This window comes from Phyllobates terribilis, unplaced genomic scaffold, assembly GCF_046119375.1.
Source record: "Phyllobates terribilis strain yellow unplaced genomic scaffold, ASM4611937v1 Scaffold_4__5_contigs__length_816908805, whole genome shotgun sequence".
Taxonomy (NCBI): Eukaryota; Metazoa; Chordata; class Amphibia; order Anura; family Dendrobatidae; genus Phyllobates; species Phyllobates terribilis.
In genome coordinates this window covers 748,048,200-748,120,288 of record NW_027362764.1, presented here as the reverse complement: position 1 = coordinate 748,120,288, position 72,089 = coordinate 748,048,200, and the positions used below count along the sequence as shown (strand labels likewise).

At 43.6% G+C, this 72,089-nt stretch overlaps 1 protein-coding gene across 3 annotated transcripts; it reads right to left on the bottom strand.

The window, feature by feature from the left end:
- Positions 1-16,720: 16,720 nt before the first annotated feature.
- Positions 16,721-54,322, bottom strand: ZHX2 (zinc fingers and homeoboxes 2). Of its 3 annotated transcripts, XM_073679840.1 has the most exons (5): positions 54,004-54,322; positions 34,174-34,250; positions 28,425-28,490; positions 18,237-20,776; positions 16,721-17,068 (listed from the first exon to the last, which is right to left on the bottom strand). In XM_073679840.1, exon 4 carries the CDS (start codon positions 20,587-20,589, stop codon positions 18,241-18,243), a length of 2,349 nt encoding a protein of 782 aa, XP_073535941.1. In that variant the 5' UTR covers positions 20,590-20,776; positions 28,425-28,490; positions 34,174-34,250; positions 54,004-54,322; the 3' UTR covers positions 16,721-17,068; positions 18,237-18,240. The 3 variants fall into 3 exon arrangements, with proteins under 3 accessions (XP_073535941.1, XP_073535940.1, XP_073535942.1); XM_073679839.1 differs by lacking the exon at positions 28,425-28,490; XM_073679841.1 differs by lacking the exons at positions 34,174-34,250; positions 54,004-54,322 and adding an exon at positions 30,590-30,668.
- Between the last annotated feature and the right edge of the window lie 17,767 nt (positions 54,323-72,089).

Below are 72,089 nucleotides of genomic sequence, written 5' to 3'. Positions count from 1 at the left end.
ACAGAAGAGCAGAGGTTTCAGTTTGCGCAGTAAGGCACATACTAAACGCTGAAGTTCTCCATCCCCAAACGTCAAGACGTCACCTCTTTTGACACAAAAGCACAATAAATGTCTGCTACAATAGGCTCAAAACCATATAAAGAAGACACGGAAGGATGGGGATTTTGTTCTGGAGAATGATGAAACAAAACTGGAAAATCTCAGCCTTATGGCTCAGAGGTAGGTCTGGAGGAGGAAGAATGGAGCATATGCTGAAAAGGTCATCCTGCATACAGTGAAGCATGGTGGTGGCTCAGTGACACCTGCAGTGTTCTTGTTTTATTGCAGGAGAAAGTTTGTACTAATAAACCAAATTTGCCATGAGAAACATTTCACTGAAAAGGGTTCAAAAATTCAATACCTGGTTACAAAATCAATATACTGTAGCCAGCACCCAATGGTATAGGGTGAAGGAAGATTTTATGTCCTATTGCTATCCTATGCTTTAACTTTTAGTGTAGGGCCTTGCTACACAATAAGGATTCTTGATGCGGGTTGCACTCTTTGCAGGATGCATTCAGACCCTGTAAGCTTGGATGTGTTCTTGTGGGGTGCACTTATATAATGCAGAATATTAATACCAATAGGCTGTAAACCAACATGGTGCTGTAACACTGGTGGGTGTGGTCCCACTGTGCCAGGGGCAAGGCTTACCCTGGTGGGGCATAACTAAGTGACTACCTGGTATTCGCTAGAGCCTAGAGCAGGGGTCCTCAAACTACGGCCCGTGGGCCACATGTGGCCCGCCGAGGATGTTTATCCGGCCCGCCGGGTGTTTTTGCCGCCGCTGCCTGTCCGGCTTAGCAGACAACAGTTCAATGCCGGCGGGCCCTGTAATCGTGGTCGGAACGACGAGGCGGCAATTAAAGGCGATGCACTGCCACTCCGGAAGACAGCACAGACGACGTGATGACGTCACGCGCCTGTGCCAGAAGTAGACCGAATTGAGCGGGCGCCTATTCAGAGCAGTGGGGTACATAGGTGAGTACTGGTATTTTTTTTTTTTTTTTTTTTTTTTAACACTGGGTCCGGTCTATCATGCATACTGGGGCATTTACCTGCCTCTTGGGGACCTTTGCTGCCTATTGGGGACATTTACCTGCCTATTGGGGACATTTACTTGCCTATTAGGAACCTATGCTGCCTATTGGGGATATTTACCTGCCTATTGGGGACTCTCGCACCACACCAGTCTGAGCCTGAGGTAAAAGTGGAGTTCCAACAATATGGGCACTGGTGAGGCTGAAATGATATGGGCTGGCAAGGCTTCATTGATGGGCACTGATCAGACTGCATTGATGGGCAGTGCCGTCTGTATGTCTCTATGTGGGTAATTTTATTGCTGGTATATTGTATTGTAGCGCTGTATATATATTGGTATTTTACTAATAGCAATTTGGAATCCCTAGGAAACAATGATATCAAGAAAAAGAAAAATTGACGTGGAGTGTAGGATATTCAAAGAACAGCGGACTTATGGATTACTTTTTCATGCAGTACAAGGAAAGAGCTGTGTGTTTGATATGCCAGAATATAGTGTCTGTGTTTAAAGAATACAAGTTGCGTCGACACTATCAAACTCAACATAAAGATAAATATGATTGTTAGGTTGGAGAAAGGATAAAATATTAAAACTGCAAAAATACATTGACAACTCAGCAAAATACTTTTGTGAAGCAGAAGCCGCTAAATATCTCATCACTGCGAGCAAGTTTTCAAGTTGCCAAGCTAATAGCGGGCACTGGCAGACATTCGTGGAGGGAGAATTTGTTAAAGAATGCCTTCTTTCTGTTGCCAAAAAGATGTGTCCAGAGAAGGACGATTTATTTAGTACAGTGACTCTTTCAGGACCTACAATTACACCAAGGATTCAAGAAATGGGAGACAATTTGCATCAGCATTTGCAAAACTCTGCAAAAAAACAAACAACTTTCCTATTTTTCCTTGGCACTCGACGAAAGTAATGATATTCGTGATTCTGCACAACTTCAAATTTTTACTCGTGGGACGAATGACTGTTTCGAAGTCACAGAAGAGCAAAGCATGAAAGGAACAACTACACGAGAGGAGATCTAGGAAAAGGTTTGCCAAACTGTGAATGGTTTGGAGCTGGACTGGGCTAAACTAGCCAGTGTGACTACTGATGGTGGGGTCTAAGAAAGGAGTAATTGCTCGCATTAACCAAGAGATGGACAAACAACCATTCTCATCCAATAGCCATACACTGCCTCATCCACCAACAGGTGCTGTGTAGTAAATCACTGAAGTGGGACTCTGTTATGAAAATTGTGGTATCTTGTGTTAATTTCATTAGAGCTAATGCATTAACCACAGACAATTTCAGGAATTTCTGTCTGAGCTAAATGTTGCCTATGAAGATGTTCTATACCACACAGAAGTGCGTTGGCTGAGTAGAGGGAGAGTTTTGAGACTTTTCTATGACTTACTTCCACAGATTACAGCTTTTCTGCTTTCAAAAAACAAAGCAGTACCGGAGCTCAATGATGCGGAATGGAAATGGCACCTTGCCTTTCTGACAGATGTAACAGAGTTACTTAACAGTTTCAATGTGCAACTTCAAGGAAAGGGGAAGCTCATCTGTGATAAGCAATCACATGTGAAAGCATTTGAAGTAAAATTAGGCCTCCTCATCAAACAAGTGAAGGAGGGAAATTTCTGCCATCTCCCCACAACTCAAAATCTGTTAGCGGAAAAACCATTGGTTGCATTCCCAAACAAAACATGTGTGGATTCACTGGAAAAGTTACAAAAGGAGTTCCAATGTAGATTTAAAGAGCTTCATCTCCATGAACAGGACATGCAGCTTTTCCGTAACCCATTTTCTATTGACATTGAAAATGTGGATACAATTTACCAAATGGAACCGGCTGAAGTGCAGAATTGTGACTCTCTGAAAGATGCATTCAAGTCAAGCAGCCTTCCTAATTTCTATGCATCTCTCCCCTCTGAGACATATCCTAATCTCAGGAACCATGCACGCAAAATGGCAACCATCTTTGGAAGCACTTATGTCTGTGAACAGACTTTTTCCAGAATCTCCAACCAGATCCAGACTAACTGATGCACACTTGCATCACTTGTTATGACTAGCAGTGATAAATATGGAACCGGACATTGACCATCTCATTAGCCAAAAGCAGGCCCATAGTTCCCATTGAAATACCGGTAAGTTTGTTGATTTAACTTTACTTCTTCTTCATTTTAAATATTTTATTTGTTCCCGTTTTGTTTGTTTTTTTACTTCAAAATAAGATATGTGCAGTGTGCATAGGAATTTATTCATATATATTTTTTTTTAATTATATTCCAGCCCTCCAATGGTCTGAGGGACCGTGAACTGGCCCCCTATTTAAAAAGTTTGAGGACTCCTGGTCTAGAGCCGTGGCTTGGCCATATGTAATTACCAGGTACCACTTCCAGGCAGTCCCCAAGTATGCAGCAGCTAACCGGAGAGTCAGCGACACGGGTACGAGGTACAAGTGGACAAAGGCAAAGACGTGGTCAAACAATCCAAGGTCAGGGCAGGCAGCACAGGTTCAATATATGAAGCAGAGGTCAGGAGCAGAGAAATCAGAATAAACGAGTAGGCTAGCCAGGTCAGAAAACAGGAGAGACAATACGAGAGAGCACCTTACAGGAAACTAGACAGGACCTTAGCTAGAACCTAGATCAGTCAGGAGTGGTGGGAGGAGTCGCCTTTAAACCCCCTTCTGCTTGGGGTCAGGCCAGGGAAGCTAACCTTTGCAGGACACAGTGGGGTTAAGTTTCTGCAGAATTTGGCCATGCCTCCCTATAGCCAGGTGGGCACTGAACAGCAGCAGGAGGATGGAGCAGTGTTGGAAATGCTGGAAGAAGCAGCTCAGTGAGACAGCCCGAGACTGGGGAGAGCAGAGTGGTGACCGCAGTGAGTATGGCGGCGTTTACAACTTGCGCGAGTCGTCAGCGTGACAGGTGCACTACATATATGTGTGAATGCTGCCCTATACAAGCCTTATCCAAGTGAATTTATAGCAGCCACCCCCATAGCGGTGTGGATGCAGATTTCATTACTCCAATAAGGTGTTAGACGATCCATATTAGCGCTACAATGTTTGAACAATTAACCTTTAATCCTGCAGCGTCTGATATGCTAGTGAAGCAGGAATAGTCTCTACCCTAGGACTACACCTGCCTTGGACCTTCTTAATCACGACTCCATGCGAGTGATCGGTAAGTCTGCAAAATAGTCCTTCCATAATGAGGACTAAGAAACAAATGCCAGAATTATTTTTTGTCCACACCTCCTCCAAGGGATAAAACAAAAAGGGACCAAAACATCATATGCACCCTTAAATTATATCAATAAAAACAACAGTTTCGAACACAAAAAAAAAACAAAAAAAAACCACAGCATCCCCCAAACAGTTTCATCAACTGAAAAAGGAAAAAAAAAAGTTAGGGCTCTCAAGAAAGAGCACTAGAAATCTTTTTTTTTATTTTTTTTACAAAGTTGTAGAAAAATAGAAAAATTAACGCCGTAAAAATAAAACCCCCAAACAATGTCTTATGATAGAAGGGAAGAGAAAAAGAAAAGAACTGAAAATTGCCCAAGAGGGAAGTGACTAATATTATGGCTGAATGATATATACATTTACACACTTGCCTGAAAAAAAAATAATAAAAAAGTATTGTAAAATAATATTGACAACAGCACCACCAAGTGATCATTTTAAGAACTCCTGCTCTTCTCTGAGAAGATTTAATTTCAAGACCAAAAAGGTACAACATTTATGCACCCTCATGACACTTCTAGATGGATGAAACCAGACTAAGGGTATGTTCAGAGGGAATTGGAATTTTCTGTCTGAAAAACTTATTTAAAAAAGTTTTTTGATGAATTGTTCCTTTAAAAATAATGCATTTTTTGTGTTAGAGGTGTTTTTTTCTGCTTTAAGTCATTCAGCTGTCAAATTTGAACCTTTTTTTCTCCAAGCATAAACTTCTCAAGGATTTATATGTCTTCTTTTTACACTTGGAAAATAAAACAGCACTAAAGAGTATTTCATTCAGGTTTTTTTGTGGATTTTGTAGCAGAATCTGCTTTATAATCCATGTCTAAAAACGGTCTTCAAAGTTTTTTTGAAACAATAAAAACTAATGGGTTTTATAAGAGGAATGTGCTTCAGGATTTAGGAAACTTTTCACCTTTCCATGCACCCTGATGTAACTGTCACTGACATCTAATTATCACAATATTCAGTGGGGTCGCTCACCCGCCCCCATCGGCCCATGGAAAATGATCTTGGAGTACTAAGACATAGATTGTCCGAGCAAAAAATTGCTGCATGCCCGAGTTTGATCCAGAATTTGGATCGCACTCAGCCATGCAAGTCAATGAGTTTGTGGTTAACATTAGACTGCACTCAGATGACATTTGAGTGCAGTCCGATTTCCACTGACTAACAGAATGGAGGAGAATTTTTTTTTCTCCATCTTCTCCTCCTCCGAGAGAATTGGATCACACGGTGATCATACTCTAATCAGAGTGTAATCAGCACAATTGATCCGATTTTCTCGGATGCCAAAAAATACGCTTGTATGCACCTAGCCTAAGGGTATATCCACATGTTTAGTATTTCCAGCAGAAATTTCTGCATCTTTTGGCAGGAAAGCCGCTGCGTGAAATAGGCGCAATTTTGACTCTTTGTTTTTTTAATATGTGTTTTTGCTGCAGATTTTTCCCCACACATTAGTATGGGTGAAATCTGCAGCAAAAACACTGAAACAATTGACATGCTGCAGCGTTAAAATGTGCTGCATATCCCCTGGAGTTTTTCAGGATGAAGAAGCTTCATGAAACACTGGTGATTCTTTACCTTGAGTGTCTTTTTTAGCTTTTTTTTTTGGCATTTCCTGAACACTTTTTCAACAGTTTTGATTGCAACTTTTTTTAAACTTTTTCCAGCTTTTTTGTGGTGTCTTTTGTACTGGCGTTTTCCGGACTTTTTTTTTTTTTTCTCATTATTCCATTCAACAATGAAGGCACCATTAACATTTTTTTTAAGCAAAAAACGCTGCCAAAATGTTCAAAAAGACGCCCTATCATCTTCTGAGCATTCCCATTTACTTGTACTGTACCATATAGAAGCATCTTCAGAGTGGGAACTCCTGAAGAATAATCCACTCACTTGGCGACTTTAAGGGTTGGCCGCCTTTAGTGACAATATTTTTTTTTTTCTTACTTAAATGCATGTATTTTAGGCATAAGAAAAAAAAAATTGTAATTAGGAGTCATTAAAAATTAGCATTATTTGGTTTTTGCAGGCTGTTTTTCTGCACATTCAACTTTGATGTGGTCTGTGTTCAAAAACCAACTGAGGAGCTCAGAAAAACAGACAAAAACGTTAAAGTCTCATGTCACACTCTTAGACGTCAGATTTTTCCACGTGCCAGAAAATCAGACCGATTATTCTGATCAGACTTTGTTGAGTGTGGTCCGATTGACATCAGTTTTTCTTGTACGTGGAGATATTAAAGAAAAGTTTCTCCACCTCCTTTCTGACAGTCATAAAAATCAGACCGTACTCGGTTGCCATCTGAGTGCAGTTCGATTTTTTTCACGCTCCCATTGTCTTTCATTGCGGATTTTGAGCCGACCTCTGATCAAAATCGGACACTTCTTCATGTTTTTTTTTTGGAAAAGCGCGGATATGTGAATGGCCCTATAGATTATCACAGGTACAAGTGCTATCTGTGAAAAACATGGATAGCACTCATACGTGAAAATCAGAGGTCTGAATGAGCTCCTAGAATGAGCTCACCGACTGATTCTTAGTTAACAGAGTTGTCTACTACCTCAGCAACCCCCAATTTAAATTAATTAGTCCCCCTTGTAAAATAAAAATGACGACATTCTTGACCCACCAGTGTAGAATATCAATGTCATGAAAACGCCAGCGATATTGCTAAAAATGGCGCCAATGCGGAAGAGGAGTCAGTTTTTTTTTTTTTTCTCTTTTAATTCTACGAGGACGACTAATTATTTGAAAATGGTGCAATCCAGGTACTGGACAATCCCTTTAAATTATCATATGATTCTGTAATCTGATTTGGCTAAACTGCAGGTGGGAAAACAGCAAAAAGGCAATGGTACTCACCAGCCAAGGGTTCAAGAAAAATGCACACCAGGACGCAGCCAGCCCCCTTCTGTAAGAAGGAGTTGACACAGGTGCAGAATGCTGTGAGCAATCACCCTCATCCACTCTCACTGGAGGAGCGACTGCCCAGCAATATAACCGCACAAGATGAAACCTGCAAATAGGGTGCAATTCACACACTCGCGGCAACCGTGCCTGGTCAGCATCCTATTAAACGCCCTTCCTATTCAATTAGGCGGGATGCCCAGCACCCTATCCGTGCATCACAGAGGTGACCTTGTGAATGGGGGCTTTGCACCTCTGCGATGCACGGGGTCTCCCTTTGACGCTAATTGAGCTGCCTCTCCCAAAGGGGTTTAGCGAGCCCAATGTAGCGGCAACATGGTTGTGGTGAAGTTCAAAGACAAAAGGGACGTCTTTTTCTTGACCACAATCCATGGTCCCGGCACCACGGCCACCACCGTTAGAGGTACCCCAGCACCGGTCCACAAACCGGACTGTGCCCTGGGGTACAACGAGCACATGGGGGGAGTTGATCTTTCTGATCAAGTCCTCCAGCCCTACAGTGCGATGCGGAAGGCGAAAGTCTGGTTTAAAAAACTGGCCGTGCACATCGTTCAAATGGCACTGTAGAACGCATACGTGCTATCATGATGTGCAGGCCAGACCACCAACACCTTCCTCAACTTCCAGGAGGCGGTGATAAAGGCCCTGATTTTTAGAGGTGAAGAAGAAGCGGGCCCCAGCACCCCTGGAACTCGAGTCTCTCGTGTGGTACCAGGGCAACATTTTCCCGGTGAGGTCAGAGTTAGAAAAAGGTGCCGGGTCTGCCATAAAAGGGGGATAAGAAAGGTCACCCGTTTCCAATGTGAAACGTGTCCTGACAAAACGGGACTGTGTTTGAATGAATGCTTCAAAATTCATCACATGTCCCCGGACTAAACACATCCTGACCTTCCCTACAGAACTCAACCACACTAGCATGACATACACAACATCACACACACACACAAACTACCTCACGTACACTACAACACACACACCAACCTATGTCAGGTTGGTGTGTGTGTGTGTGTGTGTGTGTGTGTGTGTGTGTGTGTGTGTGTGTGTGTGTGTGTGTGTGTGTGTGTGTGTGTGGTATACACTACACTATACCACACCGCACACCAACCTGACATACACTACACAATTTGTTAACCACCTGGGGGTGCTCACTATACATCTAGATAAGTTCCCTGGGGGGTCTAGCTTCCAAAATGGGGTCACTTGTGGGGGAGCTCCAATGTTTAGTCACACAGGGGCTCTCCAAACGCGACATGGTTCCAATTTGTTAGCGGACACCATGTCACGTTTGGAGAGCCCCTGTGTGCCTAAACATTGGAGCTCCCCCACAAGTGACCCCATTTTGGAAACTAGACCCCCCAGGGAACTTATCTAGATTGGTGGTGAGCATTTTGAACCCCCAGGTGCTTCACAAATTGATTCGGAAAAATGAAAAAAAAAAAAAAAAAAAAAAAAAAAAAAAACAGAAAAATTTTCTTTTTTCATTTTTACGAATCAATTTGTGAAGCACCTGGGGGTTCACAATGCTCATCACCCATCTAGATAAGTTCTCTGGGGGGGGTCTAGTTTCCAAAATGGGGTCACTTGTGGGGGAGCTCCAATGTTTAGTCACACAGGGGCTCTCCACATGGTGTCCGCTAACAAATTGAATGGAAAATCGGCTCAAACTGTTAGCGGACACCATGTTGCATTTGGAGAGCCCCTGTGTGCCTAAACAATGGAGCTCCCCCACAAGTGACCCCATTTTGGAAACTAGACCCCTCAGGGAACTTATTTAGATGCATAGTCAGCACCTTAATGCCCAAGGTGCTTCACAAATTGATCTGTGAAAACAAAAAAGTACTTTTTTTTTGCACAAAAAAATTTCTTTTAGCCTAAATTTTTTAATTTTCACATGGGTAACAGGATAAAATGCATCCTAAAATTTGTTGGGCAATTTCTCCTGAGTACACAGATACCTCATATGTGGTCATAAACCACTGTTTGGGTGCACGGCAGGACTCCGAAGGGAAGGAGCGCCATTTCACTTTTTGAATGGAAAATTAGCTCCAAAAGTCAAATTGCGCTCCTTCCCTTCTGAGCCCTGCCGTGCGCCCAAACAGTGGTTTATGACCACATATAAGGTATCGGTGTACTCAGGAGAAATTGCCCAACAAATTTTAGGCTGCATTTTATCCTGTTACCCATGTGAAAATTAAATATAGGCTAAAAGAAAATTTGTTAGAAAAATGAAAATGTTCATTTTTTTCTTCCATGTGGCTTTAGTTCCTGTGATGCACCTGAAGGGTTAATAATCTTCTTGAATGTAGTTTTGAGTAGCTTGAGGGGTGCAGTTTTTGGAATGGTGCCACTTTTGGGTGTTTTCTGTCATGTACACCCCTCAAAAGGGACTTCATTTTTTTTAGTGACCATGTCACATTTGGTTTTGTAAATTTTGCTGGAAAAAAGATAAATTGCAGATGAACTTTGAACCCTTCAAACTTCCTACCCCCCCAATTTTTTTTTTTCCAAAATTGTGCTGATGTAAAGTAGACATGTGGGAAATGTTATTTATTAACTATTTTGAGTCACATCACTCTGGTTTAGCAGAATAAAAATTCAAAATTTGAAAATTGCGAAATTTTCAAAATTTTTCCCATATTTTTGATTTTTTCACAAATAAACGCAAATATTATAGACCTAAATTTAATACTAACATGAAGCCCAATATGTCACGAAAAAATCTCAGAATCGCTAGGATCCGTTGAAGTGTTCGAGTTTTTACTTCGTAAAGGGACACTGGTCAGAATTGACAAAAATGCCAAGGTCTTTAGGGTCAAAATAGGCTGGGTCCTGAAGGGGTTAAGCTACACTCCACCCCTTTAAAATACACCTGATGGAAAAAGTAGGCATTAGCCCTACCGGTAATAGCGTTTCCAGGAGTCCCTCATGACAGCACCATCAGGAGGTCGTCCTTCATAGGGACCAGAAACACACAAGAGATTAAAAGGCCCCTCCCTCCAACGTCACTCCAGTGATTTTCCAAGTACCATACCAGGATGGATGCAACTCTATTTTATTTGCCTTTCAACAATCTATGTTCATTTCACATAGCCGTTTAGGAATATTTAGGGAGGGAATATAATGGGTGCTGTCATGAGGGACTCCTGGAAACCCTATTACCGGCAGGTCTAATGCCTACTTTCCAGGACGTCCCTCCTGACAGCACCATCAAGAGAATACCAGAGTATACATTTAGGGAGGGGACCACTGCCTGGAGGACCTTCCTTCCGAAGGCCATCTTTTGGCCTGATAAAATGTCCAATTTAAAATGTTTACAGAAGGTGTTCAGATTTGTCCAAGTTGCCGCTCTGCAAATCTGGTCCACAGATGCCCCTGCTCTTTCTGCCCATGATGCGGACACAGCTCTGGTAGAATGGGCTCTAATATTTTCTGGAAGGGACTTCCCCTCGGCTAAATAGGCTAGACTAATTACGGATCTGACCCATCTTTCTAATGGGGATTTTGTTGCTTTTTCCCCCCTATTTTTTCCCCCCAAACTGTATAAATAGGTTGGAATCTATACACCAGTCCTTTGTGACCTCTAGGTATTGTAGAACTACTCTCCTGACTTCAAGTGAGTGGAAAGTTAGTTCCTGATCATTCTTATAGTCCTGACAAAAAGAGGGTAGAACTACCTCCTGATTCATATGGAAAGGGGTAACTACTTTTGGCAAAAAAGCTGTGTCTAACCTGAGGATAATACAATCGTCTAGGCATTTCAAGTATGGGTCTCTGATTGAGAATGTTTGAATTTCCCCTATCCTCCTCGCTGTGGTTATTGCGACTAGGAACACTGTCTTAAGTGAGAGGAATTTTGTGCTTGATTCTATGAGAGTCTCGAAGGGTTTGTTGAATATGGTCCTAAAGAGCCTATGCAAGTCCCATGGTGGGATACGGGTTTTAATTGTTGGTCTTAACCTTGTTGTAGCCTTAACAAATCTTTCTACCCATGGATGGTGAGCTAGTGGGTAATCCATGAAAGCACTCAATGCAGCGATTTGTACTTTTAATGTGCTGGGCCTTAGACCTTTTTCAAACCCTGTCTGCAAGAATTCTAATATTTTGGGGGGGGAAGTCTGGAACGGAACTCTCAGATGCTGTTTGGTACTGTAAACAGAATCTCTTCCAGATTTTTGTATAGATGGCCGATGTTACCGGTTTCCTACTATTTTGTGTGGTTGAGAGATTACTGCGTCTGAGGCATCTAGATCTCAGGATCTGCCTTTCAGGGTCCATGCCGAAAGCTGGAGAAATTTCACATCGGGATGGAATATCGGGCACTGAAACAGCAAGTCCTGCCTCTCCGGAAGGATTATCGAATCCTCCGGGGACATTTTCTTCAGTAAGGGGAACCAACTTCTCTTGGGCAAGAACGGTAGGATTATTATCACCTGGGCTCGGTCTTCCTGAATCTTCTTTAGCACCCATGGTATCAAGGGTATAGGAGGGAATGCATATGCTAGATTCATGTTCCATTTCTGAGATAACGCATCTATCCCTTCTGGATTGAGGGAGAAGAATTTTCCTGCCTTTGCGTTTTTCCCGAGTAGCGAAAAGATCCCATTGGGGAATGCCCCATCGATGTGTTACCTGACGAAACACCTCCCAGTTCAATTCCCATTCTGACTGTAGAACAGTTTCTCGACTGAGGAAGTCTGCTACTGTATTTTGAGAGCCTTTTAGATGTACTGCAGATATTGAAAGGACCAAACTTTCTGCCCACTGGAAGATTTTGCCCGCCAAGGATTGTAGAAGGTGGTGACGAGGACCTCCCTAATGTTTGAGGAAGGCTACTGATGTCAGAGTATTAACAGACAACATGACATGTTGACCTTTTAGATGTTTTTGACCCTTCAATGCCTCCCAGACTGCCTGAAGCGCTCTTAGATTTGATCTGGGACGATCCTGCCTTCGCCAGGTACCTTGTAGATATTGATTGTTTACGTGAGCCCCCCAGCCTCTGCTGCTCGCATCGGTAGTGAGAGTCACAAATGGGGTCAACCTCCACATGACTCCTTCCTGTAGATTGGCTTTGGAGGTCCACCAAGTCAATGATCTTTTGGTTACCTTTGATAAGGAAACCTTTTTGTCCAGATTGACCAATTTTCCGATTCCAGGTTGATAGAATTTGTTGCTGCAATGGTCTTGCATGGAATTGGCTCCACCTGACTCCCGGTATGGAAGCTGTCATGAGACCCAGGATTTTCATACATTCCCGAATGGTAACTTTCGTGTTCCTCATGAATTTCTTGATCATGACACTGAGCTCTGTCTGTTTCTTTTCCAGCAGAAAAGACATTTGTTGTTCTGAGTCTAGAAGGATTCCCAAAAAAATGTTTCTGGTACAAGATGTGATTTTTCCCAGTTTATAATCCATCCTAAATTTTTCAGAGTCAGGATGGTTGATGTTAGGTTGGTCTTTAGCTGCTGTGAAGAGTCTGCAAATACCAGGTAGTCGTCTAGATACTGAATAATTAATATTCCTTGTTCCCTGAGGAACGCCATAACTTCGGCCATGAGTTTGGTAAAGATACGTGGAGCTGAAGAAAGACCAAACGGAAGACAAGTAAACTGGTAATGTAGAATGGGGTCTCCTTTTAGAGCAAACTGTAGAAATTTTTGAATGCGACGGTGAATTGGGACATAATAGGCCTCTTTGAGATCTACTGTACACATCACCATATTGTGTCCGATTAAGGGAATTGTTGACCAGACTGATTCCATTTTGAATTTTTTGTAAACAACTGATTTGTTTAGAGATTTCAGATTTATTATGGTGCGATAATCGCCCCCAGGTTTCTTTATTGAAAAAAAGACCCGAGTAAACGCCCAGGAACTGTTCTGCTTTTGGTACTGGTATTACTGCTCCCGATTTTATTAGCTTCCTTACGTCTGTTAGTAGCCTTTTGGAGACCTGGGCGGAATGGGTTGTTGTCAGGGGAAACCTTCCCTGCGGAATCTGTCCGAATTCTATCTTGTAGCCCTCTGCGATAGACTGGAGAATCCATGGGCTGTTGGTAATCTTCATCCAAGCTACGTGGAAAAGTTGGAGTCTTCCTCCCACTTTCCTGGCGTCATCTTCTACGTGTTAGCACTTGTAGAGGGAAGGGGATTCCTCGAGAAACCTCCCTTCTGGTAGCTCCATCTACCCGACTTCCCTTTTCCAGAATATTCTGGCTTTTGCTGGTAACGAGGTTTCCGAAAGGAGAACACCTTCTTTAGGTTTCTCCTCCGGAAAACCCCTTTTTTTTTTTTTTTTCATCGGAGGCCTTCTCCAGTATTTCATCCAATACTGGACCAAACACCCGGAGGCCTGAAAAGGGAATGGCACATAATTTACTTTCAGAATGACTGTCACCTGACCAGGTTTTTAGCCATATTGCTCTTCTGGATGCAGTAGAAAGGGCCCCATTCCGAGCAGCAAATCTTATTGATTCTGCCAAGGCATCGGCGACGAACCCTGTTGCCATCTTAAGTAGTGGAATAGAGTCGAGGATCTCCTCTCTGGATGTCTTCCTCCTCAGGTGGTCTTCCAGTTGTTCCAGCCATATACTCATGGATCTTGCAAGTGAAGTGGATGCGATATTGGCTTTACTTTATTGCTGCAGATGTTTCCCAGGTCTTTTTAAGGAGACTGTCTGCTTTCCTATCCATCGCATCCTTTAGAGATGATGAATCCTCAAACGGGATGGATGCTTTTTTCACTACCCTGGCAAATGGGGATATCAATTTTTGGGGTTTCCTCCCATAATTTTAAATCTTCTGGTTCGAATGGTAGGCGAGTTCTGAAGCTTCTGTGAATTATTAGCTTCTTCTCTGTGTCCTCCCACTCTTCCAGGATCATTGCCTTAATGCGATTATTCACGGGAAAAACCTTATTCCTACGGGTTCTCAACCCCTCAAACATCTCATCCTGCACGGATGATGATGATTGGTAAGCGTCTTCTATCTGCATAGTGTTTCTTACTGCAGTTAACAGTGTATTGGTATCTTCCTAGGAGAAGAGATTTTTTTCTTCTCTTCTGGAGGGTTAATGATAGTCTTCCCTGTCCTGATCGGGGGCAGAAAAATCCGACAACTCTTCTTCCCCAGAACTGGACTCCAGCTCCCGACGTGGCCTCTTGAGAAGGGGCGCACCCTGAGGAACAACTAAGTCTGTGACAGTACTCTGCACTTCCTCTCTTACTATGGCTCTTAAGTCTGACATGAAGGAGGAATGTTCTTCTTTGACAATTTTGGCAATACAGGTAGAGCATAACTGTTTCCCATATGTGTCCGGTAGGTTCTGGTTACAGATGGCGCATCGCCTTTTCTTAGGAGCTGCTGTCATCGAGTCTTTTTTAGGTGCCTCATTGCCCTAAAAAGACAAGGAGCACAAGATTTTTACTACCGTATATCAATGGGAATGAGGCGAGAAGAGGGGAAGTACCCAGTAAACTTACTTGGGCTGGAGGTTCAGTCAGAGTGTCAGAACGACCAGTGGTTTGATCTGCCATTGCTGGTGTGCTGGTTGACTGTTGACTTAGTCCCATCCCCTCTTAAATAGATCTCGCCTGTCTTCCATCTGAATCGTCAGAAAAAAACGTGGAAAGCACGCCAGTTACTAGAGGTTCGCGTATCGCTCTCTCTGTAACCGGAAGTGCAGTCTCCGCCATCTTGCGCACGCTGGAGTATGCAGGGCTGCAGCAGCTGGAACCAAGAGCCCCCTTTGCTGGGAAGATGGTTCCACTCCCACCGGAAAAAAAGGCTGAGGGACCCCAGGATTCAGCGAGGTGTCAGCCTCCGGACCCTGGCAGGAGGGAGGGGAGGAGTGTGAGGACCCCGGCCCGATCCTCCTGCGACCAGCTTCAGGAACTCCTGCTCCCGGTACGCAACCTCTTCTGTGTCCGTCCCTGATAGGGACAGGAAAAACACTGGAGTGAGGGTGGAGGGAGGGGCCTTTTAACCTCTTGTGTGTTTCCTGTCCCTATCAAGGATATGAAGGACGACCTCCTGATGGTGCTGTCAGGAGGGACGTCCTGTAAATAAAAGTTCATGTCACTTCTTTAAGTGGATTCTAGTGGCATCAAATCCAGTCTAGGCACTGTCCGATTACAAACCTGAAAAAAAAAAAAAAAAAAAAAAAAAAAATCTAAAACTTTTCAGGAAAAACAAATAGCTGCCAAAATCTTTCCCACAGCGGTTAAATTTGTCAACATAGCCATAGGCCTAGTCCATTTTCAACAGATAGATATAATTCATGGGGCAGTTCACACATTCAGATTTTTCGTAGACTGTATCTAGAAAAGAAAACTACAAAAATAAAAAATAATAATTTTTTTTTAACCAATTCACAGATTAAAAATCACCCATGCAGATCTATGGATCAATAAAAATCACCATGTCCCCTGCAGACATGTACTGGTAATCCATGTGCTCTCTGTTTTTCACTTTGTAATGGGTAAGACTTTTTTTTCCTTTGATTTTACCATGAGGGATTTTTGTCAAGCGCCGATAAAAAAAAAAAAAAAACATCTAAATGAGGCCTTAGAAATAACAGGTTAATAAAATCCAATTTTTTAGTCCAGTTCTGAAGTTTAGCAATTTTTGCAGCGAATCAAATTAATAGAAGAGAAAAAGTAGCTCTCATTCAAGCAATAAAAATGCTTTTATTTAAATTTTTTTCACTTTTTCTTATAAAAAAAAAAATGGGTTTTCACCAAACTTCCTAATATATTTGTGCAGTGCAGTGACATGGGATTATCTCCATTATTAGGTCTCCAAAACACAACTATTCTTTTCTCATGATATACAATATATAAAGCAGAAATAAACAAAACTAAAAATTTTCCCCAAAAAGTGCACTCACTGGGTAGGCTCGACTATGCCTAAAAACTGACAAATAGTTGTTGTTTGCGACTTTCAAATAACTTTATACATATATTTAAAAAAAAAAATACAAAAAAAAATAATTAATGTCTAAATATTTTTGAAAAAAACAAACAAAAGCACAACCAAACAACCCTATTTCTTGCGCACACATATATATCATTAGCAATTCTTTTTTTTTTTTTTCAGTATAGGAAAACACTTGCGGAAACCTAAAACACACCAGGAAGCCCTTAATGTTTAATATCCACCATAATAATGTCCATTTTTGAGACTGGATCTAAAAAAAAAAAACAACAAATGCCCAAATTTTGGCAACGCAGTCCATTCTGGTGGAACGCATTAGTCATTTATTTCGTTCTCTTTCATGTTGAATTTGATCTGGATTTTGTTTCCATTCCCTCACACTTCGACCCCGTGAGAATCCCCACTCTCTCTCCTGTGAAGACTAGTGTTCCCAATATTAAAATGGCTCTACCACTAGGAAATCAGAAATAGAATTTTCTATTTACATAAAAAAATAAAAAATAATACAACTTAGTGGTTACTAATACTAAACAATGCAAAGTTTAATAAAAAAAAAAATATATATATATATATATGAATTGCATCATTTTTGCCAAAATTAAGGAGAAAAAAAAAAAAAAAAAGGTAACCAACATCTTTCATACACTCAACTTGGTTCCAGTACAGAATAAACGGGTGGGAAATGTACAAAGTCTTTGAAATTTCGTTCTTTGGCAAGGAAAGAACTTTTTAGTTTTACTAGTTGCGAGAAGGCTATGAACATAGTCCAGGCTGAGCAGAAACCAGCATGTTTTCATATCAAGAGTAGGAAAATATATCTCTAGATTATCTTCAAAGTGAAACGAGTCCACACACTCCCAAAGTCTTTACACCTAAAAAGAAAAAAAAAAGATTGTAGTAGACTGTAAATATTAATTCATTAACTTAAATAATGACCAACTGCGGGCTGACCAACTGCGGCTTCATCGTAAGACTCATAGTTGGCACCACCACCAGTTTGGAGAACAGGGTTCCTAGATGTCCCCCCACACTCATTGGGGCAATGTCAGATAAACTCATTCGACAAGTTCGGGTGGCAGTCTAATGTTTATGGGGGCCACTGGTTGAGGAGATGATACGGCATGTCAGATTTCGGACCACCGATCCTTCTGTTCTCCAGAAAGGTCTAGTAGAGGCTCTCTGAGAACAGGAGTGCCCGGCAGGCACTGTGAACTATATCCTTTACAGATTTTGCCATGAACCTCCAATAAATTCACACGTATTGAAGACTGATTTAGTTGCGGATCTCATGGTAAAATGTTAAATCCATAGACTACCTCCATAAGGAGTATGCTGCAAAATTAAAAGTCCGCAGCGTACTCTGATTTTGTACCGCTACATAAGGAAAGGGGTTTTGAAAACTCCATCCACTTTGTACTGCACCACAAATTTTCCTGCGGAATCTACTGGGTTGGGGTTTTTCTTTTTTGACCAAGTTCTGAAGATCCAGGAGCTTGCAGATGCCTGACCACAGTACTATAGTCCATGGGAGCAGGGTTGCCAATGTGACTATTTTTTTCTGGACAGCTTCTCAAAAAAAAATCATGGACAATATATTTTAAGGGCATATTGGTAAAGCATAATAAATCACTATGATTATCAGTAATATTTGTCTGCAGTCCATAATTCTTATATGAAAACATCAGGTGTATACACTGTAAAATGACAATTAGTCAAAATAATCCGTAGAAGTTTCTTCAGCTTCAAAAAGATGGTGGAAGCTTCTGGACGGTTGGCAACCTTGCACGGGGGGGGGCGTTTAGGATTCACACCAATTGGCTCAAGATTTGGTTCATCAGGCCAAAAAGTTGAAAGACTGAAACCTTTTAATAAGTAATGATGCTGACTAAGACCATCTCTGTACTACTTAACCACAAATAAAGCATAGTTTTGGTAACCTCCAATTGCCAGCTGCTCTGAACATTTTCTAAGCAAAGCAAAAAAATTAAAATAATCAGGTTAATACGGTTAAAAGAAAAACCTAACGAGTCCCAATATTACCTGGTTAGACACAGCAATCATCTTTAGGTGTACTTCCATAGTCATAATCACCCATGTCATCTTGGGTGTCTTGTCCAGTCTGACTCCAGCTATCTCCACCGTCTGATAAGATTTCCTCATCTCCATGCGATTTCGCTTCGCTCTCCAAATCAAGTTTATCATCTTGTTCGTAACTCATCTTATCTAAAGCAGCTTGTTCCCGCATTTCCGAAAAATACGTTCTCAGTTCGTCAACATTTACTTTAGCCTTGATCATCAGAAGATCGACATCCTCCTCATGCAACTGTCCATATTCCTCAAAATACTTGGCGAGAATGTCTCTGCCAGTATGAGTGGCCGACACAATCTTGATAAATTTTTTACGCTCTACCAGAGAGCGCTCATACATTTTCCGGTACTGCTCCATCCACCTTAAAGTCCCATTCCGGAGGACACATCTGTTGTCCTTAAACCATTTTACAATTTCAGTCCTAACGAGTCCAGTTTGTGCCGCCAGTTGATCATATTCATGTGGAGTCGGCCATTGGGTTCTTGCAAAGGTGCTTTTTAACAGATGGATCTGCTCTGGTTTAGATTTGTACGGTGCCGAAGACCAAGAGCTCGAGAAGTTACCAGATGGTGTAGCTACTCCGTTTACAAGTCCATCATTGCTGTCCGAACCCATAGAGTCCAAAACTGCTTGTTCCATGCAATCTCTAACTTTCCTCCTGTCCGTAAACCAATAATCTATCTGCCGCCTTGACAGTTTTGTCTCAGAGCGTAGTAGATCCAAATCAGAATGCGTTGGATAGCAGTTCTTCTGAAAGCTGTTTTCGAGGCACTGGAGCTGTTCTTCCGTGAGCTCAGCAATCTTTGTGGGGGTTATGTCTCTGTAATGATAGGGCCGTCGATTCCTGGAGGACATTCGGTCCCTCATTAGAGTTTCACTAGTGATGTTACAAATGCCTCTCTGGCTCCTATACCTATAATCACTGAACCACTTCTTAATTTCACTCCTAGAAAGCCCAGTAACATCTATTAACTTATATATCTCCACATCATCTGGAAACTGACTATTTACAAAACTGGCCTTCAAAAGGGCAATCTGCTCGTTGGTCTTTTTACGTTCATGCCGAGATGAGGACACCATTCTTAATCGGGGAGTAGATGGAGATGAAGCTTTTACTGTATGCTGCCTCTTGGGCTCTGGAGTTTGTGAGATTAGTAAGGAACGTTTCCTGCTCGGACTTGGAGCTACAGATGTGTTTCGAGAAAATGAAGACACAGTTACAGTGGGGGTATTTGTCACTTGCGTTAAGACTAGACCAGTCTGCCCAAGAATTTGACAAGGCACAGCTGTCTGGATAAATGGCTGGGCAACCTTAGCAGTAGTTGTTATTGGAGCTGGCACAACAGTAAAGGTTTGTGGAACAGACTGGATAGTCCCATTGAACATTTTCTTTCTGGCTTCCTCCACCTCTTCTGGAGACCAGCTTATACCATGCTTCAACCTCTGGGTAGCAAACCAAATTCTTATTTGCTCCTCTGGATGTTTTGAGGCTGCAGTTAGCCAAGACAATTCCGCTTGTGTTGGGTAAGGAAATTTATTAAAAGAGCTGATTAACGTTGCATTAGTGTCAAGAGCAGAATTGTACTTGTTGCTATTTAGAGGTACAGGGATTTTTGGAAGAAGGTGGACGTTGGGTGGAAGTTGAACAGATGGCATCACGTGAGTTGAACCATCTCCCAAAATTCCATTAGTTTCAGAGAGTCCGTACTGGCCATCATACAGAAACTCTTCGGCCTTTCGCAATTTTTTACTTTTTCCCAGTTTACCGACTGGCAGCTTATTTAGGGATACGCCAGACATATTGTAATCATTTTCCATGTTTTCATGAGAGCTGGATACGTCACCACCACCTTCGATGGACTGCTCTAGAATGGTTTGGTTATTACGTTTCATCAACTTTAACTTGAAGTTGCTCTCACCTGGGTGATGTTTGGAATTGTGGTCAGATAAAGAATCATATTTTTTGGTGGTAAAGTTACATTCGGCACAGACATACAGAGGATTAAGGATGACGTTTGGGTGTTGCATGTCCACATGTTCTGTAAACTCATTGAGATTCTGCGTTACGTAAGGACAGTATTTGCATTCGTATCCACCTTGCAACTTTTTGGATTGAGTCTCAGTAGCTGGCTTCTCTTCTGCCACATCGTGGTCCTCAGCTTCTTTCTCTGCTAGCCAGTCATTTTTAGTCTCTGAAACGGGAGCAGGGATTTTATGCAAAACATCAACATCTTGGTCTTCCTGATCTACGAGCTCAGTTGCCCGTACCATGCAGGGGGTGGTGGACTTTCTTTTACTGGCCATGTTGAAGCTGGGTTATAAATTATTGGATGCAAATGAGTTCAAAGTAGATTAAACCCAAAATATTGGGTGCGGAGGTGTCTAGGCGTGGTTTCGTTCAAACAGTGGAGTCTTCTACTCCACACACTAGCCAGCGTGAATCTTCGGAATATCCTTCAATCTGCATAGAGTTTGGATCTCTTCGACAAACCTGAAAAACAAAAGATGATTGCAATAATGAGCGCAAGGTCTACAATTGGGACCAAGATTTTAGTGTCCACCTTCTACCACTAGTAGGATCAACTATACGTCTGTCTACAGCTTTTACACAGTGGAGTAACTATATGGGGCACAATGGTTCTTCAGCTTTGAGTACCCCAAAGGTCTCTCTGGCTCATATGAGAAGACCAATTCTATTTAGCCCTTTCCTCACTTAGGATGTATCAGGGCATTGAGTGGGATCAGAAGAGTCAATTCCATGCTGGGCAGGTGCCTGCTGTGTTTTACAGTCAACACCTACCAGAACTAGCCCTGATCGCTGCTGTTTAACCATTTAAATGCTGTCATCTGACAGCATCATATAAATGGCATCTTTGCATGTTGCCGTCCATCGTTCCGGCACCCGGGGCTCCCCCATCTTGGTGCTCCCAAGTATACACTGCAATACTGTAATCTTGTAGTTTATAGGATAAGTGATCAAATAAAAGCAGGTTTAAGTCCCCTAGTAAAAATTAGAACTGTTTTTTTCGTTCGCTGCATACCAAAAAAATACAATAAAAAGTGATAAAAAAAAAAAAAAAATCAAACCCAAAAATTTGCAATTTTTTTTTTAATCAAATTATAATGTAAAATGAACGATGTCAGTCAAAATAACTCATCCCGCAAAAAAAAAACAAAACCAAGCCCACACATGGCTATTTCGACAGAAAAATAGAACGATTAAGCACTTGCGAGAAGAATAAAAACTAAAAGTGCAAAAAAAAGAAAAAGCCAAATCATTGAGCGAGATTTTGCACAAAAACCCAAGAGCTTTAAATTACAGCCCTGCTTTTATTGACCTATATAGCAGCCATATAGATGCACATATGGATTAGCCTACCCCTTGTGGAGTGGTAGAAGGGGGCGCTAAGATATTTGCAATACTGCAGCTTTGGTTATTAATGTACTTAAAGGGATATTTACTGTAAAACGCAACAGTGTTCTTGTGGTATTCTCCATAGATAAACCTTACAGAAAGCTCAATGCACTTGGTACATGCCATAGAGCAGAATTTGGTATGCAGCTCCCTCCCGGAATACTGCAGTTAACCATGTATGCGTCACTTGAGAGACACTCTCTGAAAGTCAATGAAACCACAAGGCTTTAATATAGATCATGATTCAGAGGAGCCCTGGGCGTCGTGCCGCAGAGCTTCCAGACACATCTTCAGCTGCGGCTCCACAGACTGCGATGTCAAATTACAGCTGCAAATTCTTAAAGGGGCACCGAACGTAAAAAACAAGGGAAGCTAAAAAGAATGTATCCCACGTGTATCTGGATAGGCGACAGATAATGTAGAGACAATGGAACCAGGGATTTTTTTGGACTTCGTACAATCCTATTTAATGAACGCAATCCCCACCACTCCCCTCCCAGCCTGAATGGCTGATAACAGGAAGCAATAGACCAGAGAGTCTGCAGATTAGATCTTTAGATTTAGGTCTAGATTCTCTTTATTTTCCCCGGTTGACAACTCTTGGAGCAAAGTCATGGAACCCATGAAAATTTAGTTGTCAAAATGTGTAGGTGTTCACGCTCTCGGGTAGATGGGGTCCAAGGTTTTATATCAAAAAACAGCATGTAAATTATTGTACATCATAAACTTTACAGCTCCAAAATGAAAAACAGCCTTCCATCAGTATCAATGGATAACAAGCAGTCCTTTTCTTCAGCCAGAATGAAACAAATGTAGCAGCAACACCAAACTCTGTATTCAGAGCAGCATCTCACACTTTTATTAAACGTGTTCACCAAACAAACACCTACGTTTGGCTCCAGCACACCTCTCTCCGCAGAGCAGACTAATCAGCAGCTCTGCCATTCTCCAGTCTCAACATACTTAACACTGCTCAGCTAAACCCAGCTGCTGTTAACAGGACTATAAACCCTGGACTGGATCATAGGATTGACATTTCCCAGCCAGGTTCTTTGGATTACTCAAAAAACCTGAACTCAAAATCCAGTATAAGCTTACATTACTGACCCATATCTACCATCCAAGCCACATTGGTAAAAATATCTAAAATTCTACAGTCACTTTGAGTCCTTTGGAAGTGCATTGAGCTGTAGGGTGCATTGTTGCAAAAGGGGAAAAAAACAACAACAAAAAAAAACACCTCTTTAAATCTTTTTGCTTAGCGAGTGTGAACGAGCTGAGGGTGACCGGAGCGTAAGTGCAAACGGAAGTAAGTGTGTGACTTGTTGTTCAGTGACTTTGGATTCAGGGAGTTTGGTAGGGAGGAATTTGGACTGAATTGCTGTCTGTATTTTAGTAATTCTTTACATTTCTTTTTACCTAACATGTCTGTCTAGTGCAATCCCCATTAGGAAATGAGCTCCATTACTGGCAATGCTATCCAGTGTACATCTTGCCACATGTATGCAATCCTTGAGCCGGTCGGGGTTGCATACTGCTGTGCGAGATGTGTGCATGTTGTGCGTTTGGAAGCCCAGGTATTGGATCTAAATGAGCAGCTGGCAACACTGAGATCCATTGACAACATGGAAAGGAGTCTGCTGCTCACTGGGGTAGATGTGGGGGAGGGTGGTAGTAGGGAGCTGCAGGACAGTGAGGCATCTAGCTGGGTGACAGTTAGGAGGGGGGGGGGGTAGAGGGAAGAGTGCCAGGGAGGCTAGTACTGATCTGACACACCCCAATAAGTTTGCAAAGTTGGCAGATGAGGGGGGTGTCGGTACAGGGGTAGCACTGCTGCAGCAAGGCATGTCCCCTGAAAGCTGGGGGAGTGTCAGCTCCAGTAAGGAGAGAAATAGGAGAGCAGGCCAGGCAGGTGCTGGTAGTGGGGGACTCAATTATTAGGGGAACAGATAGGGCAATCTATCACAAAGACAGGGACGGTCGAACAGTGTGCTGCCTACCTGGAGCTCGAGTCCGTCACATCGCTGATCGGGTTGACAGATTACTGGGAGGGACTGGTGAAGACCCAGCAGTCATGGTGCACATTGGCACAAATGACAAAGTTAGAGGTAGGTGGAAGGTCCTTAAAGATAATTTCAGGGAATTAAGCTGCAAGCTTAAAGCAAGGACCTCCAAGGTGGTATTCTCGGAAATACTACCTGTACCACGTGCCACGCCAGAGAGGCAACAGGAGATTAGGGAGATAAATTAGTGGCTCAAGAACTGGTGTAGGAAGGAGGGATTTTGGGTTCCTGGAGAACTGGGCCGACTTCTCAGTTGGCTACAGACTCTACGCTAAGGACCGGCAAAACCTCAATGGGGAGGGTGCAGCTGTGCTGGGGGAGAAAATGGCTAGAAGGTTGGAGGAGTGTTTAAACTAGGGATTGGAAGGGGAGGGTATTCATTTTATAGGTGGAGAAGATAGTGCAGATAGTTACCTGGGCACAAAAATAAATTGGGGGTGGGGTTAGAACAGTCAATATGGTAAGAAGGAATAGAGGTACAGAGAGATACATAAAATGCATGTACACTAATGCCAGAAGCCTCATCAACAAAATGGAGGAATTAGAATTAATTTTGTTGTAAAATAATTATGACATGGTAGGGATATCTGAGACATGGATGGACGAGAGCCATGACTGGGCAGTTAATTTACAGGGCTATAGTCTGTTCAGAAATGACCGTACAAACAAGCGAGGGTGGGGTGGGGTGTGTGTTTATATGTAAAATCATCCTTAAAACCCATCTTGCGGGAGGATATATGTGAATCTAATGAAAATGTGGAGTCCCTGTGGGTGGAGATAAAGGGAGGGGGAAAAAAATAATAAATTACTGATAGGGGTTTGTTATAAGTCTCCAAAAATAATGGAAGCAGCGGAGAATATCCTCGTAAAGCAAATAGATGAAGCAGTGACTCAAGGAGAAGTCATTATTATGGGGGACTTCAACTACCCTGAAATACATTGGGGGACAGAAACCTGTAGCTCAAGCAAGGGTAATAGGTTTTTGACAACTAAGAGAGACAATTACCTTTCACAACTGGTTCAGGACCCAACAAGAAGGGGGGCACTGCTAGACCTAATATTAACCAACAGGCCAGACTGCATGTCAAATATACGAGTTGATGGTCACTTGGGTAATAGTGATCACAAAATAATACGCTTTCATGTAACCTTTACTAAGATGTGTAGTAGAGAGGTTACAAGGACACTAAACTTCATAAAGGCAAATTTCCAACGGTTGAGAGATGATCTTAGTGCAATAAACTGGGACGATATCCTGAGACATAAAACTACACAAAGCAAATGGGAGACATTTATTGACATCCTGAATAGGACCTGTACACAATATATACCCTATGGGAATAAACATGCTAGAAATAGGAGGAAACCACTATGGCTAAATAGAGCTGTAAGGGGCGCAATAAGTTACAAAGAAAGCATTTAGAAAAATAAGTAGGTAGTGATGAGGCATTAAATAAATACAGAAAATTAAAATAAATTCTGTAAAAACCAAATAAAGGCAGCAAAGATTGAGGCAGAGAGAATCATTGCCAGAGAAAGTAAAAATAATCCCCAAATATTCTTTAACTACATAAATAGTAAAAAACTAAAAAATGATAGTGTTGGCCCCCTTAAAAATAGTCTGGGTGAAATGGTGGATGAGGATGAGGAAAAAGCCAATATGCTAAATGATTTTTTTTCAACCGTATTTACACAAGAAAATCGCATGACAGAAAACATGATTAGTGATAACAAAAATTCTCCATTAAATGTCACTTGCTTAACCCAGCAGGAAGTACGGCGGCGTCTAAAAATCACTAAAGTTGACAAATCCCTGGGCCCGGATGGGATACACCCGCGAGTACTGCAGGAATTAAGTAATGTCATAGATAGACCATTATTTTTAATCTTTAAAGATTCCATAATAACAGGGTCTGTACCACAGGACTGGCGTATAGCAAATGTGGTGCCAATATTCAAAAAGGGGACAAAAACTGAACTTGGAAATTATAGGCCAGTAAGCTTAACCTCTACTGTGGGTAAAATCCTGGAGGGTTTCCTAAGAGATGCTATACTAGAGTATCTGAAGAAGAATAACCTCATGACCCAATATCAACATGGGTTTACGAGGGACCGTTCCTGTCAAACTAATCTGATCAGTTTTTATGAGGAGGCAAGTTCTGGACTGGACCAAGGAAATGCAGTGGATGTTGTGTATATGGACTTTTCAAAAGCTTTTGATACGGTTCTACACAAAAGGTTGATACATAAAATGAGAACTATGGGGATAGGGGAAAATATATGCAAGTGGGTTAAGAATTGGCTCAGTGATAGGAAACAAAGGGTGGTTATTAATGGAACACACTCAGACTGGGTCTCAGTTAACAGTGGTGTACCACAGGGGTCAGTATTGGGCCCCCTTCTTTTTAACCTATTTATTATTGACCTTGTAGGGGGCATACAGAGAAATATTTCAATATCTGCAGATGACACTAAACTCTGCAGGGTAATCAATACAGAGGGGGACAATTTTATATTACAGGAGGATCTATGTAAACTAGAAGCTTGGGCTGATAAATGGCAAATGAGCTTTAATGGTGGTAAATTTAAGGTAATGCACTTGGGCAGAAGAAATAAAATGTATAATTATATGCTTAATTGTAAAACACTGGGCAAAACTGTCACTGAAAAAGACCTGGGTGTATTTGTATTTGGGTGTATTGGTGGACGACAAGCTCACGTTTAGTGGCCAGTGTCAGGCTGCTGCAAAGGCAAATAAAATAATGGGATGCATTAAAAGAGGCATAGATGCTCATGAGGAGAACATAATTTTACCTCTATAGAAGTCACTAGTGCGACCACACTTAGAATACTGTGTACAGTTCTGGTCACCGGTGTATAAGAAAGACATAGCGGAACTAGAGCGGGTGCAGAGAAGAGCGACCAAGGTTATTAGAGGACTGGGGGGTCTGCAATACCAAGACAGGTTATTACACTTGGGGTTATTTACTGTGGAAAAACGAAGGCTTAGGGGTGATCTTATTACTATGTACAAGTATATGAGGGGACAGTACAAAGACCTTTCTACTGATCTTTTTACTCTGAGGCCAGAGACGGGGACAAGGGGACATCTTCTACGTCTGGAGGAAAGAAGGTTTAATCATAATCACAGACGCGGATTCTTTACTGTAAGAGCAGTGAGACTATGGAGCTCTCTGCCGCATGATGTTGTAATGAGTGATTCACTACTAACATTTAAGAAGGGCCTGGATACCTTTATTGAAAAGTATAATATTTCAGGTTATATATATACTAGATTCCTTGATAGGGCGTTGATCCAGGGAACTAGTCTGATTGTCGTATGGAGTCGGGAAGGAATTTTTTTCCCCAATGTGGAGCTTAGTGTTTGCCACATGGGTGTTTTTTTTGCCTTCCTCTGGATCAACATGTTAGACTATGGGTTGAACTAGATGGACTTAGTCTTCCTTCAACCTTAAAAACTATGTATGTTACTTCTGCTTTGGGGAGAAAGTGGCAAATACAAAATAAGTAATAAAGTATATTAAAAAATAAGTGCATTGTTAAAAAAATAAGAATAAAAAAAAAAATCAGAATCCCTTGAGATGTGTCCAAGGCATCCACCTCATTCTGCCAACCCCGATTAGGGGCAAAAATTCAGACCGTGCAGTCTACAGATGGGTCCCTGGGATGGTAGGTAGGAGCCACTGTGCAAATTTGATACTTCTTCCAACAATCCAAATATACTGAACTCTCCCACCCCTCCAAAACAATTCCCCTTTATGTTCCTTAAGAGCTTGCATGTGTTTTCAATAGGGGAAATAAAAGCTGCAGTACCCAAGAGCAGCCACTACACGGTGTATTGAGCTGTGCGGTTCTGTCTCCATACTCCAGGCACATCTACCCACCATGGGAGTAGCACACAGCTGATGAATGAGGTGCTAGGTGTTAGAACCCAAAAAATTTAGAAAGGTCTTCAATAATTTTAGTCCTGGACAAGCCCTTTATGCTGGCCACTGGTGATGTCACCCAGCTTTCCCATGCTCCTGAACGGTAAATACTCCTCACTGTGCAGCCCAGGCCAGTGTTGTGGCATAATTGGGCAAATCTGGGCACAAAAAGGTCAGAATAAAAGTTGTGTGACAACTTTGCTGCCACCGTAATACTCACAATGGTTGTAACACAAATTTACACGGCCCCTAAAAACACTGCAAAGATACTAGACAAAGGAAAGGACAACCAGCGGATCTGCAGCAGATGTATCTAGCTAGCAGCTATTTTGGCGATCACCCAGCTTTTCCAGGGACAGATAAGATCAATGGAAAATAAAAGCTGATTTTTTTTTAACTGAATGTGGTGGTTCTGCTGCCACAAGACAAAAAAAAACAGCGATGGTAACTGCAGCGATGTCATCCGGGCGGAATCTGATCACTATGGAGGGGGCACAATGATGGCGCTCTAATGAGGCGATCTGTGCGGAGTGAATGCTAATCAGTTACTGCAGCTAATGAACTTTCCTCCGCGCACACGGCTGCACATTCCTGTAACAGGTCAGCAATTTTCATGAAGACCCGGCCCCAGCAGTCATTTCCAGAGGACAAAAGCTTACACAGCCAGGTAGACGAGGGAAAGACAAGACTGCCGTCTTAATAAAAAGGAGTCACCTTGTAATATATTCCTTGTCTCTATTGTGTACCAATTCCCCAGGATGCAGACTGCAGGACAGTTTTCTGCAATAAAAACAAAAAAGTTACAGATTGTGACGACAAATGTGTAAAATACCCCAGAGCTGCAGTCACTATTCTGCTGGTGCAGTCACTGTGTACATACATTACATTACTGATCCTGTACTGATCCTGAGTTACCTCCTGTATTATACTCCAGAGCTGCACTCACTATTCTGCTGATGCAGTCACTGTGTACATACATTACATTACTGATCCTGTACTGATCCTGAGTTACATCCTGTATTATACCCCAGAGCTGCACTCACTATTCTGCTGGTGCAGTCACTTTGTACATACATTACATTACTGATCCTGTACTGATCCTGAGTTACATCCTGTATTATACTCCAGAGCTGCACTCACTATTCTGCTGGTGCAGTCACTTTGTACATACATTACATTACTGATCCTGTACTGATCCTGAGTTACATCCTGTATTATACTCCAGAGCTGCACTCACTATTCTGCTGATGCAGTCACTGTGTACATACATTACATTACTGATCCTGAGTTACATCCTGTATTATACTCCAGAGCTGCACTCACTATTCTGCTGATGCAGTCACTGTGTACATACATTACATTACTGATCCTGAGTTACATCCTGTATTATACCCCAGAGCTGCACTCACTATTCTGCTGGTGCAGTCACTTTGTACATACATTACATTACTGATCCTGTACTGATCCTGAGTTACCTCCTGTATTATACTCCAGAGCTGCACTCACTATTCTGCTGATGCAGTCACTGTGTACATACATTACATTACTGATCCTGTACTGATCCTGAGTTACATCCTGTATTATACCCCAGAGCTGCACTCACTATTCTGCTGGTGCAGTCACTTTGTACATACATTACATTACTGATCCTGTACTGATCCTGAGTTACCTCCTGTATTATACTCCAGAGCTGCACTCACTATTCTGCTGATGCAGTCACTGTGTACATACATTACATTACTGATCCTGTACTGATCCTGAGTTACATCCTGTATTATACCCCAGAGCTGCACTCACTATTCTGCTGGTGGAGTCACTGTGTACATACATTACATTACTGATCCTGTGTTACATCCTGTATTATACCCCAGAGCTGCACTCACTATTCTGCTGGTGCAGTCAGTGTGTACATACATTACTTATCCTGTACTGATCCTGAGTTACATCCTGTATTATACCCCAGAGCTGCACTCACTATTCTGCTGGTGCAGTCACTGTGTACATACATTACATTACTGATCCTGTACTGATCCTGAGTTACATCCTGCATTATACCCCAGAGCTGCACTCACTATTATGCTGGTGCAGTCACTGTGTACATACATTACTGATCCTGAGTTACATCCTGTATTATACTCCAGAGCTGCACTCACTATTCTGCTGGTGGAGTCACTGTACATACATTACATTACTGATCCTGTACTGATCCCGAGTTACATCCTGCATTATACCCCAGAGCTGCACTCACTATTCTGCTGGTGCAGTCACTGTGTACATACATTACTGATCCTGTACTGATCCTGAGTTACATCCTGTATTATACTCCAGAGCTGCACTCACTATTCTGCTGGTGCAGTCACTGTGTACATACATTACATTACTGATCCTGTACTGATCCTGAGTCACATCCTGTATTATACTCCAGAGCTGCACTCACTATTCTGCTGGTGCAGTCACTGTGTACATACATTACATTACTGATCCAGAACTGATCCCGAGTTACATCCTGTATTATACTCCAGAGCTGCACTCACTATTCTGCTGGTGCAGTCACTGTGTACATACATTACATTACTGATCCAGAACTGATCCTGAGTTACATCCTGTATTATACTCAAGAGCTGCACTCACTATTCTGCTAGCTTTAGTGGAGGCATGTTGTATATTCTATTCCCAATCCTCATAGGTTAAAGACCCCATACACAGTTAACAGTCGGCTGGGCTCCAACCCCTCCATACACAGGAACGTTCGCTGGGACGAGAGCTAAAAAGGACAAAGGATCGGCCAATGGAAACCCGAGGTGCTGAATTCTCTCTTCCCCGTTATCTTAAGTGTTTTGGACGATAATGTTTTTTCCTGAACTGTGGGGTTTTCTCACCAAGACTGTGAAGAATGTGCGAAACGCTTTGTATTCAAAACATGGAGATGGGAGCGTTGTCTGCACACACCCTGCATGTCCATCGCACACCGACCAGTGCTTGTATTTCCATGATGGTGATACGCCCCACCGCTCACACGCCCCACCGCTCACACGCCCCTGTGAAATTTCACTGCCAAGAGTGAGTGGTTACTTTGTGCAAAACTGCAAAAATATAAAAAAAATTCCAAAGTGAAGATATTAGATAAAAACGACTAGGAAGACGCAGATATTAGGACCCGTCTTCTGTAAGGTCTCAGGTTTTCTTCCTGGAAATCAGTAACAATCGGAATTGGGTTTTTAATCATCCTCCTTAGCAATAAAGCATGGTGATACACGGTCAGTGGGGATTAGATCACGACAGTTGTCATTTTTATTCAAAACTTTTACAGGAGGAACAACTGGTTCCTGAGAAATCCAATGGTGACAATTTTTGCCTGTCACCCAGTAAAATTCCTTTAATTCGAGATCAACAGGAGAACTCTATAGATAGTCCGGATTATTGGAAAGTCACGGAACTTATACAAGTAGAGAGAGAGTCTCCAGGGATGTTGGGGACATGTCTGGTAAAAGGAAGGGTGGAGGATGGCCTAGTGTCTAGCCATTGTTAGGAGCCCTTGCAACTGCAAAGACGGTGCCCCCGGGCCCCAAAAGACGGCGCCCCCGGGCCCCAAAAGACTTTGTGAAGTTTGGGGGGAGCCTTACAAATTTACCATAATTTACTGGAAAAATTGACACGCTGCACCTCTTTCCAAATTTGGCACATTCGACTCCTCTGCACTTTAGGTTGTGTCCAGAGTCCAAAGCCAGAGACAGCATTTTTTTGCAAGTTATTATGCACTCCGTTTAAGTCTTTAACCATGATAGATTAAAAGTTAAATATTTTTTTATTTTCCCAATTCTGTGGTTGCTGGATTTATCTCTCTAGAGTCATATACAGCCACCTGTCAAACGAGGATAGAAAAAGACTATGAAAAGTAAACTTTGTGCAGGTCGTATTTACAGACTGGCGAAACCACAAGGATGAATGTGCACGGCGTCACCCAGCAGCTGTGGTCTGGGCACAAGCGAGCACCGATGGTCACAGCAGCGAGCGGGCAAAGAGCAACACGTCAGCTGGGCCCAGGGTCCGGAAACCACAGGAATACATTTAGTAAAAAAAAAAAAAAAAAGGGAGGACCAACATAGGGTGGCGGGAAGGAAAAAAAATGCACCACGCCACGCTGTGCTAAAAAAGTACTTATATCAACCAGGGCAGTGAACGATTGTTAATTGCAGGAGGAGCACCGTCGCTTTCTGCCGCAGCAGCAATATTTAATGAAGCAGAATTAAGCCGAGAAAGTAGGCCACGGCCTAAGCGAGTGACTTGAGGAGCGTTTTATAGGTCCTGACAGGTCCAGAGTACAGTGACTGATATAATCTGCCTCCAGTCCAGTCTGGAGGATGTTCCCATCTACTCCTGTCAGATGTGCACAACAGTGATCTGCCCATACTGGTGTAAGGAGACCGCCCGCAGTGCTGCCGCAGCCCGCAGAGCCCGGTAATCTAAGACGACCCTTGCGTGAACACCAGGAGAGCAATTACCGAGGCCACGCTATTCCCAAGACAAGTGAGCAAAGGAAAAAAAAAAAGAAAAACTAAACCGCTTTTATAAATAATAATAATAAATAATAAATCATTTAAAGAAAAAAAAAAAAAAAAAAAGGGTTCACGATTGGATCCTTCCAAAAGTTGCCACACAGGCCACAGGTTGTGCACGCCATTGCAGATCACTCTAATCCAATTTAATGAAGCAAACCTGCAATACTAGACACGACCAATTAACAGGTGTGGCGCTGTTGCTGGACAAAAATCACTTTTTTTTTTCTTTAAAATTCCTTGAAAACCTGTTCAATGGCCTATTTGCAGGATATTCAATAACGACTGGAAAAAGTGGGGTCCCACCAGTCTTTCCGGATTGTTATACGGCAAACAGCCGGTGATCATAACAGTCTTCAAAGCATCCGCCTCTCTATCAATTTGGTGTATGTTACTCTACCACAATTTAGGCTAAATGGTCACTATTGTTTCAAACTTTGCGTAACTCAATTGTACAAGTGAATAGAAGAAGCTTTGTAATATATCTTGTCAGAGAAATAAGCTTCTTTCTCCACTTATCGTCTACCTCTGCCCGCCCCCCCCCCCCACTAAATTGTAGTATGATCCACTCTAGAAACCTGCTTAAAAACTGTCTAAGACAGAGCAAGACTGACTGCCATCTCACTGAGGAATCAGATTACAGCTCCTGTGTCTATGGAGAGGGAAGGAGCAGAGAGGCTCAGGAACATAGATTGTGCTGCTGCTTTCTAGTAAGTGTTTATCTCTTCCAGAAGCTGGATTCACAGCTACACTTCTCAGTACTGTTGCATAATGTCATCCACACAGCGGAGCAGGAATCCCTAATATCTGTGTCTGCTGTGTATAAAAATCATCATGGTGGCTAGTCTCCTCCCACTAGCTCAAAGACAACTGAAAACTAGAAAGCCTGAAAAGAAAAAAACAAAACAAACCTGAAGTGATAATTAAAAGGATATTCCCATCACCAAGATCCTATCCCAATATGTAGTAGGAATAATAATAATAAAAAATATTATTAGCAAATAACTCCAAATTAGAAATGTAGTATAGTTCTCCTGATAACTTATGTCACTTACCTCATGTGCAGGGCATTGCAATAGCTGAGGTATCCATGGTGATGACCAATCAGTGATCGTAACCATGGATGCCTCAGCTACTGCAATGCCCTGCACATGAGGTACGCGACATAGTGAATCAGAAAAACTATACATTTCTAATTGGAGGTTGCTGCTGCATATTGGGATATGATCATGGACATGTGAATACCCCTTTCCCCATCATTTTAAAAAGCGTCCTGAGTTTCAAGAATCTTTCATAGTCTGTTTTTCATTCTGTAACTTTTTGTACACTTTTAATCCTTATAAAAGAAGCTACAAAAATGCTTTTATATGTAGAGCGCCGTGGAAAAAGAATATTTGAACACACCGTAAAATGTGGTGTCAATACGGCCTAAAAGTAATTAAGTGAAATATCACAATATCGTTTTTTTTTTTTTTTTTTTTTTTAAGGGCTGTGTTCAGATGAGCATTTTTCATCCCCATTGTCTTCAGGACCCTGCAGATTCAATTCTGTATAATAGTCAGTCTGACCGATCTAAAAGTGAATTAGTCAGAAAATCCTCAAAATTGAAAAAACAAAGCGCTCATGCCGAAAAGTTAGATCTGTCAGGTGCAGGGATGACGCGTCCCCAATGCATCCTGCCGGGCACTGCTTCTTAGTCACTCTGCCGGGAAATTGCCATGACGTCACCAAGGCCGGCTGGAGTGACATCACACCGCTGCCCTGATGGAGGGCGGTGACCGGGGCACCCATCGCCTTATTGCAGCAGTTTAGAATCAATCACAATAGAAAAGGGTTTTCAAATTTCAAGTATTCCGCAAAATTCCAGAAAGTTTCCCCCTAAATAGAAGTGACTGAGGGGCACCTACCACGGACAGGACACCCTGGTTACGAGGGACGCCTCTTCTCAGACATGTCCAGCCACATTCTACAGCCCGATCACAACCTGGGAAAAAAAAAAGAAGTACATGAATTGAAACGTTCAATACAAGAAAACATCAGAAGGGAAGTGGATCCTACTAAACAAATGACGTCTATGGGAACGGAGATCCATTCTACTGCTTGGGCTCTGTTCACACATCTGTGCTCACATGCAGTTTGTCCATTTTGTTTTAGGTACGGACAAACCAAAGTGGTAGGCTGCATCAGTTAGGCAAATTGAAACTGAGGAGCCCCATAGATTATTATGGGTAATACCTAGGTTTGGAGAAAAAAAAATAATTAAATTGACCCTGCGGATCACTTATTCCGTTGGTAACCAAAACTGAACAGACAAATGGAATGTAAGGGAAATGTGAACAGGGCCTTAGGCGGTTTTATTAGGAATTTATCTACCCAACCCTAGAGTTTATCCCAAAGATTAGGAGGGGCTTCAGAGTCTAGCAGCCCATCACCCAAACTCAACATGCACATTAACATGGTCATTTTAATTGATTTATGCTGGGGGTTAACTTCTTACATTATGGGGTATGGAGTACAGTTGAGGCTATCTGGACAGACAAAATGTAAAAAAAAAAACAAACACAATACACAAACTCGCAAATATATATATATATAATTTTTTTTTTCATTCTTTAAAGAAGTTCAATAATATGTAAAAAAAAAAAAAAAAAAATGTAATCAAGTGCTTTTTTACACCAAGAACCTGACAATCAGATTACACGACGACCAAAAAAACATTTTTTTGGAAGTTTCTTTAAAGTCTCAAGACTTGCCATTAGCCACAAAGCTTGTAATACCGTTTTTTTTTTTGCCATTATATATTTTTAGAAAATTTAAAATTTTTTGTTTGCCATTGATCGGCATACCTAAACTTGTTTCATAAAAAAAAAAAAAAAAACATTACATATAATTTTTTTTAGAGGGTTGTGTGTTATTTGCGCACACATTCGAAATGAAACAGGACATCCCACGAAACTTTTCGCTGTCACCCAAGGACACACCATGTCAACCTGTGTGGTGTCTATTCCTATCCATCCTGTTCATCTAGATTGTTTTCCGGCTCTGCAGCCTGAAAGGGGAAAAAAAAAAAAAAAAAGTCATCTATACTGAAATAGAACTTACAAACCCTATGCAGATGCTTTCCATGGTCGGATTCAATCCGAGGGCCCCAGCAGTCATGCTAACCATGGTGCTGCCTTGATGGCTTGTATGGAGCTTTATATAAATTCATTTTTTCTCTTAAAATTTAAAAAAAAAAAAAAAAAAAGGACCACCAGCCACTGTTCTGCTCAGCAAAAAAGCAAATGAAGCCTGATGGAAAGTGTGAACAGGGCTTTTTGCTGCCCATACACCCAATACTTAGTCGTTTAGCCACGATTCCCATTTCCGACTCTATCCATACACATGCATGGCCGGCTCAGCTGAGCGAGCGCCAGGAACAAAAAGTATCGGCATTGCAATGCAATATGCCAATGATTTGGCCCCCTGATATATGTAAGGAGCCCCCCTAACATATATTCGAACTCAGCAGCCAAAATAGAAATGACAGATGTTTAGGTGTTAGATGTGCAAAGATAGAGAATAGATAGAAATGCTCATGAGATAAATAATTGAATGAAAAAAATGGCGTGGGGTCCCCTTATTTTTAAATAACCAGCTAAGGGAAAGAAGGCAGCTGGGGGCTGATATTAATAGGCTGGGAAGGTCCGTGGATATTGGTCCCTTCTCAGCCTAATAAGACCAGCCCTCAGCCGCCCCAGAAAGGGCGCATCCATTAGATGCTTAGCTCCGCTCTTTCCGATTGCCCTGGTGTGGTGGCAATCGGGTAATGGGTTTGTGGGGTTAATGTCAGCAGCTGTCGCTGACATCAAGCCCTGGGGTTAGTAATGGAGAGGTGTCTGTCAGACAACCCCCCATTACTAACCCTGTATTCAAAAGAAATAAACACACACAAAAGTCCTGTTATTTGTAAACATCACTCTCCAACAATTACCCTCTTTCACCCATTTATTACAATGAAAATAACCCACAACGGTCCACTGTAGTCCAAATGAAGGCCCCACGACGATCCCCGTCTTCGTCCAGTGTATGGAGCCCTGTTCAGAGAATGACTGGAGCAGCAGCCACTTCCGGTTCTCACGCTGCGCTCCGCGAGAACCGGCTCCTGTGATGAGCGGTGACGTCAGTAAGGTTACCGCAGTTTACAGCTTCCGGGTCACATGAGGGCAGAGCGAGAGCCAGAATGACCAGCGGTGACCTCAGTAAGGTTACCGCAGTTCACAGCCTCCGGGTCACATAAGGACAGCACGAGACCAGAATGATGAGCGGTGACGTCACAGGAGTTTAGGAGAGCTCGCTGCTGGGCGAACGATGGCCTCTATCTGTGTATGGGGCCCCATACCCTAAATAGGAGATGGGATGTAAGGTTTAGGCCCTGTTCATATCTCACTTCAAGGCACCGCCATTTGCCACATGCAAAAACTTTTCAGAACTTGTTTTTCTTGGGTGATTGGAATGTTTCAGATTTAGATAGCGGCACCTCCATCCCCCAACCTCTCCACCACATTCAGCCATTTGTCTGGTCTCTGATGTGTTAATTAGATGAAAGACTCTTTACCACTATAAAGACGGGTGAGGGTGAAGGATCCATTTTCTAAAAGAAAACCCCCACTGAAGTCAAGTGTGCATCCAGTCAGAACAGCTAAAAAAAACAAAACAAAAAGAAACATCCCTCACAGGCCCTAAGTCAAGGAGTCAATACCTCCGAAAAGAAAGACTAGGCCCCAATGTCCTAGACTGGCGGCCTGCCCCACAGCACATTAATGATCTCATTTAAAGTGTCCATACTTTATTTTTTAATAAAAGATCTGACTAGTTTTATAGATTTATTCTTCCTCTCGGCCCCTTGCCGCCTCTTAGACAGAGCGATATCTAAGTCTGCAGCAGAAGCTGGTCTGTGGCACATGGGGATTTTAAGCCGTCATTTTCCACTGCCGGGGAACAAGGCCTCAGATCTCCTCTTACATCAGTCTGTACAGACACCAAATCCCAACTGACAAGTGGCCCCAAGATCCGGCTGAGAAAATCTAAAACTTCTAAATATTCAGATTTTTCTCCACTGAAACCAAAAAGCAAAAGGGATTGGCTAGAGGCTTCATTGGGAAGAATGAGAATGTACGAGTTTTCTCCATTTTCTAGAAAAGATGTCCCCTACCCCACCCCAGTAAACTCAAAGGGTAAAAAATAAAAAAAAGCCGTAGATAGCAAATTTTTCGACTAAACATCTGTTTGTGTGTGGATGTGAGAACCCCATTTCAGAAGTCAGTCGCTAACATTTATGCTGCATGAGAGGTTACTGTCAGGGCGGATTCTTATGTTACGTTTTAGCAAAAATAATGCATTTTTTTCTGCAAGATAAAAAAAAAAAAAATTGCAGTCAGATCTTGACTTCAGAAGATATGAAATGCAGACAAATAATTTTTGCCATTCGTGGTCCTTGTCAATTCACCACCCCCCCCCCCCTCCAAAAAAATTGATTTTAAATAACTGTTATTTGTTATGCATGCTTTCAAAGTCTAAAAATAAAAAAGTTCAATGTGGAAAAAGATTAAAAAACAAAAACAAAAAAACAAAAAAAAACAAAAAAAAAAACACACAACTTCTAAATAATATATTTAATATTTTTCTTCTTTTTCCACATTGGGCTTTTAATTTTCAGACTTTGTAAAACAAGCATGACAAATAAAAAAAAAATAAAAAAAAAAAAAAACACTTTGCTTGAGGTTTCATTCCAATAGTAAATTAAACTTTCTAAAATTAATTTAAGAAAGAAAAAAAGTCTCATTAAGGCATCCAGACTCCATGCGTATTTTTGGTGTGTTTTTTTCTGCTTTTAACACATACACATTTGCGGCTATTCACATGACCAATTGGCCACAAAAAAAAAAAAAAACAACACCACATAGGTGCAGATCCGTTGAACCTATTCAAGTAAATGGGTCTATAAAAACAAAACAAAAAAAAACAAGTGGCACTTTGATACCATTCATTTGTCATCTGAGTTTTTTTTTCACACTGGGTAGGAGAAGCTCAGAATTTTTTTCTTGCACTAATAAAAATGGACATTGACCAAAAAAGAAAATAAATGGAAAAAAGAAAATAAATGGAAAAAAACAAATAGATTCCAGCAGACAAAGATGCTAAAAAAAACCCCAAAAACGAAAAGTTTGATAGAGGCCTAAAGCGGAGATAGGGAATGGTATGGTGTGACTGGTTGCCAATCTGTTTCCACCCTTACTTTCTGTGTCTTTAGCATAGTGACAATCCAGTACAAGACTATAGTCTCAGATCACACTTCCAACCTCCAGCTGAACGGACGCAGAACTGAGGACAGAACGCAACATGTGAACGTAGATAAAACAGAAGAATTTCCTTATTGGTTCTTTTCTCATTTTAGCCATCACTTCAAATAAATTTGAAGATAAAAACTTTTTGTGTTATCAGATCCCAGATCCAAGTAGTTTCGTGACCGCAATCAAAACTTCAATAAATTAGAAAAAAAAAAATATATATATATATATTTTTTTTTTCCACCCATGTGAAATATCAGACGCCCTAAATCGCGTCCTCCATACCTCCGAATCATCAGAGACCTCCCCCGACTAAATAGACGCTCACAGCAAGATAAAATTTCAGCTATTCCTGCAATCACGGCCGCTTCCCACAATGACCAGATTGCAGAGGCAGCTAATTTTAGGCTGAGAACAGGACTCCAGAAAATGACTAACCAGTACTCCGGCATGAACGGCGGTTGGAGGGGTTTTTTTTTTTTTTTTTTTTTTAAATAATTGATTAAAAAAAAAAGTTAGAACTAGCATAAAACCCATGTCTTGCTGCCTTAATTTTGAAACTGAACTAATGTTTGCATGATAGTGGTCCCATATGCAAACTCTGCCTAGAAAAAGTCCGGGAGATGGCACAAAATGTAAAAAACAAAACACTATAGTAAAAATAGCACAAAATTGATTATGCCCATCATACTAACTTCAGCCTTTTACTTTACTTTTTTATTTTCATTATAATTTATATAAACTCCAACACCAAAATTGCAATATCAAGGAAAAGTCGTAGAATTGAGGAAATTGCAGGATTTATAGACATGTTACTGATCTGCATATGGTGAAAAAAAATGGAAACCAGATTCTCAAAACATCTTAATTCATTCAGCATAAAATATGAGCGCCACGTGCAGAAATCCCGGCAATTACAGCCTCGCCTGATATCATAGGGGGCATTAATGGTCATCTGAGGGAGGTTCTGCCGTGTTGAATGTACTTGGGCAAATCGTCAAGATCCGCTGCTGGCAGCTCCCTTTGCAGTTTCTGACGGGATGGTAGTCAAGTCCAGAGACTCTGCAGGCCATGGTAGCACTAGCAACATGCGACCAGCCAGTGTGTTGAGAAACGGTTCATGAGACACATTGGAAAAATGGCCACACAACTGGTTCCACAATCAAATCAATGTAGCGCTGAGATGTTAGTGCACCTGGAATGAAGACTAGAAGGTCTGGCTGTTGTACATTATGCCATCCCACACCATAATTCCAGGAGTAGAACCAGTGTGATGTTCCCCAAGGAGGCCTCTTCATGGCATTGCCACATGGTCTCTAGTTTGAGATCAAAAGCTGGAATGGATCAATGGAGGTCTTCCCTCATCAGCGAGGCATCCTGCTTTTGTCTTAGATGCAGTGGCTGACAGTCTCCCGTATTGTCTCCCAGTGAGCAGCACATCTGGGACATCATTGGTCAGTGATTACACAGGAGCTGCCAGCAGCGGATCTTGATGATTAGCCCAAGTGCATTCAGCGCGGCAGAACCTTCCTCAGACGACCATTAATATCCTCAATGATAGCAGTCGAGGCTGGTAGTGCGGGGATTTCGGATTTCTGCACAAGGCTAATACTCCATATATCGAGATGTTTCGAAAAGGTTATTTCCATCATTTACATATCTGTATCATGTCTTCCCATCTTGTGATTTCAATGACTTTTCCTTCTTGGTGTTGCAATTTCAATGGTAAAGAATATTTTTTAGTAAAATATTGTATACAGAAGGAAACATCTAAAAAGGTGCTCTATAAATTTTCTAAACATTAAGCTGCAAAAAAACAAAACCCCAAAACATACTGGTTTTACATGCTTAAAAAAAATAAAATTATATAAATATTAATAATAAATGAACAAAGTAAATTGAAATAAAACAAAATGTAAAAAAAATATACACAAAAAAAAAACAAACAAAAAAACACGGCTTTAAGAGTAATAAAAAAACAAAAACCAAAAACACAAGACAAGCAGAAAGTCTAACAAACAGGATCTGGCCCACTAAACTTGACAAAGAAACTGAGCTTTGCACAGGAAATCACTTGACCATTGAACTGCGCTTTCATGCAGTGAATGCCAGTAAGGTCCCACATGACAAATCCGCTCACTGCCAGAGAAGACGGCATGACCATATGCTGCAGTTTCATTTAAGGCTGTGGAAAAATACTGATTAAACGCTTTTTTTTTTTTAGGGCCTCATTGACGGCACACTCATTAACTCCTGATCGCTGCACCATTTCAGGCCTAACTAGAAACCATTTTGAAATGCCAGCTTTGTTTTCATCAGGTCAAGCTCTGGTCTGAAGGGGTTAAGAAGAACTTCAGCTGCATCTGCTCTGACCACGACGCGCGTCGAAAGCAGCAGCCATTTTGTTTTTCCAACAGTTGCCTAAAAATTTCACGAGACTATAATTAGTCACAGCAGCCGAATAGATTATTCCATCAGGGACATCTCTGTTTGTTTCCTTTGCTGACAAATAGGAAAATTTAAAAAAAAAAAAAAAAAAAAAGGACTTAAAGATTACCAATTTTTGTTGCCAACAAGGACGTGGTGGGCATAACTCACTGAAGGTTGAGAGGCTAGGGGACGATCCTTAGTCAGTAGTATCGCGTAAATTGACAAGAGAAGGCACGAGGAGACTGACTGGTGCCGCCACCTGCTGACACTATAGCCAGATGCAAAGAGTGGCCATGAGATGGAGACGCCAACATTAGTGGTCACAATCCAACTTTTCCACAGTTTGGGGAGGGGTGGTCATCAACGGCCATCTAATATAGTGGAATTAGAAGACACTGTACACAGCTCTGTATGTAGGAGTAACATTAAGGCCAGGATTCAACTCAATTTTATGAGTTCAGGAAACTTTTTAAAAAAGGAGGATCCGTGTAGGCAATTGTTTCATCTGGTGTAAATGCCCCTGTTCACCTGAATCCGGCAATGTTTTCCTTTTGTTCCTGCTCCTCTCCGTTCCTGAGATATGGCCCCATCTTCCCAGTCTATAATTTTAGTCTATTTAGCCAACCAGGTGTGGTCCTCATGAACACGCCCACAAGGCATTACCAATCACACCCACTTGTCTAACAAGACAAGATTCATGTACCAGGAAGAGGGGGCCATATCTCAGGAACGGAAAGGTGTAGAAACAAAAGAAAAACATCGCCGGATTCAGGAGAACAGCGGCATTTACACCAGGGGAAAAAAAGATCCTCTTTTAATATACAGTTCTTACACAGATCTGCGATGTAGAAAACGGGACCACACACCTACTAAAGTGTTTATCAGATATTATACGTATATGTTTTGTCCTCAGAAATCAACAAGACTGACATCGTATACAGGTATAAGGATCAGCGGGGAAGCCTCAGCACAGACACCGCTTATCTCCTCTAATCCACAGCCAAGTAGATCTCCCACTATCTCCTCAGGCAATAACATCAGTGAGACCCTCATCCACTCCTGCAGATTTGAGGCAACGTGTCATTCTGGATTATGGGAAAGCCGAGTGTCAAGCTGTGAGAAGGCGGTGACGGCAGCCATTTTTGTTGGTCTCCAGCTTAGACACACATAGAAAGGAGGCAGCGTGTAAAAATGAGCTAATGACTCATGAAGATCTCGTGACGTCAGTCCTGGCAGGGGAGCAGCAACATCCCACAAAGACGAGCAGAGCCAGGCTTGTTCTATATGGAGCAAAAAAAGTCGTCCTCAGCACAAAGGAGGCCAAAAATTCCAGTAAAGAAACGTACCATATCAACCAGCAGAAGCGCTCCCGGCACAACGCCCGGCCAGACCCGCCGTATGCATCACCGACACGGGATCACACAGGGAGCTGGACAATTTCTGACAGGTCATAAAGGGACATTACAGAATCATCAGTGTTAGGCCTCATGCACATAACTGTATACGGGGCCCATATAGGAATTACAGAGGTAGCGCACTGTGGCCCATAACAGTGACATGCTTGGCCCCACTGACAGCCCTGTACTTGGGGGGGCACCAGGCCGCAGGGAGGTTATACGCATTACACCAAAAGTCGTATAAAATAGCCGATTTTGACCATAACGATCGGTCGTCGCCTGGTTTGGTGAAAAGAATGATAATTCGTTTTGAACAACGACGACCGAGTGACGAGCGTTCGTAATGGTTTAGAAACAGTCGGGCGTATGGGGGGATTTTTCAGTCAATTATAATCTGCACTGGCTGCATTATCAGGAGAAAAACAAAAAAATCCAACACTGATGTAGTCTGGAATATGTTTAGGGCCCAATGCCAATGAATGATCGGTCACCAGCTCATTTTTTACGTACGTACGTAGATTTAAGTGATGAAAAGAAATTTGGAAATTTATGCAAAGAAAACAAAAAATATAATTTGCTTTTGCCGCCATTTTCCAAGACCTATAACGTTTCATTTTTCAGGATATTGGGCTGTGTGAGGGATTATTTTTTGCGCCCTGAGAAGACGTGTTGATGTGTATATGTAGATAAATGTCTGCGTGTGTATAATATATGCATGTATATTTAGAATATATCGATATATAAAATGTGTGTATACGTGTGCAAATGTATAAGTGTGCATGTAATTCTGCACACACACACATATATATATTTATCTACATATACACGAGTATATTATAATGTGTATATGTAGATATGTTATATACATACACACTGTGTGTATAAATGTATGTATATTATATATATTAGATAGAGATATAATATATATATACACACACACGTACAAGTGAGCTGGTGAACAATCATTCGTACTTCTATATCTATACACAAGCGTATATTTTATGTATATATGTGGCCGTACAGACTGACCCATAGGGGCTTTATATAGTAACCATGTACATTATCTCCATTTCTCCGTCACTCATCGTCTGCTGTAGCAGAGCCAAAATGATCACGACTGCTCTACTTTACAGCAGCGTCTCCCAAGGCCTTTTCTTTGCTCCAGGCCAGCCTTTCCCTAATGGCGTTGCAGAGACATGCAAGACTGCGCAGACCTCGAAGGAGCGCTCAACCGAGCCTCTTCCAAGACAGGAAGTCCTCCCACCTGGGGGAAAGGTTGTCCACGCTTCATAGGTATCCTCATTCCCAGCAGCTTCTGAGACATCTGTGCCTTTCTGTAAAGATTCCGTGTACAGAACACAACAAAACGTGCACCTCCTCCATAACCCGATAACCAATGGTCTGAACGTCCTGCTAATCAAACATATCCTAAAAACATTTACAATCCCAAATTAGCAGATGAGCAACACCGGAATCCTTTTAAACAGCTCAATCTCTATTCTGTACCTAAACCGTGATGGGGCCCATCATACCGGACTGAGCATCTATATACAGAAACATGAACTTCCACCACATTTTATAAAGAAGCAATCGCGGCAGACTATTGGTACAATTTTGCTCAGTCTTGTTTCTAAGCTACAGAACATCAAAATTATTGGGCCTAATAGTCTAGCGGCAGATGAGGCCTAACAAGGGGACATCACAGAACCACGATCACCTGTGGCTCGACAGACATTGAGGTACATTCTGGTATCACAGTTTACTTAGTCCCATAAACAAAAATAGACAAGATGCCCTAGACTCAAATTTAAAAAGGAATCAACCATGTGTTTCTAATCCTGTACCCCCTTTTAAAGGGATGTGTGCCGGTTAGTCGTAAACTGGTTTACCAGCAGTTATCAGGACCTCCACCACCTTCAGGAGCTTCCCAGTCATCCTACAAGTAGCACAAATGTGCATCAGAGTCACTTTCATGGTTTCCAGGTATATATTCGCAGGTGGAATCTGCCCCCACCCCTGACTGAGAAGGGTTAATATAACTTGTATTTTACATTAAGTGCTCCCAACCCTTCACTTTACCCTCTAATCATCGCTTTGATACAAACGCCTTACAAAAACACTGTAAGGACCAATCAGCGAGCGCGGCATCCCCTCTAAAATGTTACGGTGCAAATTGCTTTTCATAAAGCCACTCAGCGAGCGACGGGGGGAATTGTTTAACAGATTACAGGATCGCGTCTCCGGCAATACCCAGTTTACATAAGAATAAATAGAGACGTCTGATACAATCAACGTATCAACAATCATAACAACTGCTGCTTTCCATTCACACCTTCCACAGAACAGAGGCCGCAGATAATAGCCGAAACCGGGTTCAGCAGTCAGGGACTCCAGACGCCGTCACTACAATAACGAGGAATGCCGAGATTTCATTTATATAATATCCTGGCTGTAATACACAAGTCATTTCAGCGTCGAGACATTTTAATCAGAATAAAAAAAAGGGATCAAAAAACGTAAAAAATTCAAAAGTTTTTCTTTTGAAACTCAGAACAAATGTACACCTTCTATGCCAAATAATAAAACTCTCAAAGTGCTCATGTTCATCTTCTCTCAACTTGGACAGTTCACTTTTTAGTGAGGAGTTTGCACTCTGTTATAAGCATAGTTGGACATTTTGAAGCCCTTTATGATCAGCGAGTTGCCCACCTGCATCCTTGCGGGCCCACCTGCATCCTTGCGGGCCCCAGATGAAAGAAAAGGTAGACCGAGCTTGTTGATTTTGGAGGTGTATTGGTCCGTTTGGGGGCAGATGTTGGGAGGACAGTAACTGGCATATTGGATTTCAACATGGCCCATCACATCCTGTGGGAAATTAAAGTCTAATCTATTCCTCTATCCACATTGAGAAATTATATTCATGCTCGGCCTGGAGCACATTTTGGGTAAATTCACACAGGTCGGATTATCTGTGGAGAATTTACAAGAACATGCAAGAAATAGTGGAAGATCTGCGTCAGAAACTGACCCCTCAAAACCACACATTGCATTTTTCATGAAGAACGCAGCACGTGGATGACATTTGTCCAAATGTAATCCACTGGAGGATAATTCATGCAATCTCCAGAATTCACACCGTGTGTAAACTTTCCCCACGATGGAGGAAACAAGCATTCGTGCTGATATCTAAAAGGCATGGCTGTATTCAGAAGTGAACCTTCCCTTTCTCCTCGAAACCAAAGACACTATTGTTTGCCTCCGAACCAATAGCCTCAAAAACATTTGTGCTGTCAGTTTGGGCCGCGAGAAGAATTGAGCCAAGAATTGCCGCCATAATAGATTAGAAAAAAAGGCAGACCATATTCTCTCATCACGAACAACCTCTTAACTATAATCTATGGTTTGACCTATAACACTCCTTGATCTTAACAAGTTGGTGTCTGTAATACCAGATCCTAAACCTTCAATATACCCCCCTTATAATATGATGGCTGACTCTGTAATGATAGTCAGATCTTGTCCAGACTGACCTCGAAAGCCAACGTGAACCTGATCCCATAACTTATCCTAGGCAGCCGGGTCGGCATGAGATGGGCAAGCCCTTCAGTGGACAGATGAAGTCCATAAGAGTATTGTCAATAGATAGCGGATGCCATTGTCCATACATTGATTTTGGCGTGTGCCTGATGGTGACCGGATCAGTGATCTCATTGACAAAGCTTCCTTCTGCCTTTAGTAATTGCAGCATTGCGGGCAACCCGCTTGCATCGACATGCCCAATGAGAAAAAGCCAATAATTTTGCAACATATAAAACATATAGCTTGCCAAAAAGTAATTAAAGTCAAAATATGATCTTGATTTAATCATATAATATCATTCTTGTAGGTAGCGTAAAATGCTTCAATACAGGTTTCTTTTTAAGATCCCTTTAAACCCCCAGCCTCCCTGTTGCCCGTAATGTCTATTCGCTGACAAACACTGCAGCATCAACTTCCCACAGCTCCAACTCTGCTATGTGCCCAGAATCTAATAAGTCACTGCAGTGCCGGAGCCTCGTAATTTAACGTAAGAAAAAGCCCGAGGAGAACGGCAACTGAGCGAGTTATTATTGGTTCTAACCTCAGGACTGAAGAAGTGAAGCACAAGCCATAGAGACTTTGGTTGGTTAAAGGCCCTTAAAATAATTTACACAAAATGCAAAATGGAGGGACATCAAAACAAACACTGGACACTTTCCAAAAATCACCACAAATTTAATGGGATCCAACCAGAAGGATTTGACTCTCGAGTTCAAACTGCTTTAACCTTCTTGACCTCTTCTTCAGGACAACTCCACAATGGGTCCTCAACCACCGGAAGCATCTGAATTTGTGATGGTGTAGGATTAAATTGACCTCTTTGACCCTCTATTGTTGGCACCAACCTGGACCTTTTGTGGTTGATTACTTTTTCATAAGGGCTTCCACAAAAGCAAGCTCTTGACAAGGCCCTAAAAAGACTCCTGTAGTTCAAAGCGGGCTACCTTCTACAACTTCCCACCATCGACCAAGAACAGTTTCATCAACAACAAAGGACTTATTAATTCTATCCATCAGTACTTCGCGGCTTAGAAGACTTGGTATAGAACGAGTGATATTTCTTAGTCTGAACAACGCTCCATCACAAGACAAAAATAGGCCAAAAAATATAGAACTCTAAACTTTTTGGATTTTTAGGCGTGTGAAAAATTCTAGACTATGGTAACGGACAGTGGTTAAATCTTTTTGGTCTTAGGCCAGCCATGCACATCAAATGGCTGACGGAAGAATTGTGCTTTGACTGATCATTCGGCCACCATGGCCAAACACAGGAGCGCTCTTCTGGCTGTTTGAATGCTCCTGTGTTCTTTATGAAAACGCCACTGACTGACACGTCGGCCGGTGGCGGCTCATCTTAGGGAAGGCAATGTGATCGGCAGTCCGAAATCGGACAAGTGTGTGGTAGTCATCTCCCCCAACCCCTCTATCAGTGTGCTCACTCAACATTAGTCAAATGTTTATGGGGGCGGGACTTTTAGTTTACGGACAACTTTACAGCTGAAGTGTTCAAACATGGCCTATCTGGATACAACAGGAAAAAGTCCAAATAGACGTTGAAGGCCAACCTCGTCCATGGACTTCCAACAGCACATGGTCATCTGAGAAGAAGCTGGACCAATGCAAGTCTTTCATTAAAAGGGGATCTTAGGCTTTATTCATACATAAGTACTTGTAGGACAAAACTAATAGGGTCTTCCAAGAAACAGAACAGGTGTCATTCAATTATCATTTTTCTTTGAAAGTTTCATTCCTGGTTTAGGCATACACACACCGATATGGGAATGAGGCCTTATTTTCAATCCATGTATTTCCTACTCAAGAAGTAATTGGTACCAAGAGAGAAAAATAAAACCATCTAGGTTTTTATTTTTTTTATAGGTGGTGAAAAACTACAATTTTTCTAATAGAAACAGTTTTAGGGAAAGCTCCAAGTTTGGGGAGCTTTTTGTTTCCTGAAGTAGTTTTGCAATGTTTTTGGAAGAGTTTTTTTTTCCAGCCTTCACATTGGACAGTGCATAGTTTGGAGTGGATTCCATGAGGAGCCATTTCAAAGTAGTAACATCCACTTTCTTTTTTTCCCTACTAGGCATTTCTTAAGGCTTGATACATCTGAAGGCCAAATGGCCTTCACAATGGAAATAAATAGGAAGAGTTTTTTCAACTCTTTTTTAAACCCACTCCCAAAGAAAAAAAACCCCCAAAAAAACTGTATGTAGATACCTTCAGAATGTTCCTTCAAAAAGTTCTTGGCTTGAAGAATAAAGTAATACAAGGTCACATATCGCACCATTATCTGAATGTTGAGCAGCAGAGGAAACTACTTGGGTATAATGGACATTTTGATTCTACAACCCAACGCTCTAACATTTTCCAAGCTGGTCGTGATGATGGTGATACTCCACCAGATGCCGCTTCAGAATACAGAATTTCTAGTCCATAAAGAACCTCTATAGGTTTCCATAACTCGGTCAAGCTTAAAGTTTTTTCTTCACACCATGGCAGGCACGCTAAGGAAGGAAGACTTTCACGTGAGGTTAGGTCTGTCTGTCAGATTCTCTGTACTGGGAACTAAAAACTTTACTAACCACAAAAATAGTTTTGCGATGAGTTAACGACTGACTTATCACAGCAAATATCTTGAATCTAACCTGGTCTACGAGTCTGCCATAACAGAACGGATCCAGGCACGTAAAGCAACGCCTCCATAGCGGTCAGCCTAGTGTGGCCGACACCTATACTTTGTGTATGGTCTATTTTGGGTCCATTGCTGTAGGGCGAGAAGGTAAGAATGGTTTATACAGAAAAACTGACCACATCCTTCACCATGGACAGGATATACTACAAAGTTCTGAACTTGCTTTTCTCACTCGGACACCTATAGTAGGGCCCAACACTGGACAGACTGGAGCCTCCACATGTGTACAACATGGCTGCCATTGTAAAGCCAGCAGCCCCACTTGTTTCGCTATTCACAGTGAAATCCATGATTACCGTCCATCTTGGTGTTGATTTATGCCCATAAAATCTGCTCTGCAGTGATTCAACATCCCACGTGAAAACTCGGTCACCAGACGTTATGGAAGACATTTATCATTGCATTTGAGCCCAAAATTCGAGACAATTTGCAACCTTTCGCCATCAGAAATTACTATGCCAAATGTATCAATGTTTTATGTAATTCTTTTTTTACAATTTAGTCAATGTGGTTAACCTTTTTGGTGGGAAGTGACATTTATACATAAGTTGCAAAAACTCCACTCAAAAAAACAAACAAAAAACCCTCCAAAAACTTAATAGGTCGAAGTCGTCCTCAAACCAAAATATATTTAGGTTGCAACTATTTTAAACCATGGATAGTCACAATTTGCGCAAAATTCTACATTAACGTGCAACATTTGATACACTGGTCTCAGGCTCTTATGTAATATAGGAAAATAATAAATATGCTTAAAAGGGTCTTCCAAGCTTGGGATTCAAGTCTGCAGTCCCTCCGCAGACTTGTGCGAACTGCCAGGATTCTTCGGTGCTGGGAGCGGATGGGCACATGAACCACAAGTATGGGATTTGCTTACATGCAGACTAGACTTGCTTGGCTTCGCTCAATGCAAGTGATTGAGTGCGGCCAAACACGTCTAGTTGGAACGTGGCCAAAAGTATGTAAATCACATACTTGCAGCCACATGAACGCCCGCTCCCAGAACCAGAGAATCCTGAGAGCGCACAATGTGAGAATTCACAAGTCTGTAGTCACAAGAGTGACTACCAACTTGAGCCCCAAGCCTCGACAACCCCATTAAATATTTTCACTGGCATAATTTGAGCCAAATTTATCATTAAAGTGGGATAAATATGGAGTTGAAGTGAGTAGACTAAAGGCTTGGCACAAGTTAAATGCACATAAAAAAAAAGTATGTCTTAATACAGGTAATGTCATTCTGGCCTGGTCAACAAAAGGAAGGGCTAAACATGACAGGAAGTATATTTTATTTTTTTCAGTTCTATTCTCTCACGTCTGTCTTATTCATAGAGACTTAAGCGGGTTGCCCAGGTTTGGGATAAAAATCTGAATCCTCACAGCGCGCACACCGTCAGGATTCCCCGATTTGCATACATGCGGTTACATGCCGACTAGAAGTGTCTAGCCTTGCTCAATTCACTTATATTCAAAGAGGCTGTGCACGTCTAGTCAGCATGTGGCCGGAAGTATTAAAGTTGCATAGCTGCGGTCACGAGATCCTCCGCTCTCGCCACTAACACTGGAAAATCCTGACAGCGTGCGATGTGCACACTATAAGGATCCAGAAATGTTCTTCCAAACCTGGACAACCCCATTAATCCACTGCAAATTCTCGATTAGGCACCAGACTAAGAACAAACAATAAGCGAGAAGAAAAAGCACAAATTAATTCTTCACGCAGTAATTCTGTTGTGAAAAAGTCACAGATTTTCACCTCTGTATATGATGGGTGAATTCATTCCAGGACACAAATCGCAGGAGAATATATCAAATCTGGTCTCGGCCTACAGGTTTTCATGGTTTGTCCATGTTTCTAGGGAAATTGGGTGACAACTACAGTATCCACAAGAGTTGTCACCCAGATTTTCAGAGTCCTGAAGGTTACGTCTGCCCACAATACATCCTTCTTTCCCTGAACATGGAGTAACTACAGAGATTTACTTCTTACAAGTCAGGGATAGTTAGGTGGCCAAATTATTTCTAGGCCCTAGGCCTGTGCCACACTTTCGACGGAGGATGATGTGCAGGTCCCTCCAGCTCAACAGGCGTAGATGAAGATGTTAAATGCGGGTCAAAGACCCAATGTTGGTCAGGACATAATGGTCCGTATTCTGACTGCGCATTTCGGAAGTGTGAACGAAACCTTATTTCACCCTTCTGTGTGCATCTCCTTTGAAAGCACCCTTTAAAGTTTAAAGGCCTATTCACATGTCTTTTTTTTCACTTGAACCAATGGCTCACAAAAATTAAAAATAAATCAGAGTACTGTCCAATCTTGTCTTTTATGGACAGATAGCTGGGAGAAGCTTGGGAAACCCTATATTGGGCCACATCATGAAAGGAACGATGGATGGTGAGAAAAGGACATATGGAAAGAAGAACTTTTTTTTTTGTGTGTGTCTGTGGCACACTGGTGAATAGCAATCAAAGGCAAATACATACATCATTGTGTTTACACACAAACTTTGCACAATTTGCCGCTAAGTGCTTACACCATGTTTAGGAGTATTTTACGGCATAACAAAAAAATGACAAGAAAATGAGGATATTAGATTGGTGTGAAGTATATAAATGCATTTCTAAGTAGAAGACGGGAAAAAAAAGTTGCGTATTCTAGACGACAGGTCTCAGCTGTGTGAAGGAAAACGGCACCGAATACATTGATGTCATAAACGTTTAACACGCAGAAAAAGTCGCAATTTGAGCAGAATTCTACATTAACGTGCGACATTTGGCACATTGGTCTCGCCCTCTAATATTGGGAAGTGTACTAGTTAATATGCAGAAAAAGACAATTTGCGCAAAAATTCTGCACTGACGCGAGACATTTAACACTCTGGTCGACGGCTTTTACAGGACATTGGGAAGTGCTGCGTGACTTTCTCCAAATTTATCATTAAGGTGCAACATTTAACAAAAATGTACACCCAGGATTTGATGAAATTACACCATTTTTGATAGACGGGGGCCTTAATACTCTAATCAGGATGCCAGAATATACATTTAAAGAGACCCATATTGACGTGTTATACATTTATTTGCATTATCCCATTACATCCAGTTAACTGATTTAAACCGTGACAAGTCCAAGCCCAGGATTCCCACCGCTCAGCACTGGGCAAACAAAAGCCCCCAGGAAACACTTGACTACAACAGGGCCCCTCTAACAACTTTGAAGCAATGTAATCAGGTGGAGCAGCATTACAGCAAATCACTCCTGCACTTCCTACACTCAGCTGCACTCACATCTCATTCATCTATCATTGGAGGGAGGGGGGAAACTAAAATACATTACCCCCAGTGATCCCAGCAGGGGCCCAACTGCTGATCAAACAGATTGGGAGGGGTCAACAATAGAGCTGCATTGGGCTGGGGGGCTGGAGAGAGGATGGGCTCACCATGTCAATTATATGGGATTAGTAAAAAGAAGGGGCAGAGTTACAAGATGCTCCAAAGTTTTCTCAAGCACCTTGTGTTTCTTCTGTCAAGTACTAATATTGTTATAGCAGGTCGGGTTATTAAAGGGACCAACCATGACCAAGGAGCATGCAATTTAAAAAAAAAAAAATAAAAAAATAAAAATGTCTGCCATACGTTAGGAGTCAGTCTACAACTTATATGGAACATACATACATATATATATATATATATATATATATATATATATATATTTTTTTTTTATTACACACATATACTCTGGTGTGGAATCTGCATTGTACTTCACACCTATACACTCAAGGACTTGTGAAAAGGATTCTGCTATGGAGCAGGTCAGGGGGTGCCCAGCAGGCTCAGGGGGCCATGCCCCATACCTACAGGGCAGGTCCTGGCTGTGTGTACAGCCGGCATTTACAAACAAGCGTCTACAGTTTAAAAATTAAAAACATTCAGGATTAGCGTGGCTGTAAAAGGTCTGATCTCTAAACATGTAAAGTTATTTAACTTATACAATAAAAAGTAAAAAGTTAAGGAAAGTTAACACTGCTATTCTTTTTGGTTGCAACCCCTCCCTCAAGGTGTCATATATACCCCAAATTGGTACCGATAAAAACTTCATCTTGCCTCACAAATAAAACCACAATCTCACACCGTCCCATTGACAGCAAAATTAAACTCATTCGGGCCTCAAAATGGCAGATTTAGTTTTTTTGGTTTTTTTTAAATACAAAATTGCAGAAAATTTTAAACCACTAAAATAAAAAAATGTAAATATATATAGTTTTGTATCGCTGTAAAGTGCGCTGACCTGCAGAATAAGGTCACTGGGCCATTTCTGGTGCCCAATGAGCAGTGTAAAAATTAAACCCCAAAACAAAGGCAGATTTGCATTGTTTTGTTTTCAGTAAATTATATGAAAAAGTAAATATTTAAAAAAAATGAGCCCCATGTTGATAGAAAATAAAAAGTTATGGATCTTGGAATAAGAGATGGGGAAAAAAGTGAAAAGGCCAGCTGCATCCTGAAGGGGTTAATCTGTAGCTTTGTAGAACTGCAGCATGAAGTTGCGTCAAGTGCCAGGCTCGGCTCTGCTACATCCACTATGACACTGCAGAGTTGTGGGGAGCTGGTGAAGTTTTGGAGGCAGCTCCTCCTCCCCAGGACTTGTGAGGCTCCTCTTGGACTCAGCCCCCGGTGAGATCTGCTCGCCATGGTGGTGGTGTTGCTCCTCTCCTCTCCCTCCCTGCAGTTGGGGGTGGAGGGGGGGAGCTGCACCGCGTCACTCTTTCTGCAACCACATCACTAGCAAACAATCCGAACATTTGGGGGGCTCACTCATCCCCCCTCCCTGCCGATCCTCCAATTGTAAACTTTCCCAGGCTGAGCCGATGGCAGCAGGCGCAGCGGTGATGAGAGCAGAGCGCTGAGCTCTCAGCAGCCTCTACGTAACGCCCTATCGAAAGAGGACGCCATATTTTCTGTCGCTTATGTCGACATAGAGAAACGTAGATCGGCTTTTACTGCCGATCAGAAGTGATCCCCGCGATCGGATCGGAGGCAAAGTTGTACCCGATTCTGTGTAGGGTGACAATAACCCGCGTGGAGCCCCCAGATTTGTCCCCACCCCCACCCATCAAGCGCTGCTTCTTCTGCCTCCCCACTCCCCTCCAGCCGTGACCCACTCACTAAACACGCGGGAGCTGCTAAAGTTAGATCGGTGACCTGATCCGATCTCTCACGTGTCAGTGAACTCGTGTCGGGCACCGTGCACACACGCCTCCCCTCCCCCGGTTGCTCGGTGCTGCACTCAGCCAGGAAGTTTCTTACCTGCGGCGGCCGCGATGGAACGTTGGCAGCAACAATGTATCAGCAGCGATAGAACGTTCGGAAGCGCAACGTTCTATCGATCCCCCCCCGACACTGCACAGGAGCGGAGCAAAAAATCCTCGATCAGTGGGGAATCTACGCCAAAACCCACATGATCTGTAACGTCAGCAGACGTATTTGCATACGATACCACCCGCACTTCACCCTGGATCGTAGCTCAGTTCTTGCGCAAAGTTGCGCACTGGTGATTTGCATTGAGCTCCCATTGTGAGGAGGGGAAGGAAAAGGAGGGGAGGGGGATCGCTGGGCGTAACCTGCCCTATTAACAGGGTGTTTATTGTAATGGATCTCATTCCTGGCCGGATCGTTGCATATTAAGTACCCAGATCTGCTCAGCACTTTACTGGGAGGAATAAGCTGGAAGGAAAAAAAATAATAAATAAATAAAAAAGTTCAAGGTGTTAAGAATGAGAGCAGCAAACTGTTGATCCCGACCACGTGTGAGAGCTGAGAGGGTGGGTAGAGGGGGAACACATGGCACACAATGCCCATCTGCTTAGCAGAGCGAGAGAGCTCAGCCCCCCCGGGAGATGAGGGGTTAAACAAACTCACATGTCAAAAGGGGATGGAGCAAAGCATGCTTGGGGCACCACGTGATCTGCCTGGCTTGTTTACTGAGGCTGCTGCCTGGTTGGCAGGGGGTTAAAATCTCCTGAGCGGAGAGGCAGGGTCTGGTTGTTAGGGGGTTAAATAGAATCTGAGGCAGCTAATGGGTTAATGCATCAAATCCAGAGGTTATTTGAGGACTAAGAACTTTAGATGGGGATTAAAGGGGTGGTCCACTTTTAGGCTGCGTTCCCACTATGCGTTTTTCAAGCGTTTTTGATGCAGAATTTCCGCAGCGTAAACACTTGCAAAGCGCTTGGTAATCCGTGTCGCATGATCCCCGATGAAAATCTGCATGTTCTGTGCACATGCTGCATGTCCATTATTTGTGCATTTCCGCATGCGGATTTGAGGTCACAGTGCATTTGAAAAACCCAAGTCAAATCTGCATGTAAAAACGCTGCAAAAACGAGTGTAAAATCCACGAGCGTTTTTACTGCCAAGAACATGCAGAAAAGCTGCGGAAATTTTCTGCTTCATTTCTGCATCGTGGGCTCATACCCTTAGGCTATGTGCCCACGTTGCATTTATGAAGCAGAAAATTTCTGCTGCATAAATGCAAGTCCTCTCCCGGAAAAACGCATGCGGAATTCCGCACGCGTTTATCGCGCTTTTTTCGCGCGTTTATCACGCGTTTTCCACATGCGGAATTGCCTTGCGTTTTTTATGCATTGAACAAAGGCAATTCTGCTTGCGGAAACGCAAAATTAAATGACATGCTGCGGATTTTTGAACGCAGCATAAACGCTGCGGAAAAATCCGCAGCATGTGCATAGAACTTGCGGAATCCCATTGGGGACCATGGGGTGCGTGTTACCAAGCGTTTTTCAAGCGTTTACGCTGCGGAAATTCCGCATCAAAAACGCTTGAAAAATGCTACGTGGGCACACAGCCTTAGGATCAACTTTTTTTAGTTAAATGCATGTATTTGGGGCTAAAAATGGATTTTGTTAAAAATGTCGCCCTGTTTGGATTTTACAGGGTCTTAGTTTACTGCTTTGTTGCGGTCTGTTGTCGAAAGGCGGAACAGCAACTTTGGCCGCAACACTGGTCACGTGGGCAAAGATTGCTCTATTTGGCAGGTCAATGTCACTGCAAGCAGGTTGGGTCAGGTGAGAAGACCCGCGGGTGGTCCACACATCGTGGTCTATACTCAGGCTATGGGCAGGTGCACAAGACCGTGTATTTTTTTCATCCGAGAGAATTGGGCCGATTATGCCAATGACACTCTGATCAGACTGTGATCATAGTGCAACCCGATTCTCTCAGATGAGGAGAAGATGAAAAAAAAAATGTCTCCATCTTTTCCATTCTGTGAGTGTGCGGAAATCGGATGTCACCCGAGTGCAGTCTGATGATTTTCACTGACTTGCATGGCCGAGTGCGATCCGAATATCAGGTCAAACTTGGGCATGTAGCGATTTTTTTTCCTTGGACTGGCTCAGTGCACGGCCCCTTAGACTAACCTTGGTGATGTTTTGTCGGATCGAAAATAGGTTAGTCTGCACCTGCCCTAAGACATACAAATATGTGAATGCGGCCTTAATCAGCTATGAGGAGCTCAGAGAAGAGTTCCAAACTCCTCGGTCAGAACGAGCTCACTGTCAGATTCCCAGTTAACTCACTCTGCAGCCAGCTATAGACAGTGTAACACAGCGGCTATGGAAGGCAAACGGGTCCAAATTTTTTACAAAACCAAATTGCAAAAAATGATTAAGGCAGCGTTATCTAGTTCTTTATGGAGTCTAATGGGGTATATTAGTATTGTGAAGGCTTCCTGGGCTCTTGGGGTTTAGATGAATCCCTCCTCCTGCATTTCACACGTTCTTGTTTATTGACGCCACTTTATGACTTCCTTGATATCCAGGAGTTTTCAGGAGGAGGAGGGGATGTGGACTGTCTTCTGTAGCATAGCTGGCCGCCGTTAAGGTGTTAAATTAATTTGAGACACAGACTGGATCTCACGGTCTTTTTTATTGATAGGACTTTGTGGCCATCAGGGGGTTAACACATTTTCGAGTAAAGATGCGGTGATTGTAAATGTAAGTTTGGAGGCGGTGGGCTCCGCGGGGGTCAGTAAATCGCGTTACGATGGCAGAGATTCGGGGTATTCATGGCATCTGCATTCGCCAGATCTGGGGGCTTCGTAGCTATAATTTACGCACAATAATACTTTAGTTTTCCGAGCTTCACACGTCCGATATTCACGATCCGCGATGTCCGGCCATGGATCTCTCACCCTGGGCTCCTTGGCTTATACCAGGCTGCTGAGTTTGGGTCAGGAGACCTGCGGTTGGTCCGGACATCGGCGCCCGTCCTCACATAGTGAATGTCAGACGTGTGAAACCGGCCTAAGGGATTAAACAATTTGCATCAGTGATCTCGGGTCATCAGAGGGTTAAAATCCTCACTTAAAGGTTGTTCAGCATCCAGATTCTGGTCGGCTTCTGGGCTTTTATGGGTTAAAATGGACATATATCGCGCTTACGGGGGATCCGATCTTCTCCTTAGGGGTTAAATAATCCAAGACGTAGCGGGGGATGATGAATATTAAAATTCCGGCAGTCTCCTAAGGTTACATTTTATACGTTCGGCGCTTAGGGGGTTAATTGTATTTGGGACTCTCCGTTTCCGGGTTTTCAAATTTTGCTTTACGGGGTTAAACAATGTGACGGAGCTACAAGCCACAGCCAGAATGCCGTGGTCAACCGGGGGTTAAATAATCTTCTAGGTCACAATGCAGGGAGGATGGAAAATTCGGAAAGGGCTTCTGTGGCTTATAAAAAAAAAAAAATTACTAAATACCGCACCCGTCAGGCACGCTTGTTGGTGAAGGGGTTAACAGGATTTGGGGCATGCAGATAGATCACATGGTCTTTTCTTCGGAGGCCGGTGGGCTGGAGACGACGGAGGAGGAGGGGGTCAGCTGCTGGTACGGTGCGATGATGTCATCACAACTTCAGGAGACTGAATCATCCGCCAGTCCTGGCGGTGGGCGCAGAGGAAGCGTTGACCCCTGGCATTGCTGGTTAGATGCCGCCCTACCTGGCGCTCCCTTTGTGTAGACGATGAGGCGCGTGTACTAATTTAGACGCAGCAGACGTCGGCACGAATATCGTCGTTAATTACCGCGACTGCACTCAAGTGGCACCACGCTGTCAAGTTGGTGCCAGGGCGGCATCAATTTTTTACCACCTAGGTGGATGGTGACTACGTACGACGGCTCTGAGCTGTCGCTCATCGGTGGCATTTCAAAGAATTGCTTGATGAATAAGTCACGGTGCCCGTTCCTGCCACAACATCGCAGAAGCGGCAACAGCACAGTTCATGCCACCGACTTAATGGCAAATACAAAGAACCCAGCCGCAGCCGGCAAAATATTGAGAAATGATGTCAAGATTCTTTTGCCGCAGTGACAGTGTGCCCATAGTGCCCTCGTGCCACGTGTAGCATCCAGGTGGTACCTTCATCCATTACATAGCTAGGAATGAAAAGTGAAATAATTCTGCCATACTGTCACCATATCACGGAGCCTGGCGGTCACATCAGGGGGCACCAATAGTGACGCCAGGGTTATTGTAGTCCCTCCCCCAAATATAAGGCAGGATTCATGCTGTCTACTGTATGTGCCCTCGTTCATGACTCATGCAGACGTGCCACCGATGGAGCCATTGACTTAATCTAGCCAAAAAACATGAACCTTAGGAGGTTCGACCTCCTTACCAGCAGTGTCCGTCTTTGTAGTTGGACTCAATACTGTAGGACACAAGCGATTGGCTGCAGCGGCCTCACTGATGTCACTTTTATACACTTATTTTAAAAGGACAGAAGAGGTCATTAAAGGGGTTATCCACTACTTGGAGAACCCCTCCTTAAATGAAACATAGCTCCATATAAAATAAAAACATCATATACTCACCTGCGAAACTAGAGAAGTGTGAGCGCTGCAGCCCATCAGTGCCCGCTGATGGGCTGCAGCGCTCATGTGACATAACAACGTTATATAGATGTCCGCATTTGTTAGGGGTGTATACAAGATTTACAGAGGGAGTGGAGGACGTATACATGAATGTACACAATATGCAGCCATCAGTCGCAGTCTGTGTGTCCATAAAGGTCTCAGCTTCTGTGTCCACCTATCAATGGCAACCACATGTACCCCAATAATGCCAGCCACATGCACGAAAATACTTCCATCCACATGCCCTCTTAGACTGCCAGTTACATGATGCACCTCATACTAGTGCCAGCCTCATGCCTCCTAATAGTGGCAGCCACATGCACCCTAAAAGTGCCAACCACATGCACCCTAATATTGCCAACCATATGCCTCCTAATAGTGGCAGCCACATGCACCCTAATAGTGCCAGCCACATGCCTCCTAATACTGCCAGCCACATGCCTCCTAATACTGCCAGCCAGATGCACGCTAATAGTGCCAGCCACATGCCTCCTAATACTGCCAGCCAGATGCACGCTAATAGTGCCAGCCACATGCTCCCTAATAGTGTCAGCCACATGATCCCTAATAGTGCCAGCCTCATGCACCCTAATAGTGCCAGCCACATGCCTCCTACTAGTGCCAGCCTCATGCACCCTAATAGTGCCAGCCACATGCCTCCTAATAGTGCCAGCCTCATGCACCCTAATAGTGCCAGCCACATGCCTCCTAATAGTGCCAGCCTCATGCACCCTAATAGTGCCAGCCACATGCCTTCTAATAGTGCCAACCACATGTACCCTAATAGTGCCAGCCACATGGCCTCCTAATAGTGCCAGCCACATGCCTCCTAATAGTGCCAACCACATGCCTCCTAATAGTGCCAACCACATGCCTCCTAATAGAGCCAGCCACATGTACCCTAATAGTGCCAGTCACATTGCCTCCTAATAGTGCCAGCCACATGTACCCTAATAGTGCCAGCCTCATGCACCCTAATAGTGCCAGCCACATGCCTCCTAATAGTGCCAACCACATGCCTCAGAATAGTGCCAGTCACATTCCCTTAACAATACTAATCAAGTGCCCACTAACAGTGCAAGCCAAATACTACCTACCAACAGTGCAAACCACATGACAATTATCAGCACAAGTCATGTAGCCCAATAAGTGCCACCCACATGTCCACTGACAATGGAAACCACAAATTCTCCAAAAAGGTGCCAACCACATACCCACTAACAGCACCAGTCACAAAACCCATGACAGTGCCAGTCACACTCTCCCTAACATACGCCCAAGCAGTGAATGTTCCAGTAGCTGTCAGGGTAGCAGTGAATTTAGGGAGCACTGTCCCAGTCCCTCATATTCTTATGTTCCTGTACTGATAACGGACATACCCACCCAGGCTCGGACTGGCCCACAGGAGAACAGGAGAATCCTCCGGTGGGCCACCATCTTCTTATATGAGCAATACTTGGCACAATATACTTCAATCACTATGTATAGACAAAGGCAGCATCTTATTCATTTAACAATCTGCCCAGACCATTGTTATATAAATGTGTGATTGAGGATAATGTCACATTTGTATGTAGCTGAAAGGTGAGCCCTGGAGTTGGTTACTGGTGGGCCCTTGGCACCCCAGTCCGACACACATGTATTATTTTTCATCACTTCCCCGCAGAGTGCTGCACATGTATTATGTATGTAATATGGGCATCTCGGGGCCGCTCACCCCACACTGACACTTTCCATCAAGTAATGGCACTGAGGGGTTTCCAGGAAGAGACGCTCATTGGGGGGAGGGGAATTATTCCATGACCACAACGCCAATAAAGGTGAAGATGTCCTTGAAAATGCGTAATCACATCCCTGTGTCTCTGGTAATGGCTGCAGTCAGACGTTTACTGACACAGCGATAATGAGGGATTTATGGGGGATTTTTTTAGGATCCATCACAATGTGGGATCCCTCCTAAATGTGGCTCAGGAGCTCCTGCTTCTCATGTGGAAATGTCAACATCTGCAATACTATCATATCCCTCGCCAATCAAAAGTTGCTGTGCCTCCCTGGCCACCTTGAAGAGCAGTTTCTGTACATTTCACATGTAAAGCGCCATGGAATAAATGGCGCTATAATAATAATAAATAATAACAACAGTCCCCACTTTCCATTCAGTAATGCAAATTGATACACTGTAACCACCAAGATATTCTGGTCTTCTTTCCCTCCTCTACCCCTTATTGTCGGGGTTCCTCAGGGCTCAGTCCTAAGCCCCCTCCTCTTCTCTCGATACACTGCCCCTATTGGACAAACAATCAGTAGATTCGGTTTTCAGTACCATCTCTATGCTGATGACACCCAATTATACACATCTTCCCCTGACATCACTTCAATACAAAATACCAGGGATTGTGTTTCCGCTGTCTCTAACATCATGTCCTCCCTCTATCTAAAACTGAATCTGTCAAAAACTGACCTCCTTGTGTCTCCTCCCTCCACTAACCCACTTATACCCGATAATGCAATATCAGTGTGTGGTTCTATCATTACTCCCTAGCAACATGGCCGCTGTCTTGGGATCATAGTTGACAAAGATCTTTCCTTCACTCCCTACATCTGATCACTCGCTCGTTCATGTCACCTACACCTCAAAAACATCTCTAGAATTCTACCTTTCCTTACCTTTGACTCTGCAAAAACTCTTACTGTCGCTCTTATTCATTCTCGCATGGACTATTGCAACTCTCTACTAGAGATGAGCGTTGTTCTACTCGAACTGTTCGCCAATCTCAAATTCGAGCTGTTTTGGGCGAACACGAACAATTTGAGAAAAATTCGGCTGTTCGAGGTTATGTTCGATAACTGTTCGTGCACCAAAATCATAACTGGATTTTTTCTCAGTAATGATGAAAATTAATGTTAATACGCAGTTTGAGTGTACAGCGGGGCGGGGGGAGGGGCAGGGGATGGATCTCTGCAGGAACAATGAAGATCTCCATTTTTTTTTTCTCTTTCCCGCATTTACAGTTGGGAGGTGCAATCTGTCAGCCTATCAGCAGCGCACACACGGAGCAAAGTGCTTTTTTTCACACAAGCAAGGGCATGTGTCATTGGCAGTGTATGTCACATGTCCTTGCCCTATAAGACCAAGCCATTTTCCCCGTCGCCACCATTTTCTCACTGCTGCAGCTGCGTGTTAGACGGCACCGCTGTTGCTGCTGAAAAAATATTAGGCTTCTAGCAGTGTGTGGGACTTTCTCTATTAGTCCATCTATACTGACCTCCATCAGGTTGCAAACTGAATATATTTTTTTTCTGCATCTACCTCTGAAAAAATATTTGGGCTTCTAGCAGTGTGTGGGACTTGTTCTATTAGTCCATCTATACTGACCTCCATCAGGTTGCAAATTGAATATAATTTTTTTCTGCATCTAACCCAGCCAATAGTTTTGGCCTAATACCACAGTTTGGCCACTCAGCTCTGCTCGGTTCCCATCCATTGTTTTTTTGTGCAAACAACTCCAGAGTTGTGAATTAGTTAACCACCAAAATGAGTGGAAAAAGGCCTGCTGCTGGTGGAAAGGGGAATAGGCGTGTTGGGAAGGGGAAAAAAGGTTGTGTCCGTGGGGTAGGTGTTAAAGCAACAGTAACATCTGCAGAAGAAAGACCATCTTCCAGCCAAACTAAAATGTCTACTTCTTTTAGCGGACAATGTGATAAGATCCCTTTCTTACGGCCACGCCAATCGCTACAAATTCCAGATGAGGCACAAAAACAGCAGGTGCTTCAACGGATATCAAGTGCTCCTTTAAGTGGGCTCTCCTCCACATCAACTTCAACATCACAAATACTCCAGTCCTCAAAGGTGTCACCCCAATCTCACTTGCTTCCTCACAGCTCCCAAATCTCCAGCTGCCCGTCTGAGTATGAGGTAGAACAGATGGTTGAGTCTGCAGAGCTGTTTACTCATACTATAGCCTGGGAATCAGAGGTCGACTCCAGCGCTTCTGTGAATCCAGACGAGGAAATGATCTGCACTGATGCCCAGAATCTTTATGAGTCGGATCCAGGACCAGACGCAGAAGGTTCTGACCATAATGTAGACCCTCATTCCCAAACTGTAACTCCTGTTGGTGGAGACAATGAGGAAGACGATGATGAGACTCAAATACCTGATTGGAGCGACAACTTTAGTTTTTTGTCAGGGCAGGAACAGGTTGGCTCTGAGGACGACGGGTGTGATAACGCACAGGGTGATGATGATGAGGTCGGAGATCACACTTACTGTCAACCCACAGTCAGCCAAGAGATGAGGTCAGCAGAGGAGGTGGAGGAAGATGCTAGTGACGACGAGGTCAGGTTGCGCCTTCCTGAACAGAGACGTAGTACTGGAAGCACGTCAACAACTGCATCCTCAAACACAACTCTGCCTCTCACCACAAGTCGTGGTGGCTCTTCAGGTCGCATGGGTGCTAAGCCTTGCATAGCCTGGGCATTTTTTCAGATCGATAAAGATGACCCAACTCGTGTTATCTGTAACATTTGTCAGCAAAAGCTAAGTAGAGGCCAAAAAATACATAGTTTGAGTACTTCATGCATGAACCGGCACATGGACATGTAGCATAAGTTGCAGTGGGAAGCTCAGTGTGCTACAATGCGGCCTAGCCGGCCGGGCCAACCACCGTCTGCCATATCTTGTGCATCCGCGGCCTCTTCATCCTCTGTGACTGGGGGGACAGCAGTCACACCTGTTTTGGGGCGCAGACCTGCCACCTCTTTACCCGCAACAGCCAGCGTGATTGGCAGGTCATCATTTTCTTTGGAGGTGGTAACACCAGCTGGTGTTGAGCGCTGTCCGACATCGATAGCACCACCTTTGGATCAAGGCAACCTAACATGTCCGCCTGCATCTTCCTCACAGACCGGCAGTTTGCCGGGGACACCCTTATCAACCCCGTTTAAGCACAATAGCCAGCCCTCGGTCCCTCAGATGTGGACAAGTAAAAGACCATTTCCTCCTAGCCATGAGAAAGCTAAGAGGTTGAATTTCACCATCTGCAAGCTCTTGGCTACAGAAATGCTGCCTTTCCGCCTGGTGGACACAGAGGATTTTCGAGACCTTATGTCCGTCGCAGTGCCCCAGTACCAGATGCCCAGTCGGCACTACTTCTCAAAGAAAGGTGTGCCTGCGCTCCACCAGCATGTCGCACACAACATCACCACTTCTTTGAGAAACTCTGTGTGTGACAGGGTGCATTTCACCACAGACACTTGGACGAGTAGGCATGGACAGGGGCGTTACAGGTCGCTGACTGGGCACTGGGTAACTATGGTGACAGCAGGACAAGGGGCTGCTGTCCAAGTCTTGCCGTCCCCACGAGTTGTGCGTCAATCCTCTTTATGTCAAAGTTCCTCCACTGCTTCTGCCTCCTCAACCTCCTCTCGGTCTTCCACCTGCACCCAAAGCCTGTCTGGTCATGCCACAAGCTTTCTAACTGCGCAGAAGGGATCCTGCACACCTCCTTACTATGCTGGCAGTAGGGCTCAACGTCATCAGGCGGTTTTTACTTTGAAATGTCTGGGAAATGTGAGTCACACAGCTGAGGAGTTGTGGTCAGCTCTGGAGAACCAATTTCATGAATGGTTGTCTCCACTGGACCTGAAACCAGGGAAGGCCGTGTGCGACAATGCTGCAAACCTGGGTGCGGCCCTTCGCCGGGGCAATGTCACACACGTGCCTTGTATGGCTCACGTGTTGAACCTGGTTGTCCAGCAATTTTTAGCCCACTATCCCAGACTAGATGGCCTTCTGCAGAGGGCACGGTCGCTGTGTGCTCACTTCCGCCGTTCGCATCCCGCAGCTCAGCGACTTACATCTCTACAGAAGTCGTTGGGCCTGCCACTTCACCGGCTAAAATGCGATGTGCCTACCCGGTGGAATTCAACTCTGCACATGTTGCAGCGACTGTGGCAGCACCGACAAGCCCTGGTGCAATACGTTCTGACGTATAGCCTGGGCCAATGAGATCCAGAGGTGGGGCAAATCACGCTGGAGGAGTGGTCTCAGATCAGGGACCTATGCACCCTTCTGCACAGTTTTGAAATGGCGACGAAGATGTTTAGTGCTGACGATGCCATTATCAGCATGACTATTCCGTTGATTTACATGCTGGAGCACATGTTAAACAGAATTCGGAGTCAGGTGGTGGCACAAGAGGAGGTGGAGGAAGTAGAGGAGGAGGAGTTGTATGCGGAAGGGCTAACATCTGCAAGGTCCAGACGGTCGGCAGCACCAAGGCGGCAGGCATGTGAGGGTGGGGGAGATGGTTTTACCAGGGCGCATGGTAGCAGCCAAACTAGTGAGGAAGGTGCAGGAGCCCAGGAAGAAGTGGAGGACGAACTGATGGAAGACTCATCAGATGAGGGAGACCTTGATCACATTTCTGTTGTGCGAGGTTGGGGGGAGAGGACAGAGGAAGGAAGCATGATTGTTACCTCCCCACCAACACAACAGGGACTTGGTGCTCCTGGATGCGCAACACACATGAGTGCCTTCTTGCTGCACTACCTGCAACATGACCCTCGAATTGTGAGAATTAGAAATAATCCTGACTACTGGGTTGCCACACTGTTAGATCCCCGGTACAAAAGTAAATTTGCAGAAATTATTCCTGCCATAGAAAGGGATGCACGCATGCAGAAGTATCAGCAGAGACTGTTGCAGAATCTTACATGTGCTTTTCCACAAAACACCAGTGGTGCACGTAGTGAATCTCACAGTTCCAACTTGCCAACCGTGGGACCGTCAAGTGTTCAGCACTCAAACCATAACAGAACCACAGTATCTGCTGGTAACATCAATTTTGCGCAATCATTTCACCACTTTTTTAGCCCATCCTTTGCAAGGCCACAGGAGACAAGAAGTCTGACACATAGTCAACGCCTAGAGACGATGGTACAGGAGTATCTCCAAGTAAACATTGAAGCCATGACTGTGTCACTGGACCCTTGCTCATTTTGGGATTCCAATCTGGAAAAATGGCCGGAGCTTGCCACTCACGCCTTGGAGATCTTGTCATGCCCCGCAGCCAGCGTTCTGTCTGAACGTGTGTTCAGCGCTGCTGGTGGTGTGCTGACAGATAAGCGCACGCGGCTCTCCACTGATAATGTAGACAGACTCACGTTCATAAAGATGAACAAATCATGGATCCGAAACGACTTTTCTACCCCTGTGTCATCCTGGGGAGAGTAAAAGCTTGATGATTGGTTAAAATCACCCTACCAACTGTTTTAAGCTTTCAAATTACTAATCATGTTTATCTGTATCTTGGCTGGAAAATAATTTGGGCTTTGTAGCAGTGTGCAGCACTGATTCTATTAGGCCATCTATAATAAGCTCCACCAGATTTAAAATTACTAATCATGTTTATCTGTATCTTGGCTGGAAAATAATTTGGGCTTTGTAGCAGTGTGCAGCACTGATCCTATTAGGCCATCTATACTAAGCTCCACCAGATTTAAAATTAATAATAATTTTTAGCTGCATCTAGCCCGGAAAATAATTTTGGGGCTCCGAGATGCGCAAGACACATAAGTGCCTTCTTGCTGCACTACCTGCAACATGACCCTCATATTGTCAGAATTCGAAGTAATCATGACTACTGGGTTGCCACACTCTTAGATCCCCCAAACTTTTCGATCAACCTTTTCATTTTAATAAAGACCAAAAAAATGGTCATTTTTGAAATTATAAGCATTAGCAGGTTATTAGAAACTGAAATCAAACAGTTTTCAACTCAAAACTTTATTCTAGGTGATGTTACATTTTCACATAGGACCCCTTGTTCGAAAGGAGCTTCTGAACTCTCTCGTCCATTGAATTTGTCAGGTTTTGGATGGTTTCTGCTTCAATTGTTTTGCATGAGGACAGAATACCCTCCCAGAGCTGTTGCTTAGATGTGAACTGCCTCCCGCCATCATAGACACTCCTTTTGATGATGCTCCAGAGGTTCTGAATGGGGTAGAGGTCAGGGGAGCATGGGGGTCACACCATAAGTTTGTCCCCTTTTATGCCCATATCAGCCAGAGATGCAGATGTTTTATGTGCAGCATGAGATGGTGCATTATCATGCAAAAAAATGATCTTGCTGTGAAATACACAGTTCTTCTTCTTGAACCATGGCAGGAAGTGCTGTTTGAGAAAATCCACATACATTATGGAGTTCATCTTTAGCGCCTTCAGGGATCCTAAAGGGGCCGACAATCTCTCTCCCCATGATTCCAGCCCAAAACATTACTCCACCTCCTCCTTGTTGGCGCTGTAGCCGTGTTTGCGTGGGGTGTCCATCAACCAGCCATCCTCCACTCCATCCATCTGGACCATCGAGCGCTGCACGGCACTCATCCGTGAACAAAACAGTTTTGAAATCAGTCTTCATGTAATGTTTGGCCCACTGGAGCCGTTTCTGCTTGTGTGAAGTGGATAGAGGAGGTTGACAGGATGGCGTATGCACAGGTGCAAACCTCTGAAGGACCCTGCATCTTGTTGTTCGGGGGACGTTGGAGGCACCAGCAGCTTCAAAAACTTGTCTGCTGCTATGACAAGGCTTTTTTGCCGCTGCTCTTTTAACCTGACGTAATTGCCTGTAGGAAAGAGTCCTCAATTTGCCCTTATCAGCACGCACATGTGTGTACTGTGAATCAGCTACATACTTCTTGATTGCCAAGACACTTCATCCTGATCATCGCACAATGTTGATTGTAGTCATGCCTTGACCTAAACACTCCACAATTTGTTGCTTCTCAGCAGCCGACACATCCTTTTTCTTTCCCATTTTGGCAGAAAATGTAGGCTGCTTAATAATGTGAGACAGCCTTCTTAAGTAGTCTTGCCTTTCATTGGACACACCTGCCAAACTAATTAGCACAGGTGTCTGCAATTGCTTACAGTGATATAAAGAGCCCTGACACACATCACCATCAATGAGTTTAACTGACAAACAAACAAATTCTTCCCTTATCACTCCTAAACACTTTTTGCATAATAATTTGGAACACAGTGTACATGTGCTTTTCCACAAAACACCAGTGGTTCACGTAGTGAATCTTACAGTTCTAACTTGCCAACCGTGGTCTGTATGGAGTTGTTCAATAAAGGGCCCAAAATTAAGATAACATAGATGGGAGAGGTCTCTATGAATAGGAATTCCTAAGTATTTGATACCCTGTGAGGGCCAGGCAAAGGGAAAGTTGGACTGGATGGAATCCTATATGGATTTGGGGAGGGAGACATCGAGGGCCTCAGACTTCGCTGCATTGATTTTAAAATTTGACCATGTAACAAAGTGATCTATTTCAGCCATAACAGCATGGATGGATATATGTGATTGAGTGATATATACTAGGACATCATCAGCAAATAGAGAGCACTTGTACTCGGTGCCTCCCACCTCAATCCACCTAATATTGGGGTTATGGCAAATTGATGAGAGCAGGTGCTCCGTCACTAGGATGTATAAGAGAGGGGACAGAGAACATCCCTGCCTTGTCCCATTGGTGATTGTGAAAGGTGATGAAAATGTTCTGACGCGCCCCCTGGGCCTTGGGACACCCGGAGCCGGACCCTTTTTGGTGGATGCTGGTGGTTGTAGTCTCCGTGGCGGCGACCCGGTTCCGTGGCTCAGGGCGGTCAAACCAGTGGCGGAACTATTTATGTGGTTTTGATGTTTAAATGTCCGACTACGCCACCCGTGGATTGCGGTCAGAGTGAACCGCCGCTGCAGGGCAGACCACTAAGGCTGGTGTTGTGGGTGCAGCAGAGCGTAGCATAACTCCCCACGGGAGGAGTATAGCCTCAGGGCAGTGTATGCGGAGGATGGGGGTGATGGTGCAGGGCAGCAGCAGTAACGACACGGAGTCAGTGATGCAGTCCAGGGCCTTTACTCACAGTTCTTATTATCCAGACCACGTCTGCAGGTAACGGCTGCCCACGTCGTACTGTGCTCACCAGGTGAGGGGCTCAGACAACTCCCAGATAACTTTGGAGCGCTTCACAGGACCCCGTTTGTGTGTCCTTTGTCTGGCCTTTCTTACCAACCCTTCTGTCCGGCTGCCTCGGGCCTCCTCTTGATAAACTTGGCGCCAGTTTCCCTGACCCTATGTGGTGCCTTCCTAGCGGGTGTAGCGAGGGGCTGCGCCACATAAAATGTCACAGCCTCCTGTTTCTAGCTGAGGGTCGTTTCCTGCCTCCACTAGTTTCGGGGACCGGTCTCCCCCTTTGGCCTGACCCCTCCACGCAGGTGGATTCGGGCGTGCGGTGGCGACTCGCCCGTCCGCACCCCTGGGATCCCTTCGTTCCTCGTTCCTGGAGCCTTCTCCGCTCCTCTTCCTTCCTTCTCCCTCTTCCAGGCCTGGGCCTCTGTTACTAGGCCCGCCTCCGGAGCAGAGCTCATGCAGAGCCCCTGCTCCCTGCCACTTCTGCTCAGACTTCTCTGCACTGAACTAAGATGGTGCCCACCTTTTATACTCCCTTCTCAATGCACCCAGGAGCTGCTTCCTCCCTGCTCCTGCACTACAGGTTTCCCCTTCCTCAGTGTTCCCTCCCCCCACTCCAGCCAGGGACAGGGACTGTCGTGCCCATCTCAGAGGCATATTGGTCGCCCTGCCCCACGGCAATGTGGTGTAATGCATGCAGGTGTCGGGTCCTGATCCACACTCCATCCTTACCTGAGAGTGAGATATCACACCTCTGGGTGAGGTGCAATACCTCTGTAGCAACCGAGCCCTCAGGGTAATACAGTTCCATTTATCTTCAGCCTAGGTGACATATTGCGATACGTGGCCGTGATTTTGGCTATAAAAGGGTCCCCTAGACCCCTACCCCAAGCTTTTTAAGAGAATCATATATGGCGTGCCAGGAGACTCTATGGAATGCTTTCTCAGCATCCAACGAGAGTATCTAATTACAAATTTTTAACTGCATCTAGCCCAGGAAATACTTTGTGCCTAGTAGCAGTGTCTGCTAGTCAGCGGATTATCCCGGCTGTTAAGCAAGCTACACCACCTGTAGTTTTGACACTTAATTTTTTCAAAGGAAATGCTTCGGGACCACGGGATACTCAGTGAAGAGCATCAGGAGGCACCCCAAGGCATAGGGGCTGGGACTGGCAGTAGGATGCCTTGCGGTGGACAGCCGAGCTCGATCCTTATAAAAGCTTTTTAACTGCAGCAGCTTTAGTGGACGCTACTGGAGCTGGAATTACGCGGCTGCTGGCATGAGACTTGCCCTCCAATAGATCCTTGTAAATGGATTTAAAGTGTATTCATTCAAATTAGAGAGACAATTTAAATTAAGAAGCTTAGAGCTGCCTCCACCACAGGGGGGCTCGCTCGACCCACCAGCGGACAGGCACCAGTATTGGGAGAGGGGGGCTGGCCGTCAGGGTTCACCGCGGCTCTGGCACAAACCCGGCGACACGGAGGTGGCACGGGCAGGAGCGGACTGAACGTGTCGGCTTCTCACTTTTTGGATTTTAGAAGGGCATGACATGCCTATATCTGTGTCTCCCCCTCCTTTTACTCCTCCACCTCTTTTCTTTTCGCATGACTATATGTACTTGTCACTTTTCCATGTGTTAGTTGTGTCTTCAGAGCAGTTTGTCAGCTTTTGGACACCTTTGAAGGTGTTTTCTATGTGTTTCTATGTGTTTTTGTTTGCCTGCCATTGGTTTTAACGGTGTTCGAAGGTGTTCGACGAACAGTTTGACGAACAGTTCGGCGAACACTCGGGTGTTCGACAAACCGAACCGAACTCGAACACTACGGGGGTGGCTCAACACTACTCTCTACTAATCGGTCTCCCTCTTACTAAACTCTCCCTTCTCCAATCCTTCCTGAATGCAGGAGCCAGGATAATATTTCTGTCCAGCCTCTACACCGATGCCCCCATCCTGTGCCAGTTATTACACTGGTTACCCATCCGTAACAGAATCCAATATAAACTTATCACTGTTACCCACAAAGCTCTCCACAGATTTACACCACCCTTGATCTCCTCTCTCATCTCTGCCTGTCACCCTACCTGTGCTTTCCATTCCTCTAATGACCTGAGACTAACATCCTCCATCCGAATCTCTCACTCCTTTCTCCAGGACTTCTCTTGTGCTGCATCAGTTTTCTTGAATGCACTACCCTAGACAATCCGGTTAATTCCCAATATCCACAGTTCCCTAAAAACCACATTTCCTTAGACTGGCCTATAACCTCACTAATCTAACTAACTATGCCCTGTGTTCTCCTCTTCCATGCACTCAGTAGCCCTCTGTGTCTGTACTTGTACCATACTGGCTGGTGACCAGTTCTTGCAGCTTTATTTGAATCTCCATATTTATTATACTGATGGCTGGACCAGACAATACAACCATTTTATTTTTACCTTTTGTGTTACCCCTATATCCCCATAGATTGCAGCTTGCGAGCAGCAGGACCCCCACTCCTCTTGGTAGGCGTTGCACTATGTGTTACTCTGCTATGTCTTATCTTGTTTGTAAAAGTTCCCTCTGAATTGTAAAGTGCTGCGGAATATGTTGGAGCTATAGAAATAAAAATTATTATCATTTTTGTCCTACATGGTTGTGCCAAGAGCTACTTTTTGCACTGGCTGTCTTGGCTTGGGAGGGAAAGTTGGCGGGGGTGACCACCATCATGCGCCCTAATAGATCACATAACAGGGATTGTCTCATGGGGATTCCTATATTATAAGACCCTCTAAGACTCTAGTTGACCGAATGGTGATTAGATTAATGTCGGCCAAACCCACCGATTTTAGAGGAACTCCGCTCGGCCGATCTGAGCATGCATGTGTATGGTGGGGGCAGAAGGAATAACTGTTGGATGAACAAGTGTTTGGCCGACAGCTACCTGAAGTGTATGGACAGCTTAAAGGGATCTATCTGTCACGGGTGTATCAGAGGTGACAGACTGTCGCCCTGCAGTTGGTTACAGGAGATCTCTACGTTTGGCATTACAGACATCTTCTTAGATCAGAGGCTGTCTCTAGGACCTAGCGGCTACCAGCCTCTGGTAATTAGCTCCCTGGCCTGGGTGTATATATACCTGGTGTGTCTGAGAGGGAGGTGCCGGCTATATTAATTTCTACTTGTGAAGGCTTAGCAAGAGCAGTACTTCATCCTCTCTGAAGCTTGAGGATGAGTTTGCATTTGTCTGGAGTAGTCTAAAGCTAAGCATTCTCCCCCTGTTTGTCTACCCTTGTTGTCTATAAAGTTTAGTGGAGATCGACTAGTGCTCATCTCCTCCCATCCCTAGCCTTAGTTAGGAAAAACAGGGAAAAACAGGGCGAGGCACGCGGGTGGCGATTGCTGAAGAGGCAATATAGGGACGGTAGTTGAGACAGGGTGAGTCTAGACCAGACTAGGAGGTCTCCATTTCCCCCTTTCCCTAGTATCTGGCTCCCTTT

Bases quoted from the DNA above. Each gene is read 5' to 3' on its own strand.
- ZHX2 (XM_073679840.1), bottom strand. From the start codon at position 20,589: ATGGCCAGTAAAAGAAAGTCCACCACCCCCTGCATGGTACGGGCAACT.